Below are 72,089 nucleotides of genomic sequence, written 5' to 3' on the forward strand. Positions count from 1 at the left end.
AAAAAAAAGGAATGAAATTGCCATTTGCAGCAACATAGATGGACCTAGAAGGTATTATGCCAAGCGAAATACCTCAGACAAAGACAAATACTGTATGATTTCACTTATATGTGGAATCTTAAAAACAGAACAAATAAACATAACAAAACAGAAACAGAGTTACAGGTACAGAGAAAAAACAAGTGGTTGCCAGAGTGGAGGGGAGCAGGGAGAGGAGAGAAATAGGGGAGGGAGATGAAGAGGTACAAACTCCCAGCTGCAAAATAAATGAGTCACAGGGATGAAATGTACAGGGTAGGGAACAGAGTCAAGAACTATGTAATATCTTTGTACAGTGACAGATAGGAACTAGATTTATCATGGTGATCGATTTGAAATGTATAGAAATATTGAATCACTATGTTGTGTAACAGGAACTCACATAGTGTTGTAGGTCAATTATACTTCAAAGGCAAACACACAGACAAACTCATAGAAAAAGAGGTCAGATTTGTGGTTACCAGAGGCAGGGGGTGGGAAAAGGGGGATTGGATGAAGGGGGTCAAAAGGTACAAACTTCCACAAGAAGGACCTACCATATAGTACAGGGAACTATACTCAATATTTTGTAATAAGCGATAAAAGAATCTGAAAAAACATAGATATGTATGTATAGTTATACTTTGTTGTACACCTGAAACTAACACAGCATTATATATCAACTCTACTTCAATTAAAAATAAATGAATAGGGACTTCCCTGGTGGTGCAGTGGTTAAGAAGCCACCTGCCAATGCAGGGGACACAGGTTTGAGTCCTGGTCCAGGAAGATCCCACATGCCGTGGAGCAACTAAGCCCGAGAGCCACAACTACTGAGCCCACATGCCACAACTACTGAAGCCCGTGCGTGTAGAGCCTGTGCTCCGCAACGAGAAGCCACTGCAATGAGAAGCCCGCACACCACAACAAAGAGTAGCCCCCGCTCTCCGCAACTAGAGAAAGCCCGCGAGTGGCAACAAAGACCCAACGCAGCCAAGAATAAATAAATAAATAAAATTTAAAATAAATAGATACACTTTTAAAAATAATAAATAAATTAAAAGATCTCTGGAATTTGGAGGAAACAGAACATTTTAAAATATATCAATTATTATGAAAGTCATCTGATTTATTATAGATCATTTGAAAGCAAAAGGCCAGTGGAAAAAAAAAGGAATAAAAAATCTCCTATATTCCTACCGAAAAAAAAGAAAGGTACAAACTTCCAGTTATAAGATAAATAAGTACTAGGGATGTAAGGTACACTATGATAAATGTAGTTAACACTGCTGTACGTTATAAATGAAAGTGGTTGAGAGTAAATCCTAAGAGAGCTCATCACAAAAAAGTAATTTTTTTTCTATTTCTTTAATTTTGTATCTATATGTGATGATGGATGTTCACTAAACGTACTGTGGTAATATTTTCGTGATGTATGTAAGTCAAATCATTATGCTGCCCACCTTAAACTTATACAGTTCTGTGTGTCAATTACATCCCAATAAAACTGGGAGAATATATATATAAACTATAAACTAAATGTATATATATAAACTATATAAACAGACGCTGTGTCAAAACCCTGAAACTACACAGAATAAGAAGTTTCCAGAAATATCTTTTTTCTCCTGCGGGAACTACAACCCAAAGTGTAGTAGATTTCATCTTTGTTGAGTCAGACTTCCTCAGCCCCCGTCTCACCAGGAGTATTTAAAACTCATCCCTTTTATATAGACTCCTACAGTGTTCTTGGAAGTGAATGCGATGCTCAGGAGAAGGGCCCCCAGTCCTAAGCTGCTCTAGTGCTTGAGTCCCACCTTTGTCCCAAAAGACAACGCTGCACCCCAACAGGCTGTGTGCTCCCAGAAGGTCTGCATGGTTGTCAAGTCTTTTTGACACCTTCTTTCCCTTAAGGCAGAGGAAAAAAACATGCAAACATCACCCTTGAGAACGAGAAAAGTCAAACTAGCAGCCTAAGGGCTGCTCAAGCCTTGGCCCATCTGGACCAACTTTGACCGAATGAAAACATTTTATAAAAGGAACTCCAGGTGTCTCAAGCACCTGGCCTCATAGGAAGTGAGGGGCAGCCAGATGCAGGGAGTTGCTTTCAGTCCTTTTGCATCAGAGGTTCTTCAGAAAGTGAGAGAGAAGTGTTTACATTAAAACACTTAACAAATTGCCTTCAGATACCCCTTCCCATCCATGGCTCCCACTAGGACCCTTTCTCCTCCACCCTAAACCCCCCACCACGCACACACACATTAAGGCACAAAAGGTAACATGAATATAACTAAGAAATTATGCATTAAATGTGTCTCATGTTCCTCTCAACACTTAGCAGAAACACTAAGCAAAAAATAGTTGCTCTATAAATACTAGTCAACTGGTTACTTAATTGATCAACTAATAGCCCTTCTAAAGTTACTTATTATCAGAGAGAACCTGGACTTACACTGTAAACACTTTGTTCCTGTTTTACCCAGGAGATTATTTTCTATTTCAAGGGAGTCTCACAGTTTAAACTGAACTGTGAAAAATGAACCAAAACAGGCGGGCAGATACTTTTCATATTTTAGTCCACCCACAAAATTTGCATTATGTCTGATGACATTTGTCAGATGCCACCGAGCCCTTCCTATCCATCCTCCTCTCCCACATAGAACAGCCTGGAACTGTGCACATTTGCTTTCTGTCACCTAATAATTTTTAATTTTACGGAAACTTTTAAAATGAAAGAAAACGATAGGCAAAATATATTTCATCTAAAGCCCACTGAATGGTTGCTTTTTAAGACATAAGCACAGGCTTATTTTCATCACTAAGAAATACAGGTATCACATTACATATACCATTAAACACATGAGTTTATCTTGAGAAATTTCATCGTACTCAGCCATATGAAGACCCAGCGTTTGCTACTTAAAACGCTTATATTGGCTAGATATGTTTAAAGTAGAAAAAGTTATCCAGTGTGCGTCTGGTTAAGAGTCTGCAAGGATCCATATTTCTCATACTTTCACAGAAAATGAAAGTGATACTTAATTAGCAAAATTAAAATCCTCTGAATCTACATGTGTAAGACAACTTCCCCTTTTTCCGTTATTTTTAATCCCCCAAGGAGTGGAAGAACTGAAAGAGATCTTTCGGTGTTGATTCAAAGAAACTAAAGTCTTTTTCTGTTCGGAAGAAGTAACTTCCTAAGGCAGCTTATATAGTCTTTAAATAATGATACTTTGTAGAAAAATCAAGTATTAGTCATACCTTGGGAAATTATATTCGATTTTATACTATGTAAATGTAAGTGCTTTTGATTCAAGCAATGATTGAGCTCTGTGCCTTCCTGGCATGGTGCTCAGCGCCCTAAGAAAAGGACACCCAACTATCGTCTTTCAATTTTCGTGACCTTAAAGCCCAGGACTGCTCCTTCAGTCTTGTTCTCCTCCTCCAGGGCTATTTTAGGGAGGTTTGATGGGACCCATATCCACAATCTATCCAAGCCAAAGCAAGGTTACTGATGGGATCTCCTCTCGTTGCGTTTACCCTTGAGAGTTCTCTCAGGTCAGGAAAATGGGGCAGCTGCATGCTGGTGTCTATGCTGCCACCTCTGAGCCTTATAAGGAAAGACATCCCAGGGAGAGGACCGCAGACCTGTGTTACATGCTGTGTCCGTGTGGTATTCATACTTTTTACATGTGGGGAGGGGAGCTCACAGACCCTCTGGAGAGAACATTAGGAAAACCCTGGACCCTCTTCCTGGAAGAAAAACACAGGCACACAAAAATCCTGACTCTGAAGCCCGTCCACGTACCCCTGTGTAGACCACACATGCAGCAGATCAATCTCATTTTTTGTGCTACGTCACAAAACTCTGTAAAATGGAAGAAAGTGAGAGTTCTGGGAAGATGATTAGAATGTGACATTCAGAAAGAAACTTTGATGCTTTGACACCTCCCTGGTTAACCCCTCAAATCCTCCCAGAGCTGAATTTGGGTCAGATGACGATCTGGAGCTTGTAGTCTCTTTTTTTTTTTTTTTTGTGGGGGGGGGGTGGGGGGGGGTTTATTTTTTTTTTTTTTGGTGGGGGGGGGGTGCGTTGGGTCTTCATTGCTGCGCGTCGGCTTTCTCTAGTTGTGGCGAGCAGGGGCTACCCTTCGTTGTGGTGCACGGGCTTCTCATTGCGGTGGCTTCTCTTGTTGTGGAGCACGGGCTCTAGGCACGCAGGCTCAATAGTTGTGGCACGTGGGCTCAGTCGTTGTGGTTCTCGGGCTTAGTTGCTCCACGGCATGTGGGATCTTCCCGGACCAGAGCTGGAACCCATGTCCCCTGCATCGGCAGGCAGATTCCTAACCACTGCGCCACCGGGGAAGCCCTGTAGCCTGTAGTCGCTTCATTGGCTTAGTTTACAGCAATGTCGTCTGTTTCTACCAACACTTTTGCAGTCCAGGTAGCACAGAGTCCTCAGCTGCCTCTACATTGTTTTGAACATATCCCAGCTCTTTCCTGATCTGGAAGCCTCCCTGGTCCAGATGGAAATGAAGCCACTGCCTCCCATTTCTACCTAGGGACGGGGACGCATCCTTAGAGCATCTGAGAAGCTGCTGGAACTAATCCACCCGGTCTTCCTCCCTAATGGGCGACTGGCAGACACCTAAAGAGCTATCGACTGGCCCAGACAGTCCAGCACCCTGGTCACTTTACCTGTCAGCGTGACCAAGGTATTGACCCAGGAACATTTGGGACCCTATACACATTGCCTCCGTGAAATTAACGCTCTCTTTATGAGATTCCCCTCCTACCTGCTGTTTACTGAGGAAGGAAGCTATTTTTAACATCGTCAGAGACAGAACCTGATTGCTCCCTCTGCCTGAAGGACAAGTTCTCCCAATCTGCTTTTTGCTCTCATTGAGTTTGATTTTTATCTCTGCTTTGTTATGCCCATAGCTCTCAGGTAGTGTGTAATTCCATCAACATCCAGTATTTTACCTTGAAAAATAAATCATTATTTTATGGGGGGAAACGTTTTCCCAACGTGCTGCATGTTGGCTGTAGCTAACAGCGATTTGACAGACTCTTAGCTGATGGAGCCATGAGCCCTAATAATATTGCCTCTACCCGGAGCCGGGCTGCTTCAGGGGTTTTATTAATGTAATAAAATGTAGCTTTTACAGTTATCTACAGTATGTAATTACAAATGCATATTATCAATATTATCAGTGTGATGCTTGAGGTTCCTTTTCCATTAATGGAAACTCTGCATTTTATATATTAGTTATACAAAGAATTAATGATGGTTTATACAAGTCTGTCTACAAGTAGACATTTTAGAAGCAATTATACTCATACTAGAGCAGTCCTCTCTTGAATAATGGTTTTGTTCCAAAAGATGATTTTAAATGCATTTGTTCATAAACATAACATGGTACTCTGAAAGGAGTAAGATGAACACGGTCAGGAAAAGCTCAGTTTTACAGGAGAACAATAGATGTGGAACATGGCAGCAGTGCTTGCAAAATTCCATCCAAAGATATTTTCGTTTGACTATATTCTTTGCATCACTAAAAGTGCTGATAACAAGGACTCCGAACTCAACTTCCACCTTCCAGCCCACGCATCACGGGGGCTTCGAGGCACTAGTTCCGCCCTCAGTTGCCTGGATAATTGTACTCATCGTTCAGATCCCCAGCTCAAGCTCCATTTGCTCAAGGAAGTTTTCCCTTACTAAGTCAGAGTCTCCGACTGTGAGTTTCTTAGCACCTTGTACATTTACCCAATATTGCGATTTTATGATTACTAACGTTACTATGATTAATATCTATCTCTCCCATCTCTCCGTTTTTTATAGGCAATGTCTTCTTGTGGTCCCCTCTCTAGTCCCCAATGTCTTCAGTAGCCAGCGTATAGTATAGATCAGGAATGATTGAGTGAATGAATGAGTGAGTGAATCACGAAACAGTGCCTCATGCCAGGCATTATAAGAGTCATGGACTCTGCCACCAGACTTCCCAGTTTTGAATTCCAGTTCTGCCACCTACGGCATTTTCCACATCTATAAAATAGGAGAAATGATAATTCTTACCTTATGGGAGTGTTATGGAGTTTAGATAAGTTAATAGGTACAGATCACATTGAATTGTGTTGGACACATAGGGAGCATGTATATATATCATTAAATAATAATAATTATTGTTTTTACCTCTGACTTTAACAGTGATAAAGAAGATTCTTAAAAAACTAAAGACCTCTAAAACCATTATGGGGAATTCCCCGGCTGCCCAGTGGTTAGGACTCTGGGCTTTCACTGCTGGGGGCCCGGGTTTGATCCCTCGTTGGGGAACTAAGATGCCACAACCCGCGCAGTGCTGCCCCCCCCCCACCAAAAAAAAATTATGATGTTAAATCCCTGGAGTTCTTATCCTGACCCTTGTGGCAAATTGATTTTATGACCCAGCTGAGGACCCGTCCCTTGACCAAGGACAGCACATGTCCTTGTTCACCATTTAAAAAACTTTTTTCCACTTTTACGTTGCCTCTCCTTACTAGAATTTTAAACTCGCTGGCTGGTTCTGCACTTGCAGGTCGTGAAGAGGTTAATCGTGTCTAGATGACACTTCAGAAGTAAGTCCTGGCTCAGCAAGTGTCCCATAGGCTAGAGCTGAATTAACACGACCCCAGGCGCCACCGGTCCCATCGTTGGTGGCGTGACTCACTCTTGTCACTCATGCCCTGCAGGGGACCCCTCCGGACAGGCACTCAGAACAGCCTCCGCAGCTCTCTTGCTCTTTCCAACCCATTTTACTTTTCGTTTTGTTTTTAATAAGGTATTTTATTTATTAATTTATTTTATTTATTTATTTTGGCCGCGTTGGGTCTTCGTTGCTGAGCGCGGGCTTTCTCTAGCTGCGGCGAGGAAGGACTACCCTGCGTTGCGGTGCACAGGCTGCTCATTGCGGTGGTTTCTCTCATTGTGGAGCGCGGGCTCTAGGCGCACGGGTTTCAGTAGTTGCAGTATGTGGGCTCAGTAGTTGTGGCGCACGGGCTTAGCTGCTCTGCGGCATGTGGGATCTTCCCAGACCAGGGCTTGAACCCGTGTCCTCTGCATCAGCAGGCAGACTCTCAACCGCTGCACCACCAGGGAAGCCCTATGGCCCATTTCTTAAAAAGTTTTTTTTATTGAAGTATAGTTGATTTACAATATCGTGTAAGTTTCAGGCGTAGAGCACAGCGATTCAGTTATATGTGTACATGTATCTATTCTTTTTCAAAGTCTCTACCCATTTAGCTTATTACAGAGTATTGAGCAGAGTTCCCTGTGCTATACAGTAGGTTCTTGTTGGTTATCTGTTTCAGCCCATGATTTTAAAACAATGCTAAAACTCCAACTTGATTACAAAGCTACCACACAGATCATCTCTGAAATTCAACGACATTAAGGGTTTAGTCTGGACTTCTTAAGCAAGCAGAGTTAAATGGAATTGGAATAAGGACTTTTGGTTTACGGAAGGTGAAGAAACTTCTAGAACACGTTTCTTCACAAGAATGGGATGGACCTCGTCGGGCTCAAGAAATCCGAGGGGAAGAAGCGGTTGGCATCCTTATTTCAGAACTGGGAAAAGGAGGGGAGGCCACGGTGTTCTGGGGGCAGTGGGCAGGTGTCAGCCCCCAACCTGGGCCCTCTGGGGCAGTTACCTCATCTAATTCACAGTACGCACAGCCGCTGCGGTCTCATCTTCATTCGACAGATTAAAGACTCAATGCTCAGAAGATTCACATCTTATGCTAAAGGTACCACAGATATCAGCTGGCAGCATTAATAGCTGAACCCTGGGCTGACACACAAGTGCATGCTTTTCATAAAGCAGGATGGGTGCCCTGTGAAAACTGTCCCCTCATCTGCCTGAATAGGGAGCTCTTCACCATGGAATGACGTCCACATCCCTTTCCTGTCATACACTACAGCTACCGTTAATTTTTCTTTTTAATTCAGTTTTATTGGAGTATAGTTGCTTTACAATGTTGTGTTAGTTTCTGCTGTACAGCAAAGTGATTCAGTTATACGTATACGTATATCCCCTCTTTTTTAGATTTCCTTCCCATTTAGGTCACCATAGAGCACTGAGTAGAGTTCCCTGTGCTAAACAGCAGCTGTCTCTTTTATATATAGTTATCTCTTTTATATATAGTATCATCAGTATATATGTCAATCCCAATCTCCCAATTCATCCCATCCCCCCTTTTCTCCCTTGGTAACCATAAGTTTGTTTTCTATGTCTGTGTCTCTGTTTCCGCTTTGCAAATAAGTTTATCCGTACCATTTTTCTAGATTCCACATATAAGCGATATTATATAATTGTTTTTCTCTTTCTGACTTACTTCACTCTTTATGACAGTCTCTAGGTCTATCCATGTCTCTGCAAATGGCACTATTTCATTCGCTACTGTTAATTTTCTATCCATATTTCCCTTCTCACTTATCTTCTAGAATGCTAAAATTGACCTCACCTCTGGGTTTCAGTACCTCACACAGACACCCTCTTTCCCAGCCTTGTTCTCTTCTAGGTGACCTCCACCCACTAGGGACATGGTGTGACCAGGTGTGACCGTTCCCAGCCCTCTGGGAATCTGAGCACACTTACTGACCCTTCCCAGGACGCTCAGAGATCCTCTTGGGTTTTGACATTTAACAGAAAAAAAACATGAATAAAACACATGTAAACTTGGTCTTGTTCATTGGTGACTATATAGCTATCACTCAACAACCTTCCACCCTCAGGAATCAAGCCCGGACCAGTGATGACAAATGACACCAGCATAACGACCACAGTACTTCACTGTCCTGTTTACAAATATCATTTAGCAAAGTCAAGGTTAAAGCCACGTAATGGAACAAATTAAGGGGTGGTATTACGGGACCCTCCACAAGACTTGGCATCCACCTCAACTAAGATGCATAGCTATATTTCATATTTATCTAAAATTAAAATTTTTTTTTTCTCTGTAACAGCCTTAAAATACCTCAGCTGGAACCCTCGTGAAAACTTTTTTCAGAACTTTTAGCCCACAGAGTCTTTACTTTTTCAACTTACTTTTAAAAGGCCTGACTATGGACAGTTTAAGATTAGGACAACAGGATTGCTTTTTTCATAACTAACTACAGAATCCCATGAGAGTCTGACCAGTGTTAGCCCGATGCTACCATGTAATTCGCATTTATTGTGGGGAAAAAAGTCCATCTGGACTTTTTTTTAAGAAGCCGTGGTGAGAAGGTTCGCAGACATGAGCCCTGCCCTGACTGCAACAGAGGGAAGGCCGCTGAGCTTGGAGAGCCGGCAGGGCAGCCGGGATGTGTGCAGAGACTCTGCATCCTTGGTTTTAAAGGGAAAGATGTGAAAAGAGAAAAGTTCATTCTGAGATGAATGGGGGCGCTGCTTAACCTGCCCCCTTGGTAATCACCCTGTGTGCGAAACGAAGGGCAAGCGGGCGCTGCATTTTCAAGAGCTCCGCCTTTGGCGACACAGAATGTTTACAAATCCCTGGAGGGGAGGGTCAGGGTCCTCAGCCCACAGCCTCTGCTGACCGTCAACGCCACAGATCGGCAGTGGTTTCACCCGATTAATAAATAACCACGGAGGTGAAAGAAACCATTTCACAATCTGCAAGTCGCCTTAATTTTCAAATTCCTCCAGGTCAAAAGCAATCACCAGGCAGGCTTTCTCCCCACCCCGGAAATATTTATTCTTCCTCTTCAGATGCGAACCATTCCAGAAGGTGAACAGAAACTACAGCAAGCGCGGCCGGCTTGTCCACAGCATTTACACGCCTTACGTACCCTAAAAGTATGCAACTTATTAATGAACTGAGCTTCCATCCTCTTCAATAAGCCTTTTTATTAGCATGACACTCCCTCACTTACAAGTGTCAAGGCATCTCGCCCTGTGTGAGCTTCCTTTCTGGTATTTAATATAAAGACAGAACAGTATTTATATCCCTCACAATAAGAGAATGGATTGTTTTCAGGTTATACGGCCATGGTGTGATAAAGAAAGAAGGAACCTTATTTTCATTAAAAAACTTTAAAACTAAAAGTTCAAAGATATGTTCTCCTCTCTTATTTCTTGTCAAAACATGACTTAAGACCCAAAACTAATCTACTTTCAATTTTATTCCATATTTCAGTGCTGTCATAGTACTCAGCGGAGAGTATTGGAACACGATCATTTTTTATTTTGTTGATGTTACCGACAGCTTTATTTCACAAAGCAATCTTATACTACGTCTACCAGTGGTAGGGCACGGAGGTCAAATAGTCTATCCTTACAGGTAGCGAACTTATTAAACGGCACGTCTATTAAACCCGATGGACAACATAAAGAAACATTCCAGCAAAATACTTTAAACATAGTTCAATGAAGATATGGCTCCAAAGGGTAGTAAATAATTTAAACGGAGACCAGTAAGGAATTTGTTATACTTTTTACTAGCATCTTCAAAATTATATTTCAAACAAAGTGGTTAGAATAGACAGAAACACAAAAGCTGCAACGAAAGGCCCAGGTTCTATGGCAAATGTTCAAGAGTGTGGCTACTTCGATGCAAATCCCAACATTAATTGATCAACAGTTCTATTGCCAGGTTCATTTAAAATAATCTAGGTGTAAACATTACATAATCGTGAGCTGAGATAACCGCTTTTTAAAAATCGTCTTCCTGACTGTCATTTTTATTCTTGTTTTGGAAAACGGTCGATTTTTAAATTCGATGTAAGATAACATTTATTCATGACACAACTTCGCTTCTAAGAGAAAAAACTGCGTCAGAAGAGTACGGTCAAAATAATGCGAAGAATATTTTCTTAATTATTACACATTAAAATATTACATAATATTTTACATACACATCAAGTATTACATAATACCTGCTGTGAAAATAAATGTGATTACAAAGGATTAGAAAAAAAGTTTTGATAATGCAGGATTTTCTTTTTTCCCCGGTATCTCTGGTAGCTCTTCGATGATGAAAAAATTGAATCTATCGTCCTTCTAATCACAGTGTTCCCCCCGTATTTGATTAAGCACATTTACCAAAAAGAAAAAAGGGAATCCATGAAAGTGAACACAATTTCTTGTCCTCCTATGCAAGCTGTGGGTTTTCTACCAAAATGACCAACTGAATCAGTGTCTTTTGATAAGTTTATCATAAGTAAGAGTATTTATGACATAAATAAGAGACAGAGCCTCTTCATGTTTTTTTAATAAATTTATTTTATTTTATCTATTTTTGGCTGCATTGGGTCTTCGTTGCTGCGTGCGGGTTTTCTCTAGTTGCGGCAAGCAGGGGCTAATCTTCGTTTTGGTGCGCGGGCTTCTCATTATGGTGGCTTCTCTTGTTGCGGAGTACAGGCTCTAGCCGCACGGGCTTCAGTAGTTGTGGCACGCGGGCTCGGTAGTTGTGGCTCGTGGGCTCTAGAGCGTAGCCTCAGTGGCTGTGGCGCACAGGCTTAGTTGCCCCCGTGGCATGTGGGATCTTCCTGAACCAGGGCTCGAACCCATGTCCCCTGCATTGGCAGACGGATTCCCAACCACTGTGCCACCAGGGAAGTCCTGAGTCTCTTCATCTTGATGTTGGTTACCTGGTGTCTGACCAGGCAGTTGGGTCCCTGATCTCTTACCAAGAATATAGATGACTTGATCAAGGGTCACTAGCAGATTCTCCCGGCAGGACAATTAATAAGATACAGAAACGTAAAACATGAGTTGTTAAAGTTAACAATTACCTCCCCACCCAGCATCGCTCCACAGGCACCGTCCCTGCTTCAGCGCCCAGTAAATCATCTACCTAAATGCATTTGCGCCCAATCATTTTTAAAGTCACAATCTTTGCAGTGTCAACTTGTCAAGGGTCAAAGGGAAGAGAGGCAAGATTCCCACATCAATCTGCTTGTAGAAACCGTCTCATTTCGTTTCAAATCACCTGCTGTGCTTGAAGCCGACGATGGACAAACCGTCTTCCTCCATAAAACCGTGACAGCCCAGGTCGAACTTGGGCCATCATTCATTGGGGCAAGTCAGGCCGCTTCTGTCATTAACTACTTTTAAACGGCTGTGCGGGGTTAAGTGATCTTGCAGGGGCAGCCACAGATATAAATACTGTTTGGACAGTTTAATGTCGAGACCATTCCTCTGAGATGAAAACTGTGTAACCCAATAGAACAGTTGTCGATACAAGGATTAAGGTGCCTGTATTGTTACTGGGAGCCGTGCCTTTACATGGGTTTTGTGTACATGACCCCATAGGAGACTCTGAATGCTGTCCATCCACCTGACACAGCTCCTAGACAGTGTTCTGAGAATATTAAAAACGACTTCAGGCATTCAGAGGGCCACCCTTCGGTAAGCGTTCTTAGAGGGTTTACATTTGTCCTTGAGAGGCTGATGGGAAAATGAGGGCACCCTGCTGCTGTGGGCGGCTCCAGAGCCTCACGGTCAATTGGAATCTCAAAGGTCTACAGCTGGCCATAAAATCAGTGTGGGCAGTACGGTAACTTGTGCACAGAAGAGTCACGATCGAAGAAATAAGGCTGAAATGATGATGCCATCGCCTTTAGAGAGCTCTTTCCTGGAGGCAAACACTGTAACATCTAAAGGTGACAATTAATATTTACCCAGTACTTAGCATATATGGGGCATGCACTGAGTGATTTGCATGCATGACCTCATTTAAATCTCACAACCCAATGAGAAATCTATTTTTAGTCCCACTTTACAGGTGAGAAAGCTGTGGACCAGAACTGGTAAAAATCTGCCCCCAGGTTGCACAGCTGGTAATGATGGAGAATAGAACAAATGTTGTGTCTGATTCAGGAACTAGTACAGTCAACTACGGCGCTAGACCACCTCTGCTATAATGATGCTCCCTGTGAGAAATTCCACTTGCTGGTCTTATAAAGTATTTATAATACACACTGGCTTAGGTCTCTTTAACATGCTTTAGCTGTGTGCAGAAACAGTCTGAATCATTAAAAGAAGAGAGTTGCTAAGTTACTCGGAGACCTCGAGTGAGTTAAATCCAACCAATATACAAATAACATGAAGACTTTCCGGGGGGCGGGGTGTGGGCATGGATAGTTCTGAGAAAATCCATTTCGAAATCCTCAGTGTCAGTATGTTTTCTTTCCTAAAATTGGTCTACCTGAGTAAACATCCTACACATTCTAATTTTCTACCCCATTCACAACTGCAATTCTCCAACCTTACTTCAAAGGCACCCTCTCCACCCCTGGAGTCTTACCCGGCCCCCAAGGTGAATATCTCCATCACCAAAGACTATCTACCAGGTCCCTGAAGATCTCTCCACAGTTTATCCTGTGAAGAAATGAATTTCAACCAAGAGGTTTCTGTGTTTAAAACTCATTTATCAGGACTTCCCTGGTGGCTCAGTGGTTAAGAATCCACCTGCCAATGCAGGGGACAGGGGTTCAAGCCCCGGTCCAGGAAGATCCCACATGCCGTGGAGCAACTAAGCCCGAGAGCCACAACTACTGAGCCCGCGTGCCACAACCACTGAAGCCCGCACGCCTAGAACCCATGCTCCGCAACAAGAGAAGCCACCGCAACGAGAAGCCCGCGCACCGCAACGAAGAGTAACCCCTGCTCGCCACAACTAGAGAAAGCCTGCGCGCAGCAACCAAGACCCAACGCAGCCAAAAGTAAATACATAAAACAAATAAACTTTACAAATAAATAAAACTCTATCTATCTGTCGAAGGTTGTAATATATACTTACGGTATTCGATCGATTTCTAATGCTACCTCAATATGGGAGGAAAGTGTTAACCTTTAGTGCCTCACAGTTGTAGGAATTGAAAACAAATTCAATTTACATGCAGAGTTTTGTAGCAGAGAATTACATGGTAACTAGTAAGGCTTTCAAACATAAAGATATCTCATCAGGATAAAATTCTGTGGGGAGTAAGAATGGAAATACAATTTACATTCGTGGCCAATGTGGGGTGAGCGGAAAGAACGTGGGCCAAGCCTGGGACCCCAGGGGACCTTGTCTGGGGCTCATCCCTGTCAACCTTAGCCGCCAGGTGACCCAGACCCACAGGATCTGAAGAGTAGCCGGACCACCCTAAAGGCAGGAGCAACGTCATATTGGAACATGGAGACTTTGAGTAAAGGGCAATTTAAAAGAAGCGGAAATAACAACGAGTGTGCGCTATTCTTCAACAATTTCAAAGGGACGTCTTTTGAAAAATAAACTGAGAAGGCCAGGTCCGGGAGAACGTGAAGAATTTCCCAGAAATGTTAAGACCAAAAGGTCACAGATGACACGGAATCTCTGTGACTCTGTTGTAGTGTATCATAGCTATCCATGTTTACAGCGAACTTGCAAAATCGTTTTACTATAATCATCTGGATACAAACTTGGGAGTCGAGTGGGTGGAGCCCCGGGGACCTTAGCTTCTCGTAGGCCTGATGAACAGGCTACACACTAGAAGCCAGGCCGGATGAGGCACCAAACCACCTATCAGGCTGCGGCAGGAAAACCACAACCCTTAAAAAAAACAAACAAAAAAAATCAATGGAAACCATCCTGTTATTTTATACTAGTTATACCATCACCTAGCTACATCTATTGTATAGTATCAGATATGTACAGTAATGATCCTCAAGTATCAACTAAATATCCAAGAGTAAGTACAACCTTCTTCTTGGATCTCTTTAATGACTTGTTTTTTAATGACTCAACTAAGTTAAAAAAAAAAGTTCCTAAGTGCAGAACTAGGAGATGCAGATAGGCAAAACCGAGGAGATGAAATTACCCATAAGCTCATCACTCAGAGATGACAAAAGTAGAATCTCGGGCATATTCTTTTGAAACTCTGTGTTAGAATTGGCACCTTGGGCTCTGCTCCAACCCCTGCTTTTTGCTGATAAACTCTCCAGATGCCCCCTTTTATTTTCATGGTCCTCTGCAATAATGCCCTTATGACGGGTCGTCTCTCGTGACCTTGGGGAGAGCATCGCTCCAGCTTTATAAGCGAGGCAGCAGAGGCCCGGGAAGCTCAGGGTCTCAAACCCACATCCTGTGCTCTGTCCTCTGAGCTACGAGCCTCCAAAAACGAAAGTAGCAACAGTCCTGGAAGCGGGCCGCATGTTCACTTCCAGGTGAGCTGCCAACGTGAAAACACTTTCATACATTTGATCCTAGTTAAGAAGGATCAAAGCAGAAACAGACACAGAGACATAGAGAACAGACTTGTGGTTGCCAAGGAGGAGGGAGGTTGGAGGAGGGAAAGACCGGGAGGTTGGGGTCAGCGGTTGCAAACTACTACCTATAGCGTGGATGGACAACAAGGTCCTACTGTAGAGCACAGGGAACTATATTGAATAACCTGTGATAAACCATAATGGCAAAGAATATGAAAAAGAATGTAGGTATGTGTATAAGTGAATCACTTTGCTGTACACCAGAAACTAACACAACATTGTAAATCAACTCTACTTCAATAGCAGAAGAGGATGAGCCAGCCAAGGGCGCATTTGGTACCTGAATCTTTAAAAGCAAAGAGAGTCAGGACGCTTCATCCTTGGATGTTCAGAACAATCTTTCTGGAAAGCGCTACCTGGATTCTAACAGGCTGGACCTCCGTTGCTGCATGTGTGAATACATCCATCCAGCCCCGGGGGTGGGGACTGGCAACACACAAACGAAGGCTTAACGACAAGAAGGTTAGTACTGATGAGAGGGGTGTGGTACCATGCAAGACAAATGCTGCAGCGCCCAGCCAGCAAAGGAACCGGCAGGGTCAGGAGACTAGCGTCCACACCCTCCGCCTATGCACCAGGCAGCGTCCTGGGCTCTGGGGACACAGCGCTCTGGGGACACAGCGACGGTACAGACCAGGCAGCCAGGTGCATTGAGTCAAGCCAGGCAACTGGGAGCATAAACCCTTCTGCCCCTCCCTCGGCCGACGAGGCAAACTCTGTCCTCTCTGAGCCACAGCTTCCTCGACAACAAAATGAAGGGAATGTCTAGTCCATTGTATGAAATCAGGCAATATGTCTAAACTACGTGGTACATAGTAGGAGAACATTTGTTGGCGGTGGATATGCTCACCTTGACTGAGAGCTGACCAGGTCCGAAGGGTTGTGCCGTCACGTCACACGCATTAGTGCATTTAACCTCGTAACTCGGAGGCATGGTAACTGGTCCAAGCACGTCAGGCACCGAGGGTAAGGTCAGTATTCAAATCCGGAGGACCTGGCTTCCAGAGCTGGTGCTCAGGGATGCTCGAAGTACATTCAATGAACAGCAAATCTCTAGGGATAACAACCCGCAAAGAGCTGGCATTACCCAAGAACCTTCAAACATGAATGTAATAACTACAATTAATGAGACCAACTTGGGAATTCCCTGGTGGTCCAGTAGTTACGACTCCAAGCTTTCACTGCCGAGGGCACGGGTTCAGTCCCTGGCTGGGGAGCTAAAATCCTACAAGGCACATGGCTCGGCCAAAAAGAAGAAAAGAAAAAAAGAGACCGATTCTATGGAACTTCTACAGAAGTAGTATTTTTTACATGGAATTAGTACAATGTGTTTTATAGAATAGATCAACAAAATAGTGATAATGCTGATTTTATTATTTTATTATTATGAGTTCAATGTCTGCCTGCCAGGGTTAGCACACGGTCACCACCTGCAGGGTGCACATCCCCTGGGGGTGAGGCCAGAGGGCTGCACTCTGCCCTTCTTGTCTAAGGACCGGGCAGGAGCTGAGCTTTCCCATGGGGGACTGGAAAACCAATGCTGCAAACTGAGAGGAGCCCCACCCTCTTGCCACCTGGATCCCTCAACCCTGGGTGGCCAAGTCTTCCCACCCTGGCAGCTGCACCTGGAGCAGATGCGCCCCTGCACCCCCATCCCACGGATGTAGCCTCTGCTCTCCTGGTCCCCAACCTCGGAGGGCCTTCCGTGCAGCGCGGCTGCTTCTCCATCCTCCTCTCCCACCTCCCTCAGTGGCCCCCCCGCCACCCCACCTGCAGCTCCCTCTCCAAGCCCCCACCCCTCCCTCCTGCATCTTCAGTACATGGTCTTGCCTCCTTGCCTATGAACACAGAGCCAGAACTCTCAGCTCTCGGGGCTCTACCTGCATCTCCCCACCTGCCCCCCAAGATCTCACCCTCTGCGGGCCAGGCACCACTGCACCGTGAGGACACGTGGAAGACACACTACGGGCTTGCCTCCGCCTGCCCCTCCTCTGTCCACGGTGAGGTCCTGTATCTGGCCTCAGAGCATCCCCTCCTGAATCCCCCGGGGCCTTTTTCCACGAAGCATCCCCTCAGCAGGCACTTCTGTTCCTAATGTCTCCTTTTCAACCGTCTCTCCAGCCTAAACACGGGCTGCAGAATTCTCCTTCTGTTTAGTTTCAAAGCATTCTCTTCATACACACACTACTATATATAAGATAGATAACCAACGAGGACCTGCTGTCTAGCACAGGGAACTCTACTCAGTATTCTGTGATAACCTATACGAGAAAAGAATCTGAAAAAGAATGAATATATGTACAGGTATAACTGAATCACTGTGCCGTACACCTGAAACTAACACAGCATCGTAAATCAACTACAGTCCAAAAGAAAATTGTTTTTAATTAAATAATAAGGCGTTCTCTTAGCCCTCACTCTCCTTCTAGCAACCTTCCACATTCTCCCAACTCTCTACATTATTGGAAAAGTGAGTCTCGCCTCCCTGCAGTCTGGCCTCTACCCGCAGTGCATGCTGGCAGAAGTCCACTCTGGAGAAGGTAACTCGGAGGACGCCCTGCAGCCTCATCCGACTTCATTACGACGGGGAGGCCTCTGTCTACGGTGTCAGGCCCTTTTCACCACTCTCTTTTCCCTGACACTATTTTCCTTGGCTTGGCCCCTTTCAGATTCCCTCCCGGACTCTCTTCCTCCTGACCCATAAGCAGCCATGTCCACCTGGGCACGCCTAGGTCTCCGGCTCTCACTCTGGACACACATTCCCCTTGACCTATGAACTGTCATCCCTCAGACACAGCCCCAGACTAGATTCTTCTGCCAGTCCTTTTTATAAGAGGAAAGGAAAACAATAGAGGGGACTTCCCTGGTGGTCCAGTGGTTAGGACTCGGTGCTTTTGCTGCCGGGGCTCCGGGTTCAATCCCTGGTCGGGGAACTAAGATCCTGCAGGGCCCAAGGCGCGGCCAAAAAAAAGAGAAAACAGTATAAATAGCCCAAAAGATGTTCCACAAAACGAGCACCCGTGACTCTGGTTCCCTCTGCATGTCTTTCTCTAAATGTCTCTGGAGCGTGAGTCTCATGTTTCCAGACACTCCCGCCTGGTTCCAAATGCAAGCCACGGCTTCTTCCCAGGTTCATCTCAAACTCTGGAGCAAAAGGTGTCATTGCTGGACTTGGACGTCACCCTCCAACCCAGCGCCTTCTCAAGAGTTTTCGAGTATAATATACTCAATTTCACCTCATACCTTAACTTAATCTGAAGAAGGTGGAAGGTCTAAAGTCAGCGAGACGGTGAAACTGAAATATACTCAGAATTACTCCGTGGAAAGTCCCATGCATGGTCCATAACACACAAAACACTATTCGGATACATACAATCCTATACAATAATGCATATGGAAACAGTGAGGCCCGATCTGTAAAAAAGAGCATGCAAAATACTTTACAGCTGACCGCTAGATGAGAGTCAGCTCACACTCCGAGTTCCTATTGTAGGAAAACTGCAGAGGTCAATTTGCACTTGTAAATTAAGTTATATTTGGCACTTCTCTGGCGATCCAGTGGTTAAGACTCTGGCCTTCCAGTGCAGGGGGTGCGGGTTCGATCCCTGGTCGGGGAGCTAAGATCCCACATGCCTTGTGGCCAAAATCAAAATCATAAAACAGAAGCAATATTGTAACAACTTCAATAAAGACTTTAAAAACTGTCCACATTGGGGCTTCCCTGGTGGCACAGTGGTTAAGAATCCGCCTGCCAATGCAGGGGACACGGGTTCAAGCCTGCCAATGCAGGGGACACGGGTTCGAGCCCTGGTCCGGGAAGATCCCACATGCTGCGGAGCAGCTAAGCCGATGTGTCACAACTGCTGAGCCTGTGCTCTACAGCCCGCAAGCCACAACTACTGAATCCGCGAGCCACAACTATTGAAGCCCGCGCACCTAGAGCCTGTGCTCCACCTCAAGAGAAGCCACCGCAATGAGAAGCCCACGCACCGCAACGAAGAGTAGCCCCCGCTCGCCACAACTAGAGAAAGCCCACGCACAGCAACGAAGACCAATGCAGCCAAAAAATAAACAAATAAATAAATAAATTTATTTTTAAAAAAGGTCCACATCAAAAAAATCTTTTTAAAAATTAATTTATATTCATATCTGATCCTTACTATGTAATCAATTGCTTCTTAGCTCTCTCTGACGGGTCCCAGAAAATCTCCCCAGAGAAGAAGGGCGAGCCTTCTTTCCTACTCAATCAGTGTCATTGAATTAAACGGGAACAATATATAAAAAGATTGAGGGCTTGTCCGGCGGTCCAGTGGTTAGGACTCTGTGCTCGCACTGCAGGGGTTGCGGGTTTGATCCCTGGTCGGGGAACTAAGATCCCGCATGCCGCATGAAACAAACAAAACAAACAAAACAAATAAACAAACAAAAATATGTAGAGAGTTAGAAAGAAAGAAGAGCACAAGTTTTGTCAGAAAACACCAAGTATCAGTGCTGCGCAGGTATGAAGCGTGAGGTAGGGATGAGGGGTGGGCGGGGGGAGGGCAGGTGAGCAGTGGTGGAAGATGGTCTGGACAGGTGGGCTGGGCCTACCTGTCACGTAGTCCCCTAGGTACTGGGCTGGGACAGAACATAAGGCCTTGTGTGCCAAGCTGAGGACTAGAGATTTCACTCTGGAACCTCTGGGAAGCTTGTGCAGGGGAACAAGAAGAGAGGTGACAAGGTAGGATGGGCACTTTCGGGTCCTGGACACCGGACAGAGCGTCAGTTGGCGTGGGAAGAGAACACGGGCGAGGAAACCCCTTAGGAGTTGGTGAGAGGCGACCTCCTCTTAGAGGGAAAATAAAGACTTGGCTGTTTGACCCTCAAGGCAGTTTTAAGGAAAATAGTCTTAGATTAAAACACATCTGGTGAATTGACGATTTGCTGCTTTGCAGAGATTAAAATCATGACGTGTGTATCCCTTCCTCTCTGTTTTAAAATGTCACCATATCTTAATCCATTCTCTTTTCTCCCATTTGTGTCTCTGAGTAACTCTCCACACTCCTCACCCCAGCCCTCTTGCTGGTCCCTCCCTCTCCCCTGGCTCCCCTTTGTCTGTAAATGCAAATGCTCTCAGCCACCCGGGGGCTGAGTTTTTTTTCTTCTGGAGCTTTCTGGAGCCCTCTGGAGCCACCTGAGCCCAGCACCCTACCCCTCACCCAACGTCACCAAAGAACGAGCGGTACTCAGAGCCTCACCACCCATGCAGCCTGGCCTTGACCCTCCAGGATCCGGCCTGCAGGGGCCCTGACTCTTGCAGGATGAAGCTCTCGTACACAAACTGCACATCCCAGTGCAGTGCCAGTGCAAACAAAGAACCAGGGGGGAAGGAGGCAGGTGATGACCTGAGCTGGTGCGTGACCTGTGCCTTGAAAGACATGCCACCTCCTTCTCGTAAGTGACAAAAATCTAATTCAAAATAATTGAAGCAAAAAAGGGACTTGACCATCTCCAGTGGTGGAGAAGACCAGGCTGAGGCCAAGGCTCAGCTGGCACCTCCAGGGCACATCTTCCCACCCTTCACCTCCTGTGCGAAGTTGTTCCTCAGGTACGTTTTTCCAAGTCCTGGAATGAATGGCCAGGCAGCCTTGGAGTCGATGGTCCCAGAGTCCCTCTCCAGGGGTCCACATCAACCCTGAAAAAGGCTGACTGCACAGCTTGGGTCACCCACCCTCTCCCCAGCTTCCAAAGAAGGACAGCCTGTGACCCTGAAAGAATACTCAGCCAGTATGAAAGGATTTTAACCAACGATGACATGGAGGCAATGGTGAGACAGAGGTGATGACTGACAGGGCATATTTTGTTGAGAACACATGATCCTGTGTGCAGGGAGGAAGGTATGAAAAGACACTGTAAATAAAAAAGAAGCTGGGGGGCTTCCCTGGTGGTGCAGTGGTTAGGAATCTGCCTGCCAATGCAGGGGACACGGGTTCGAGCCCTGGTCCCGGAAGAGACCACATGCCGCAGAGCAACTAAGCCTGTGTGCCACAACTACTGAGCCCGCGAGCCACAACTACTGAAACCTGCACTCCTAGAGCACGTGCGTCACAACAAGAGAAGCCACCGCAGTGAGAAGCCTATTCACCGCCATGAAGAGTAGCCCCCGCTCACCACAACTAGAGAAAGCCCGTGTGCAGCAACGAAGACCCAAGGCAGCCAAAAATATAAATAAATTTAAAAAAAAAAAAAAAAAAAAGGCTGTGATAAAACATGGAGTAGGGAATTCCTGCAAGTACAAGGAATCACCAGTCATGGTAGTGACCCTCCTGGACTGATTTGGGTAGGATGGGCATCACAGTCAGAGCCTCAGGTAAGCAGGCAAAATAACGCCCTCCCCAGTAGGAAAACGGGTAACTACTTCCTGTGGAAAGACAGTGGGTAAGACAGCAGACTCGTGGTCCTGAAGATTCCTGGGGAAGACTGGTTGGGGCGGGGCAGTATCAGCATAGTTTCTAGTGATAAATCCTCCAAGCCTGGCAGGACAGCCATGCTAGCTGTTAAAATATTATAATACTTGTACGTCAGTTGGTAAATAGTCAACACCCTAACACGCCCTCCCAGGGACACTCCTCTTCATCTGAACCCTAGGATCCTGAGACCAGCCCATGTTCCAGCAACTACTGCATGGAGTCTGAGCCCTGGGGGGCTTCCAGACCTTCTGCATCCTTCCCTGGCCCACATGCTCTGTGCCGACTGGCTGATGCCTGCGCCATATTGATTATTGAGTGCTTTGGGTGAGAGTAGACCCCTCGTGGGAAAGCGCCCTCGAACTATTTCCCCATATCCAGGGAGCTGGAGAGGCTGGACCAGGGAGGAGCTGGGGGGTGGGAACTGCCCCTACAGGAATGGGCCAGTCCCCTCCTGTGAGCTCACTATGTCCCAGGCAGGCACACGCCCCAATCTTCTGCTATGTCCACTTCCACACCAGGAAGTTGCCAGCCAGTGTGACGTAGGGAGATCATCCGTATTATCTGTAATCATGTTATTTCCCATCTACCCGCCCTGGGGAACCGTGACATTTAAGCAGAGTCAACATAAAATGGAAGATGAGTGCTAACTCGGACCTGCCCTGGGATTACTCTGTATCCACCCAAATCACGAAAGAGATTAGAGGGCTGCCATCTGACCCAGAAAGTATAAAACCAAAGTGGACAGTGACAGTATAATCGATTTATAACCATCCTCTTAAGAGATGCTGGATTTTGCAAAAGGCTGAATATTGTAGGAAAAAGCCAACTCTGGCAGGAAGTAAATAAATATAAGTGGTTTGTGTTTGCTTGTTCATTTAGCAAACTATTGTGTGCGCATTTTGGCCCCAGAGAGACCTCTTAGACTTTTAATAGTCAGTCTAGAAATATAACCATTCTTTAACACATCCCATAATTTATTTTGTAATATCAATCGTGTGGTAAATTTTTATTTTAAGAGGGGCATTTAAAAAGCAAGAGAAGGGCTTCCCTGGTGGCGCAATGGTTAAGACTCCACGCTGCCAATGCAGGGGTCCCAGGTTCGTTCCCTGGTCAGGGAACTAGATCCCACATGCATACTGCAACTAAGAGTTCACATGCCACAACTAAGGAGCCCACGTGCCGCAAGAAAGGAGCCAGTGAGCCGCAACTAAGAAGCCCGCTTGCCACAACCAAGACCCAGCACAACCAAATAAATAAATAAAATTAAAAAAAAAAATAAGCTATTAAAAGGCAAGAGAAAAGACAGTTTGGTGGTTTCTCAATAAGTTAAACATAGAACTACCACATGATCCAGCAATTCCACTTCTAGGCGTGTACCTGAAAGAATTAAAAACAGGCTTTCAAATAATAACTTGCACGTGGATGTTCATAGCAGCATTATTTACAACAGACAAAAGGTGGAAACAACCCAGATGTCCTCAACGGGTGAATGGATGAATGGAATGTGGTCCATCCATACAACTGAATATTATTCAGCCATAAAAAGGCATGAAGTACTGACACACACTACAACAGGGGTGAACCTAGGAAGCACATGCTGTGTGAAAGAAGCCAGATGAAAAGCTACATATTGCATGATTCCGCTTGTGGGAAATGCCCAGAAGAGGCGAATCCGAATCCATAGATGGAAGGCGGGCGCGGGGCAGGGAGAGATGGGGAAGGACTTAATGGGGTGGGTCTCCTGCTGGGGTGGAAATGCTCTGGAATTAGATCATGGTGATGGTCGCACGACGTGGTGAACGTGCTAGATGCCACTGAATTGGAACACTTTAAAACGGCTAAACTGGTGAATTGTGTCATATATACTGTACCACAATTTAAAAAAAAAAAAAGGGGAAGAGAAGACCACGGGGTTGTGAGGTCCTGGATACCTGGTCTGGTGCCCACAGCTCTGAGGGAGCCTTGGCATCAACTCCCCACCCCGTCCCCTGCCGCCCTCCCTCTCCCCCCCCGCCCCCGATTGGCCTTTTTTTTTTTTTCTTTTTTTAAGAACGCTCTGATTAGGTTTTGAATCTTCAGTATTTAACTTCTCTAATGACACTGCAACGACTTCTGCAAAGTATTTATTTTCCTGACACTTTATGTAAAGAAACTAAGGACAGACTACCTCTTCCTTAAAAGAATAAGGCATGGCTCGAGCTCTGTTTTTAAGTGCAAGCTTGTCCTGAGGTCCAAGCCAGAGAAGCTTCAAGTTAAAAAACCGTTTGACGGCCGCAGATTATAACCTTAAAGCTGCTGGGCTGACCAGCTCTCAGGACTGGGGCTTACAGAATAAGAAGGATGGCTTCTGTACCTGTAACCCGTCACCAAAATCAACACAGAGTTTCCCTCCTTCTAGTGCCAGGGCATCTGCACACGTGCGTGTAGAAAATACAAACATCATCGCATTGTTCGCTACCAGGAATAGAACCTGCTCATTTCTTGTCTGTGGAAAATAAGGAAAATTCTTCCACACACACACAGGCACACACATAAAAAGAAAAAAAAAGATACAATTTTAGATTTCCTATGGATTTCTGAGTCAAAAACAACAGCTAAGGCTGCTATTTTAAAACCAAATTAGAGAATTTTTTTACCACAGGAAACCGTCCTAACAATGACACCTTATTTCCTGAAAACGACAAGAAAATTCCACATATTCCCATGTTGAGTGTGCCACAGCGCGGGTGCTGCAATTCCCACGTCGGAGTTGCACAAATGTGTATTTTGAATCTATCATTTGAATCAAAGCATGCTTTATGTTCTGGGGTCCTGATACTTTCAGCACTATGTAGAGGATTGGACAAGCTAAAATGCAGAAAACATCGACACTTGAGAAAGGTTTATATGATCCAGTTTACTTTGATTTTTACCGAGACATCACCGTAACCGTACCCGAAAAATTCTCGGGAAACTCCAAGCTAATTCTGTATTATTAATATCGTGTCTGATTATTAATTTCTACAAAACTTTCCTAACAAAGTGTTTACAGAGCCAGGAAACATGATGTTACCCTCATCCCCTCCCAGCCTAGAAATAGCAGCAAACTGACCCGAGACGTGGACTTTTCTGTAAGTCACTCAAGTGTTTGGGACTTCTTTTTGTTGTTCTTTTCTGAATACTATAGTTTTATTTAATCCTAAAAAATAAATTATTAATAAAAGTTAAAAGAATAAAAATAAATAGATAAAAATAAAAACTCAAAGAAACAAATTATTAAAGAAGAACGTGTATATGTGTAGAACTGAGTCACTTTGCTGTACAGCAGAAATTAACATTGTCAATCTATTATACTTCAATAAAAAATAAATAAATAAAATTATCTTCTTTTACTAATTCTTAAAAATTAAAGGATATTTAATTTTTCTTCTAAAACCTTCTAGGGCTGGCCTACATTCGTTTGTTTGTTTGTTTTAAATGAAGTGTGGTTGATGGACAATGTTTCAGGTGTACCGCGAAGTGATTCCGTTTTATATATAGTCTTTCTCAGATTCTTTTGCATGATGTTATTGCAAGATATTGACTATAGTTCCCTGTGCTCTACAGTAGGTCCTTGTTTATCTATTTTACATTTAGTGGTGTGGATCTGTTGATCCCAAATTCCCAATCTAGCCCTCCTCCCTGTTTGGGGCTTAAACTAAAATGGAAAGAACGAGGCCCGAGGCAGCATTACCCAGGAGCACCTGTCCTGTCCCCTGAGGTGGGCAGGGACGTGGCTGAGTCTGGTCATCGCTGTGTACAGCATCCCCTGTCCCTGCCTGAGGGCCATGGGCGTCTCTGTCAAGAATCCTGCCTGGCTTTGCCGGCCTCCACATTCCCCATCCTTATCTGACCACTCCCCCTTTTCTGGAAATGTGATTAACATTCCACAGACACCTCGGGCCTTGCTGGGCTGGTCGGTTCTGCTAAAGGTATGGTCCCTGATATTCTGGACAATCAGGGTTCGAGTCGAGAAACATCCTGGGTTGTCGCCATGTCTTAACTTTACGAAGTGATGACAGCCCCACCCCGGCAGAAAGCACGTCTGTCAGCCCTTCCATCCTTCATCCAGTTTCCGGCCTGCTAGGACTTTCGAGTCCCTCTGGTAGATGATGGTCAGCCTGAGCGACCAGTTTTCTCCTTGGCAGGTACCTGAGGGCGTGACCAAACATGCCATTACAGAAAAAGGGGCCACAGTTCCTACCCACACAGCTTTCAGGTCACAGGATATGCCCACATGCTCGGCCTGTCCCCACGAGATCAAACCGCGTGTGTTCAAATTCCAGGCTCCCTGCTTCACAGTCACGTTCCCTTGGGCCAATTCCTTCACCTCTCTGGGCCTCAGTTTTGTCACCTGGAAAACAGGAGCACAATAAAAGTACCTACCGTTTAAAGAAAAGATTTTAAAGAAAAGATTAAAAACGGCGGTGCCTGTAAAAGCAGAGGATGTTTGTCCTGGGCACCTAGCTGACTGCTATAATTTCTTGTTCCTCCAAGCTCCTCCTTAGCTAATGTAGTTTTAACAGCTGGGACAGGGGACAGGAAGTGGAAACCGTGGCGGAGGAGGAAAAAGGGGCCTCTGTGGCTCCTTCAGATGTATTTACAACCCCAGGTGGAGACAGAGAGGCACAGGCAGAGAGCAGGGCTTCCGAGCCTCGTCCAGTGACAGGTAAGCCCAAACCGAGAAGGGTTAGAAAATCCTCATCTCAGGAGCAGAGCCTGCCCACCCGCTTCAGGGCCGATCCTGCCCAAGGTGTAGGGTCAACCCCATGGATGCACGAGCCTTCTTCCTATCGACAGCGACCACCCCCCTTGACAGAGAGGAGTGGGGCTGAGGGGACCGTTCAGCCACTGGGGCCCCTTGTCCCCAATGCTCTGGACACTCCTCCACCAGCTTAGGGGGGCAGTCAGGGCTGAGCCTCTCGACCTATTTGGTGGAAGAAGTAGATGCTCAATAAATATTTGTTGAATAAATAAATGTTTGAGTGAAGTGGAGTCAAATGCGCACATGAATAGCTGAGGGTAGGGAAGCCGAGAGGCTTATCAAGGTCCAAGCAACTTCTGTCCATCCTGGAGGACAGGGGTGGGCAAACTTTTCCTGTAAAGAGCCAGAGAGTGAATATTCTAGACTTGGCTGTCCAAACGGGCTCCCTGCAACGAGTCGAGTCTGCAATGTTGCAGGAAAGCAGCCAGAGACAACGTGTACGTGTGCGTGTGGCTGTCCTCCCATATAAGCCTTGTCTGGACGCAGAAATGGGAAGTGTGCGTCATTCGCACATGTCACGAATTCTTCTTTTAATTTTTTCCAACCGTTTAAAAATGTAAACACCACTTTCAGTTCACAGCCTCCATAAAAACAGGTGATGGTGGATCCGACCCTTGAGCTGTAGTCGCCAGCCCCTGCTTTAGGAAACACAAGAGCCGAGTAGGTGAGGAACTACAGAGGTGACAAAATTCTTCTCCCTTGCTGGCCACACTACCTCTTCCCCTGTGTCTTCTCCTCTGTCTCAAATCTCCCTCTGCCAAGGACACTGGTCATTGGATTTCAGGCCCACCTGAATGATCTCCTCATCTCAAGGCCCTTAACTTAATTATATCAGCAAAGACCCTTTTTTCAAACAAGGTAAAAGTCCCAGGTTCAGATAATTCCTGAATTATCTTTACTTGGTTATACAGTCACGGGTCACCAACAAATAAATGTAGATCTATTGGAAAACCACCACTGGAACAATTGACTCGGGCAAGGATCGGCTTAGATGCTAAAGCCACGGGGTGAAAGGTCCCTGGAAGAAAGGATAATCACACAAACTCTACGGATCATCCAACAGATTACTTATTAGTTACGAAGGAGGCCGCTCCCTGGCCAGCGAAGAAGCCTGGTGGGCACCTCTGGGCCAGGTGACCACCTCTGGGCCAGGTGACCAGGTCTTGCACTGACATCACCTGACGTGTTGCTCAGAGAAGACCCACATCACCCGTGTAGGATGTCAACTGTCCCCCTGACTCTACCCACGAGGACCTGGCCGCAGCCAGATCAAGGCATATTCTGCAGAATAACTGATCTGGATTTTTCAAAACTGACAATATCCGAGGTCCAAAATAAAGGCAGGGGAGGGGTGTTCTTGATTAAAGGAGACTAAACGCACGGCAACCAGATGCAATGCCTAAACTTCAGTTACATCCTGGATTTTTTTTTTTTTTTTTTTGCGGTACGCGGGCCTCTCACTGCTGTGGCCTCTCCCGTTGCGGAGCACAGGCTCCGGACGCGCAGGCTCAGCGGCCATGGCTCACGGGCCCAGCCGCTCCGCGGCATGTGGGATCTTCCCGGACCGGGACATGAACCCGTGTCCCCTGCATCGGCAGGCGGACTCTCAACCACTGCGCCACCAGGGAAGCCCTGGATTTTTTTTTTTAAGCCATGAAGAGCATTAACAGGAAAACTGGGGGAAATGAATATAGACTGTATTCTCCATCATAGTATTGTATCAATGTTAGATTCTTTAGTGGGATGATTATATTATGGTTATGTGGAAAATTATGCTTATTTTTAGGAGTTACTAAAATGTAAGTGTCATGATGTCTGCGGCTTACTTTCGAATGGTTTAGAAAAGACAGATTCAGAGACAGCACAGGGAACTCTACTCAGTGCCCTGTAATGGCCTCTATGGGAAAAGGATCTAAAAAAGAGTGGACATATGTATATGTATAACTGATTCACTTTGCTGTACAGCAGAAACTAACACAACATTGTAAATCAACTCTACTCCAATAAAAATTAATTACAAAACAAAGAAAAGAAAGGTAACGTGCCAAAATGTTAACAATTGCTCGGTCTAGATAAAAAGAATACTGACGTTCATTGTATTATTTGTTCAACTTTTCTCTAGATTTGAAATTTTTCACAACAAGTGGGGTACAACTTAAGCTAATACAATGTTATATGTTAATTATAGCTCGATAAAACTGGGGGCGGGGGGGAGGGATAATGAAGGGTATCAGAAAAATGACCCCAGGGCCATTCTTAAATATCAGAAACAAACTAAAAAGAGAATTTTTGAAAAAAACATCTGAATGATGGAACACTTGTTTGCCAGAGCTTCATGTAATAAAAAGAGGAAACGGGTTGAAAGGGTCTGCATATATAGCAGTGGGCTGACCACAAACTACGGTGGAGACGGAAGAGCCTCTAGCCAAGGACGGCCATTTCTAGTCCTTGCCTTGCTACGTGAGACCCGGAACCTTAGTGTTCCAGGCCTTGGTTTCTTCACGTTCGTAATGATGGAGTCACGCTAGGTGTGCTCTAAGTTCTGTTCTGTGCACAAAATTACATGGTGTAGGTAAACAAAAGGGAGACTGCTTCAGGCCTGGCCTGTACACTATGTAATGCACGCAAAGCTAGAAGACATGAAACCATGGCTGTGTTCTGTTGCAAAATACGAGAAAAAAGTAACAAGTTGGGGGAGGCATGATGTCACAGCACACGAATACCATTTCCTTATCAGGGAGCTTCACCATGACTTGAAAACAGATGCTGCTTTACTCGATCCCCTTTCCACTTTACCCACGCTGCCCTCTCCCAGCTGCCAAAGCCACCCTGATACCCCCCACCCCCAGTACCCTTCCCACCCTCGGCAACAGAAACACAGAGAACGTTCACACCGGATGTGCCCAACCGGGCCTGCCAGTCACTTTTCTCAAAAACATTGCAGTTCTGCAAATCATTTTGTTCATATAAACCACTGGTTCTCAACCTTAGCTGAGCCTCAGAATCACCCTGGGAGCTTCTGGAAATGCAGACACCCCAGAGCCAACGGTGAAGATTCCAACTTACCTGGTCTGGGGCTGGGCTAATGTGTCTGCATGTAAATGTTTAAAGATGTAAGGATAAATCTGAAGAGCTGTCATGACGTGAGCCCCAGAACAAACATCCCCACCTGAGTTTCTGTCTGTTTATCCACTTTTTTTCTGGCTAAGAATTACCATTTTACAGTTAAGAAATTCTAAAATTGAGGGACATTTCCGTGGTTGCCTTACCACACTTGATCACCTGTACTCTATACAAACCTGGACATAAATCTTGTTGTAAGAGGTAGTAGAATTAAATCAGACATATACATTTAATAGAAGGAATACCAGTCATTTACAAAAATCCATCATACAAAATATTCAATTGCCAACTAATTCAGGAAAAAAAAATACTGAACTATCTGAGAAAAAAATGAATTTCCATGTTTTCCTCTTTCCATTATTACAAGATAAGTTGAGTCAGAGAGCTGCGGGTTGCAGGCAGACGAGCTCTGGGGTCTGAGGGTACCAGGTACCTGTCTATGGTTTGGCAACTGCTTAGGCCCTGGGTACCTTCAGTGGAAAAGTAGGGATAACAGAACCTATCTTTGGCGATAATCAGAATGACATATACTGACAAGTGTTGGCGAGGATGTGAACAAATCAGAAATCTTAGACAGCTGATGGGAATGTAAAACGGTGTGGCCACTTCGGAAAATAGTCTGGGAGTTCCTCAAAAGAAGAGAGTTAATGTACGACCCAGCAATTCCTTTCCTGGGGATCCATCCAAGAGACGTGAAAACACACAATCACACAGAAACCTGGACACAGATGTTCACAGAAGCATTATTTATAACAGCCCTAAAGTGGAAACAACCCAGATGTCCATCCACTGATGAATGGATAAATAAAACGTGCTATACACGTGCAACTGGATATTATTTGGCCATAAAAAGTATGGGGTACTGATACTTGCTGTGACATGGATGAACCTTCAGATTGTGTTACGTGAAAGATGTCAGTCACAAAAGACCACATCCCGTATGATCCCATTTATATGAAATGTTCAGAATGGGCACGAGTGGTTGCCTCGGGTTGGGTGAGTTGTGAAGGAACGGAGACAGGCTGCTGATGGGTGGGTCCGGAGTTCCTTGGTGGGGTAATAAATGTCTTCTCAAAATGATTGTGGTGATGGTCGCACAGTCCTGTGAATATACTACAAACCGCTGAGTTGTACACCTTCAAAGGGTGAATTACAATCGTTGTGAATTATGTCTCAATAAAATTTATTTTTAAAATTAACTTATCTTGCATCATGCTTGTAAACTTTAGATAATTTATATAAAGTGCCTGGCACAGTACCTGCTAAGTAACTGAAATTCAGTAAATGGTGTTAGTATTAGTGGTTATTAATTATGAAATGCAGGTCCACCAGGAAGTGGCACGGAATAAACCTGGATGAGCCAATGTTTGCCAAGCTCACTTGATTGTCTTAAACAAGGTTTTGGGGGGGTTTTTTTGGACACAACTCGCAGCATGTGGGATCTTAGTTCCCCGACCAGGGATTGAACCCACGTCCCCTGCATTGGAAGGGCAGTCTTAACCACTGGACCGCCAGGGAAGTCCCCTTAAGCAAGGTACTCTTTATAGTGATTCCTAAATTGTGTTATACTTTTTCTCATGTGTTCTTGTACTAGACAATCAACTCCTAAAGAACAACATCCCTGCACCAGGAATAGGATATTACTCAAATAATATAAAGCATGTACAATAGATACCCTTGAGCTGTTTTAAAAAACATGGAAGGGCTTCCCTGGTGGCGCACTGGTTAAGAATCTGCCTGCCACTGCAGGGGACACGGGTTCGATCCCTGGTCTGGAAGATCCCACACGCTGCGGAGCAACGAAGCCCGTGCGCCACAACTACTGAGCCTGCGCTCTAGAGCCTGCATGCCACAACTACTGAGCCCACACACCATAACTACTGAAGCCCACGTGCCTAGAGCCCATGCTCCGCAACAAGAGAAGCCACCGCGGTGAGAAGCCCACTCACTGCAACCAAGACTAGCCCCCGCTCACCGCAACTAGAGAAAGCCCGTGCGCAGCAACGAAGACCCAACGCAGCCAAAAATAAATAAATAAAATAAATAAATTTATTTTAAAAAGACATGGAAGATTAGTTAATAACTTGAAAATATGATCAGGATATATTAAATGAAAAAAGCAGTTCATACAAGAGTATGATCATTTGTGGTGTGTTTTCCAGAAAAAAATGAAAGGATTTTCATGAAAATGTTAACAGCAGTCACCTCTGGGCGGGGAAGATTGTCGGTATTTTCTTTGCTTCTAGTTGATCTTCTGTGTTGTCTACATTTTCTAGAGCAGGCATTGCTTTTGTAATTATGATGTCTAACCATAGACCACACCCGTCTAGCCTAAGAAGTAAAAGAGGCAGCAACTCCTGCCATCCCAAGTTAACTAAAACACATTATTGCACCCACATGAACACTAACATTTTATAAAGCAGGGGTACCTCTCAGATCACGTGTGCTTTTTCAAAATACAAATGTCTGGGCCCCACCTAAGACCTAAGGAGTGAGAATCTTCAGGGAAACACCTGGGCATATGTCCTGGATAAAAGTACCAGTGTTGCTTGCTTGCCGTGTCATTCCTGAATGAAGAACCAATGTTAAGGATTTCCCTGGTGGCGCAGTGGTTAAGAATCCGCCTGCCAGTGCAGGGGACACAGGTTCAAGCCCTGCTCTGGGAAGATCCCACATGCCGCGGAGCAACTAAGCCCGTGTGCCACAACTACTGAGCCTGCACTCTAGAGCCTGCGAGCCACAACTACTGAGCCTGTGTGTGTGTGCCACAACTACTGAAGCCCGTGTGCCTAGAGCCTGTGGTCTGCAACTAGAGAAGCCACTGCAATGAGAAGCCCATGCACCGCAACGAAGAGTAGCCCCCTCTCACCGCAACTAGAGAAAGCCCGCGTGCAGCAACGAATACCCAAAGCAGCCAAAAATAAATAAATAAACTTTTTTAAAAAAAAAAAAGAACCCATGTTAACAATCTAGGCTCCAAAGGAAGGAGGGAAGGAAGGGAGGCATGCAAAAATGATAAACACCGTCCACCTGACTCCTTATTTCAGCCACTGCTTTGTCATCCAAATCCAGCTGCTTATCTGTAAAATCAAGTTAGGCAGCTTGAATTGTAACCCCACCAATGAAAAGCAAACAACTTCAGAAAAATGAAGTAATTCTAGTCGGTAGATGTTTTCCTTAGAAGTGACAATGAAGCATGAAGATATGGAGAGGCTTCGTGCATGAGGTATTCTTAAAATGCAAACCAAACCTCTGTAGCTTTTTATGCACCCCAGGCTTTGGTCATCTGTTTTAATTAATTCAGTTCGACATTGAATTCAGTATTCTTCAAGAACTCCCTTTTCCAAAAATGCACTTGAGGTACTGATGTTGACATTTTATTAACAGCTCTGCAATAGCTGAGCTCTACATAACACTAATATCAAAGATCCAAAAATAAGATGACCTGGAAAGAGAAGGTCAGTTTTTTTCTACGCGTGCTTTGACCCTATTTGCAAAATAAATATAATACGTATACATGTGTATAAGTGGCCAATAATTTATCCAAAAATCCAGATTTCTGGTAAGTGCCTACTATCTATCAGATACTGCGGAATTCCATTACCAGTGAGGTAGTTTGTAAAAATGACCACAAATTCTTTTCCCTACATCCATATTCTTGCAATCATAGCAAGGTCCTTCCCATCAAAAGGCAGAGTCTCTTTCCCCATCCCTTAGCATCACTGTTGGTCCTGTGACTTTTGAAGCAAATGTGATGCAAGCAGTGGCTTTAATCCCCTCCACTCCTGGGGGCGGGTGGTTACTGCACCTGGGGCCCTAACACCACCATGTGAATGAGCCCAAGCTAGCCTGCTGGAGGAGAGACACATGCCTATTGCCAGGCACATCAGCAGGGCCCTCCTGGGTTATCTGGCCACCATCTAACCCACTGCTGGCTCTAGATCAGCCGCCCGCCCAGAAGAAATCAGCTGGGTTGCCCAGACCAGAACAGTCTGACCTCAGAATCACAAGCTAGAGACTTGATTGTTTGAAGCCACTAAACTGGGGAAAAGGGGGTGAGATTGTGTTCCTAGCTAAAGCTATCTGATTACAATGGGGCAACAGTTTAACAATTCAGAACACTATATTGAAACGAATTCTAACTCACGGACTTAACGCGGTACATTCTTATAACGTCGGAGATACAAAGCCTCAAGCCCACTTGCTCCGCGTGGCAGACAGAGCAGCGATCCTACTAAATACACGGAAGCTCGGGGACAACACCGCGTTTCCCAACCACCTGTCAAGTCCACAGGAACACGAAGACTATTGAGCGGGTCAGGCTCCGCCCTCAAAATCCTTACTCGGGGGGGAAATGGGAAAGCAAATAGGAATCAGATGAGAATACAATCTGGTCATCACTGGAGGCGGTGGGGAGAGAGGGGAAGAGAAGAGACTAAGACCTCCCGGTCCTGACACCCCGGAGTTAGCTGAGAAACTGGGGTGAGAGTTTACAGGACAGAGAAGCAGAGAGACCTAGCTGGGATCCCACACTGACAGACCAGGCGGGGGATGCCTTCAGATAGGGGTATCTCCTCGAGGCTGCAGGATGGGGACCAACACCAAACGTAGGCACAAAGCCGGGTGGGGTGAATCAGGAGAGTAAAGACATCATCAAGGGTGACCTATGGGCTCAGTGATGTCATGGGGGCAGGCTGGTGGTCAGAGTTGTTAGGTGAGTGTGGACAGACTCAGTTTGGTGTCCATGGAAACCCCAAGTGGAATCTGTGCTGGTGACGCGATGGCTGCCCTGGAGCTGGGTAGAGAGAGGGAAGCTACAGATGCAGACCTGGGGAGACGGACCCAGAGACGTCCCCTTGGGAAAGCAGCTTTCGGCTTTGAGTCCACAACTGTGAAAGGAAGATACGAATCCTTATGCAACAGGGGTGTGTTGAAAGTTATGTGTAATATTGTTAAACCCAATGCTTGGTGCACGACAGGCACTCAACTCAGGCTGCCTGGTCATCAAGGAAAATCAGGAAGAGAATGGATCAGTGTAAAGGCCCAGGAGCGGCGGGCGTCTGCGGGGCTCCAGTATTTAAGAAATGGGCTAAGGAGCAGACACAGGACACCAAGAGGAAAAAAGTAAATAAGCAAAATAAACAGAACAAAATCCAATAGCAGGTAGCCAACGCTCCAAAAAGCTACTGACTCAGGCTTCTACAGAAGTTTATATACACTGACCCAATAATTCCCCCTCTAAGCATCTATCCTAAGAAATAGTAAATGTTTTAAAAATTAAGAGAGGGCTTCCCTGGTGGCGCAGTGGTTGAGAGTCCGCCTGCCGATGCAGGGGACACGGCTTCGTGCCCTGGTCCGGGAAGATCCCACATGCCGCGGAGCGGCTGGGCCCGTGAGCCATGGACACTGAGCCTGCGCGTCCGGAGCCTGTGCTCCACAACGGGAGAGGCCACAGCGGTGAGAGGCCCGCGTACCGCAAAAAAAAAAAAAGAAAGAAAAATCCTTGGATATAATGTTGAGCCTTAAATAAACGTGAAGAACACCAACAGACGAGTTATCTAAATTGTGGTAAATTCACAGGATTTATTTTCTGTCTGGGGTGGCGGCTCGGAGCTGGGAGAGGGCTAAGAATGTTCGCAGACTAGAACAGACTACGTCAGCTATTAACAGAGATCAGATTATAGTATACGAGAATTTCTGATTTTTGTCAACATCCTTAATTTGTGACAATAAATATGTATCATACACCTATATACACCCCAAACCTCCACCTGAAAAATAAATAAATAAATAAAAGACATGGTAAAGCAATTATACTCCAATGAAGACGTTAAATAAATAAATAAATAAATAAAAGGAATTACAGAATATTTTACGGGGAGTCGGGGGAGGGGGGAGAAGTACTCACCTTGCTTTCAAGTTCACCCACAGTATGACCTCTCCCTCCTTTTCTATTGTTGTTTCTGACAATTCCATAGTCTTCCTCCAGTCAAACTGGGCATGTCGGCACCCCAACTGGGTATTAGTTGGGGGTGGGGGTGGGTGTTAGTCCTATTTAATAGAGAGGACTGTCTATCCAAACGCTACCCAACCCACCAGTCCCACCCAGCCTTTATCTGTAATCGCTGTCTCATCAGTGACTATGGCTTTGTGTTTCCCTGAAGGCATGACTATTTCGCTTCAGGCCAAAACTACTCACCCCGAGGTCATTCCTACAGACCAGCTCTAGGGAGTTTAAACACTGAAATCGTTGCAAAATCATGTGTGTGCACGTCTGTGCATTCTTCTGGGAAAGAGGACCCACGATTTCACCAGATTCTCAAATCTTCCATGACCCAGAAGAGGGTAAGACACACCGTTTGATTCTCATTTGGTCCTTCCGTCCTACTCACTCCATGGAACCCTCCAGGATTTACCCAGCGCGGCAACCCCCTGATGTCTGGAAAAGAGCCTCACTCCACACAGACACTGGGCTGTGGAATCCTCGACACATGCCGGCCCTAACCCAGTGGAAAGGGGAAAGTTTTAAGAAGAAAGGGGGAAAAGAAAACCTTAACTTGTCCAGTTTAAAGATCCCATCACAGCTCCAACAAGAACAAAAGTGAAAGTGAAATGATTGCGCTTTTCTTTCCAACGTCAGCCAAGCCGAGCCTCCAGCAAGGCTGGGATTGGGGAGCAGGCAGCCCAGTCAGCCCCTAACTCGCTTCTGTCTTGAGTAACAATCCTCACGCGCTCACTGAACCTCATTTCCTATTTGTGCAACACGGAATATAGCTCTCGCCCCTTATCTACCGAATGAGGGGGGTGTGAGGACAGCAGAGGACACACGGAATGCTTCTTAGACACTCCATCAGGCACTTTCTTCACTAATCCTCCATCAGAGAGCCTGTGGTTGCAGAGACAGCTGAGTGCTCGTTTCCACGTCCTGCGGGGCTGCCTGCTTGCAGGTCTAAAATATTTCCAAATGTGCTCAAATTTAGCAATGGTGGTAAGAGAACCCAGGGCTGAAATGCACTCTGGCCACACTCCAGTGTGGCGTTTCTCAATAATCTTAAACCCACGTTCCCATTTGATAAGGATTAGGAAACTTGCTCCCTTTTTACATTTTGTTATGAAAACCAGGCTTTGGGTTTTTTTGTTTGCTTGTTCGTTTTTTTTGCGGGCCTCTCACTGCTGTGGCCTCTCCCGCTGCAGAGCAACAGGCTCCAGACGCGCAGGATCAGCGGCCATGGCTCACGGGCCCAGCCGCGCCGCGGCATGTGGGATCTTCCCGGACCGGGGCACAGAACCCACGTCCCCCGCATCGGCAGGCAGACTCCCAACCACTGCGCCACCAGGGAAGCCCCGGTTTTTCCCTTTTTTAAAGCACACAAATTACTCGGCGGCAAGAAGGAATGAACTGGTGATTTATAACAGCCTGGCTGAATCTCAAACGTGTTACACAGAGTGCAAGAAGCCAGGCCAGAAAGAGGATGTGGGTTGAGTCCATCACATAAAACTCTAGAAAAGCAGACAGGTCTCCATGACACAAGTGGATGAGCAAGTGCTGGGGATGGGAGGCCGGAGGGGCTGCAGGACACTCTGTGGGGGGAGGCATGATGGAGGCATTCCTTACCTTGACTATGATGTTTTCACGTGGATACAGCTTACCACATATGTGCATTGATTGCACGTGAATTACACGTCAGTGATGCTGTTCTGAAAAATGTTATTATGCCATTGAATTTCTCCAAGAAAAGTGAACGCTGTCCACCCTGCCCCATTAAAAATGGTTCTAAAGGTGAGCTTAGGACTTCCCTGGTGGAGCCATGGTTAAGAATCCGCCTGCCAACGCAGGGGACACGGGTTCGAGCCCTGGTCCGGGAAGATCCCACATGCCGCAGAGCAACTAAGCTCGTGAGCCACGACTACTGAGCCTGCGTTCTGGAGCCCACATGCCACAACTACTGAAGCCCGCGCGTCTAGAGCCCGTGCTCCGCAACGAGAGAAGCCACTGCGATGAGAAGCCCATGCACCGCAACGAAGACCCAAAGCGGCCAAAAATAAATTAATTAATTAATTAATTTGTTTTAAAAAGTGAGCTTACCGACCCCCTCGGCTGTCTCTGGGTCATTCCGTAGCCTCCAGGACTCAGCACAGTACTCAGCACTTAGCCTCAGTACTCCTCGCTTCTCCAGAGCCCCCGCACCCAATCTGCTCCCTCCCTGGAAACGACCTCCTGTGTCTCTCTCCTCTTAACTCCTCCTTCCAGGTGCCGCTCAGAGCTCTCCAGAAGGGGCCCCTGAGGCTGAGCACAGTCCCTCCTCAGGTGCCCGTGGCTCCTGGGTATTTTTCTCACTGCTACTCGCCGCTTCTTACGACTTTATCTGTTCAGGCTTCTGGTCCCCCTAGCCGCCGCCCCAGACTGTACACCTAAAGGGGTTGTTAACCTTTTCTGTGCCCTGGTTTCCCTCGGCAGCCTTGTGAAACCTCTTCAGAATCAAGTAAAGGGAGTTCCCTGGTGCTCGAGTGGTTAGGACTCGTCACTCTCACTGCCAAGGGCCTGGGTTCAATCCCTGGTCGGGGAACTGACATCCCACAAGCCTCACGGTTTGGCCAGAAAAAGAAAAAAAAAAAAAGAATCAGGTAAAATACACAGGCATATGCAGAAAGTTGATTACGAACTAGTTATCAAAACATTAAAATACATATTTGATGTAATACATAACATATGTGCCTTTTTATTCAATGCCAAGGTCTAGTGGTAGGTCAAATAACTACCATTATTTCAAAGTAGTGATACGTATGAACAATATTTCAAGAGAACTGCAAATAGCTCTAATGCGACATGAAAATACGTGTAATCTCCCGGTGACAGTCACAGGGACAGCTGACACTACGGTGGTTTTCCATCACCATTCATCTCTGAAGGAACTATGACATCGCAGCTGGACGTTACTGAACATGTAATCTTTTCTGCATCCAAGTTCACAAAGCCCCTGAATTCCAACCAAGGACAAGGATCCATGGCCGCCTGGATAAGGACTGCTGTTTAGAGAGGCCGTGTACAATTTATCTTTGTGTTCTCAAGGCTCCTAACACACAGAGGGAACTTAATATCCAGCGACAAAACACTGTAACGATAACGATGACAACACTAAGTATAAATTCAAAAACAAAGATAAGGGACTTCCCTGGTGGTCCAGTGGTTAAGAATCTGCCTTCCAAATGCAGGGGACGCAGGTTCAATCCCTGGTAGGGAAACTAAGATCCCACATGCCGCGGGGCAACTAAGCCGGTGGGTCCTAGAGCCCACACGCCGCAACTAAAGATCCCACGTGCCTCAACTAAGATCTGACGCAAACAAACAAATAAATAAATAAATATTTTTAAAAAAACAAACAAAAAACCAAAGATAAATCATTTCTCCTGCTAATAATTGTTACCATTACTACTAGCATGATTACACCCAAGTAGAGCCTGGAAGACTGTTCACGGACTGCCAAGGGGCTTCAAATACATCTGCCTGGGACCACATCATTCCCTGGCCACCTTACAACGCAGTCTTCAATTCTCCAAGCATTAACACAAAACCGTGGAAAGAGAATAGAGAAGATTCAGGGGACGTCCGGGGAGGACATCGGTCTCCTTGCCATGACCTTGCCACGTGCAGTGTGACCTTCGAATGGGCCGTGCGGCTCCAGATACGTGAGTGACAAGAGATTCCCTTTGCTCGGTCTCTTTCCTCGCGCTGCCGCGGATACTGAAGCGAGATGCTTCATCCCGACCGCGCCTCTCTCTTCCTGTTACTAAACAGACACCTCCTTTCTTCTCTCTTGTTGGGGCAGTTATTGTCGAGAGCATTTTCTAAGAGTGCAAAAATGCTGCAAGGGGGTCAAGTGAACTGGAGGGACAAAGCAGCACCGCGGGGGGCCCTGGGCGTCTTCACAGGACGCCTAGTCTCGGGCTGCGCACTGGACCACGATCCATGTGGCCGGAGGGTTGGGGGATGGGGGGGCGAGCTTGGACGAGGGCAGCTCCCATGCCTCCACCCTTGGACCATTGCCTTTAGCACTGGAGGTGGATCCGCTTCTAACTTCCAGCATCCTTCAAATGAGATAAGTGAGTAGAAGTGTTCAACTGAGCACTTCTGTTCCCTCCAACCCAAGATACTGAGGAACAGCTCTTACCCGCAAATTCAAGACTGCCGAGCAAGCGTATCACTCCTCGCGCCCCATCCGCATCCTGTCGTAGCCTAAACACCCGCCCATTGAACGTGGGCTGTGTGGAGATAGGCCATTTGGGAAGTGGGGCGTCTGAAGTAGCGGAGAACAGGGAGATTCCCACGGGACTCCCTTAGAGCCATGGCGCCCCAGCTGCTGGGAGCTCTGCGGTCACGGGAGGCGTCCTCTCCACCTGGCTGATCTGCAGGACGCCCTGCACATTGCGGGGATGAACGTCTCTCCTCCACTTCACTCTCTCTCACCAGCTTCTCACCTTCCATCCGCAAACATGCTCAAATTGATTGCATCCTTAGACTAGCAACAACTAACTACCTTTACCCCACTTCTCCCCAGTTACCAAATTTCTGCCGCGTTATCTGTTCCAACTTCTGAAGAGCGAGGTCCGAGGTCGAGGTCTTCACTTCCTCCATCTTTCTACCTCCTCTGACCTCCCTAAACTCTGCTTCCAGCCACCAGCTCTGCACTGGACTGCAACTAGTTTATTAAAACACATGGTGCCAGGTCGATGACCTCATTGCCGACTGGTCCCCGAGGATGGCTTTGCATCTTTGGCCAGAATAATCCCAAGGGACGTCTGACACCCCCCCTCCACCTGGAAACTGCCCCCCCACTCTGCTCCCCCCTCTTAGTTTCTCCTGCATGCGTCGTTTGTGGGATCTTAGTTCCCCAGCCAGGTATTGAACCCTGGCTCCAGTAGTGAAAGCACCGAGTCCTAACAGCTGGACCGCCAGGGAATTCCCAAGGCTGGTGTTTCTAATTCTCCTTCTTCAGTCTTTGGTCTCACTCAATCTAGCCATTGTCTTTAGGAGATCTAATCCATTGGGCTTCAAGCTCTTTCCCTCGCGAATCCCCTAAAATACAAACTGCACGCCCCTAGGCGATGTCTACTTTTGACATCACATTGTGTTAGCCCAAGTTTAAATGGCTGCAAAGCATCTTGTTAATTGTGTTTTGCACAAATCTTTTTAGTAAAGCTAGAAATGGCACATCATTCTTTTTTCCTGCTTTAACTTCCATTTCCACTCCACTTACCCCACAGGTTTTTTTTAACAGTTTTATTGACAGATCAGTCACATATTATACAATGATCCATTTGAAGTGTACAACTGCATGGCTGTTAGCATAATCAGAGTTGGGCATCTATCACCACAGTCACTTTTAAAACACTTGCATTACCCCCAAAGAAATCCCGTCCCCATTGGCAGTCACTCCCCATCCCCTGGTCCCTGCCACAGTCCTGAGCAACCACTAATCTACTTTCTGTCTATAGGTTTGCTTACTCTGGACATTTCATGCACATGAGATTATACAATATGTGGTCTTTTGTGACTGGCTTCTTTCATGTAGCATAACATTTCCAAGACTCATCCTTGTTGTAGCATGATCCATGCTTATTCCTTTTTTTTTTTTTTTTGTGGTATGCGGGCCTCTCACTGTTGTGGCCTCTCCCATCGCGGAGCACAGGCTCCGGACGCGCAGGCTCAGCGGCCATGGCTCACGGGCCCAGCCGCTCCGCGGCATGTGGGATCCTCCCGGACCGGGGCACGAATCCACGTCCCCTGCATCGACAGACGAACTCTCAACCACTGCGCCACCAGGGAAGCCCCATGCTTAACCCTTTTTATTTTCCAATAATATTCTACTAGACAGATAGACCACATTTTGTTTAGTCATTCATCAGTTGGTGGACATTTGGCTTGTTTCTATGTTTTGGCTATTATGAATAATGCTGCTATAGACATTCTTCTACAAGGTTTTGTGTTACAGATTTTAAATCAAATTTATTTTTATGCTTCAACATCTTTTATCGATAACCTTTTCATGGATCTCATCCACAGACTGTGTACACAATTCAAAACTAAAATTTACGAGCACCACAACTACTGAGCCCACGCGCCACAACTACTGAGCCCACGCGCCACAACTACTGAAGCCCGCACGCCTGGAGCCCATGCTCCGCAACAAGAGAAGCCACCGCAATGAGAAACCCACTCACCACAACGAAGAGTAGCCCCCGCTCGCCGCAACTAGAGAAAGCCCGCACGCAGCAACCAAGACCCAACGCAGCCAAAAATAAATAAATAAATATTTTTAAAATAAATAAATAAAAAGTTTCTGTGACCATAATTCATTAAGTACACACAAAAAATTCTTCTGGATTGAGCAGCAGTAAATTACAATTAATCAAATCATCATAAGTATATTGCAAACTTTGACAATTATTAAACATAAAAGGTAAGATCTTATTGGAAATACATCTCTTAATGAGAGGAACTGGGTTTATTTTCCAATGATTAGCTCATGGGTCTGTGGATGCCTCATTATTACAATGAAACATTTTGGCATAACCTGGCATCACTGCTTTTCTTTTTATAGACACGATCCCTGAGAAACTCTTTTCAAATAAGTAAGTGAAGCAGGAATTCCCTGGCGGTCCAGTGGTTAGGACGCTGCGTTTTCACTGCCGGGGCTCCGGTTCAGTCCCTGGTTGGGAAACTAAGATCCCGCAAGCCACATGGTGCAGCCAAAATAATAATAATAAGTGAAATAATGAAGTATTCTACTCAGATCACTGTTAGTCATGTCTTTGAAATCTGTGTAAGTCACAGCCCCAGAATCACTTTGTCATCTCTACTCAAAAATCACATTTAGGGAATTCCCTGGCAGTCCAGTGGTAAGACTCTGTGCTTCCACTGCAGGGGCCACGGGTTCGATTCCTGGGAAATAAGATCCCACAGGCTGCGCGGTGCAGCCAAAAAAAAAAAAATTACATTTCAGTCCCCACAACGTGGTAAAAGCAAGCAGCCCAAACCACCTGACTTGCAAGGAAGCATCTCCAGGCCCTCACGCGTCACCCCTTTGTCTGGAGCCCAGGGGTTTTTTTACACACGCCCCAGAACACGCCAGGCAAAGAGATGTGCCCTTTTCCTGCAAAGTGGGAGACGGACTTGTTCTCAGGGGATCCATTTCAGAAAAGTGTATATACGTGGGTGATGAACATCTGGAATTGCTTCCCTCGCCCGGACCGCCGACCCCATTTCCTTCACCGACTGCTGCACGGCTCTGTCAGCCCTCAGGTCCCTCAAGAGCTGAGCTGACCTGCCCCAAATCTATTTCCCTCCCCAGCTCCCAAGCATCCTCATCCCCTCTCCCCACACTGCTGCCGCCAGCACCGGTACATCAAAGCAAATCCCATCAAGCCACCGTCCACCTAGACACCCTTTCCTCTGCCTGTAAAGCACCTCCTTTGGGGGACAGAGTGAAGCTAGGTGTCTCCAGGCAAAGGACGCAAGCCTCAGCTTCTGACCCTCTGACCCCTGGCTGAGAAGGGCCAGACCCAGGAGAAGGCAGGCTAGTGGTTAAAAGGAGGGACCCTGGAATAGGACCACCTGGGCAGTTACTGGAAGATAACCTTGAGTGACATCTCTGACCCCTCGGAGCCAGTTCCCTCAACTACAGAAGATAAGGACACTCCCTTTCTTACAGGGCATGTATAAAGATTGATTAAAGGTATGTCATGTGCTTAGCGAAGTGCCCCACACATGGCAAATGAGAGCAAGGTCTCAGTACACCCAGCCGCCATCACCTTGAAAGAAACAACCAAAGTCTTACATTGAGCGTCCACATCCACTGCAAGTTGGGGACGCCTGTCCTCCAGCCTCACGTCCAGTCTCCCCGCCTCCTCTTGCCCACGAGCTCTCTGGGAGCCCCGTCTCAAGTCTCCTCTGCTGACTCCACTGTTCTTCCAGGACCCTCAGGGTTGGCATGCTCCAAAGCCCAGCCCTTTGACCCCTTCTCTTCTCTATCCACACCCCCTTAGCAGTCTCTGTTAAGTCTCCAGGCTTTAAACATTTATATGTTGATAATTTCCAAATGTGTGTCACCAGACAGACCCCTCCCTTCCCACCTGGATGCCCAGGGGGCATCTCAACGTGGACACAGACGAAGTCCTGGTCTCCCCGCAGACCTGCATCTACATCTCCTTCCCCATTCCACGTGTTGGCACACTCCATCCCCACAGATGCTCATGCCTGAAACATCCCACGTCTAGCCGCTGAGAAATCCCGCTGGCTCCACCTTCAAAACATACCCAGGACCTGATCACTTCTCACCCCCTCTGCTGTCACGAGCCCCGGTCAGATCCCTCCCCCTCTCCTGCCAGGATTACTGCCCCGGCTCCTCTCCTAACGGGCCTCCCTGCTTCAGGCTTGATTCTCAGCACAAGCCATCTGAGTGATCTTTTGAAAACCTCATCACCTCCTCAGCTCAAAGCCCAGCAGAGACTCCATATTGCCCTCGTAGTAACAGTCCTGGAGAACAGTCTGACTGCCTGGCCTCTCTGACCTCACCCTCTACTACTTTCCGCCTCACTCACTCTGTTCCAGCCACACTGCGTCCCTTGTTCTTCTTAAATCTTGCCAGTAGGCAATTTCCTGTTTTGCCTCAGCCGTTTCCTCTGCCTGGAAACCTCTCCCACCGAGACCCCCGCACGGGTAACTCACGCCACGACTTCGGCTCTTTGCTCACATCTCATCTTCTCAAGGAGCTCCGCCCTGAGCTGACCACGGACTCAGATACAAGCACCTGCCTCAGAGCATCCCTCTCCTCCAAGGCTCTCCCGGGATGCTCTGTCTCGGGACTGGTCATACCTGGGCCTCTGAGGACGTGAGAGGAGAACATCCACCTTGCTGCGTGTCTCCTCCAGCCCACGCTAGGACCTGTGAAGAAACCATCCAAATTTCACAGGCGTCAAATCAACTGTCCCAGCTCACCAGGCTCCTAACCACTGAGACTCAGAGCCGTGTCTGCCTGACGCCCGTCTGCACCGGGTCAGGCCCGCCTGACCGCTGGCACTCCGCGTCCTTGCCCTGCCTGTGGCAGTATCTGCTTGCCTCTGGTTCCAGACGGAGTCAAATGAAAGGCAGGTAGCCTAGGGTTTTTGTTTGTTTGTTCTCTTAATGCCAAGTCATTGTATTATGGCCATCAACCTAAGCTGGGAAAAAAACACAGCAGATTTTCAATCCAGTTCACGTCTTCAGCCCTGTGAATTACACACTAGTTCTGAGCAGAAAACTCACTGAGTTAGAATCTTTCTCTGAGCCCCTCCGGCCTCCTGGGTGGCTGTTTGCAGCTCTTCTGCCCTTTCCCCCTAAATTTCTCACTGAGAGAAAGCGAGGATTCCAACCCACTGAGGACGTTCTTCCCATATTTTAACGTTACTGGCCGGTGAGTAGTCACGTTTACGAGCTAGAGGCGCTCTCCATGGGGACATCAGGGCTTAGGGTCCTGCCTAGGTGCAAACTCTCACTCTACCACGGCGAGGTGGTAGATTTAGTCTCTGAGTGGGTATGATTTAATCTCTGAGTTTTCATACACTCGGCTTGAAGGTAAAAGTACAAGCTGCTCGGGACTTCCCTGGTGGTCCAGTGGTTAAGACTCCACGCTCCATGCAGGGTTCAAGGGTTCGATCCCTGGTTGGGGAACTGAGATCCCGCATGCCAAAGGGTGCAGCCAAAAAAAAAAAAAAAAACAGGAAAAAAATGTACAAGTTGCACCTCTGTAGGTGACTGAGGCCAGGATGGAGAAGGCGGTGGAGGCACCTGGCACCGTGGCCGGCGTAAGAAGCAGGCACACAGGGCAGTGCCTGTGTCGCTTCACAGATGGGTTCAGGGACACTGGTCACCAGGGCTCAGCCACGCAGAGACCAGCGGCCGCTCCCGACTCGTGACGCAAACACGCTGGAGGATGACCACGTAAACTGGCCCCATAGTAAATTTCCACCTTGTGAAATGACTTTAGGGTGTTGGTTAATACCGGTGAACAGACATTTCTGACTTCCTGGAATGTTTGCACTCTCTTTAGTCCCAGATACTAACTTTAAAGGAACCACCTTTAGAGTGTGAAAATAAAATAGCACTTACAAATACAAATTATTCCGACTTTTATCTCCATCTGTAGTCCACGTTTCCATCAGGAGTTCTATAAACTTTCCTTCTGGTTCGAAGGAAACTGCAGCTTCCTGCCACTTCCGCTGTTAGTACATTTGTAGTCATACCTGCTCACGGGCTCTCCCACTACATGATCAAAATAGGAAAACAGACTTCCGAAAAGCTCAACTACAGTTAGACATCAGCTATCAATATCTGGTTCACTACTATATTTTGTTTGTTTGTGATTACTTATTTCAAACTAATTCAAGAAGCTTAATTATGCAAAACTTCAGAATAATGGCCAAGACGAATTTTCTCCTGTTCTCTAAACCACACAAGACAACTGCTATACCATTTATATTTGTTTTCCCTTTCTAAGAACGGGAAGAAGTATTTAAAGAATTTCACCAACACATTACCAAGCAGAAAGAGCACTTACCAGGCTGTTAGAAATCTCCAAAGACAAGTTTTAAAGTTAATACTAAGTTACTCTGTATCGATGCATCAGCCCTTTCCAGTTTTCTTACTGGCATTTAAATTAGCCACATACCAGCTCACAGTTTGTCTGCAGTACTTTTCCTGGGTGCAAAACATTTGACTCAGCAAAGACCAGGTGACAAAGCACATTCAAACTGCAGACCTCAGGTTTACAGGGTGGATCCCTTCCTGTCCTCTTGCAAATACTGCTGAGAAGATATCAGGGTGGGATCTTTTGTTTTTTAATTTAAGGTTTGAAATGTCAAAGAATCGAAACATACGCCTCTCTAGCAAAAAAAAAATAGAATAGAATAAAATAAATATAGAACGGAGAAAAGAGAAATAAGATTTTCATAAAAAACAATTCTAATCTGATTGCTAAAACGATTGTTGGACTTAACTGCATTAGCATTTAAATTGCCCCAGTAGGACGCGGGGGAAATAGCCCCCTGGTGCTAAAAATGTTGGGAAGACGGTGAGGTTTGCACCTTTCCTTCTCCTATTGTTGAAGTGGAGCCAGTTTTTTCCACCAGCAGGATAAACAGTTAAGATAAAACAGGCCTGGAGAGATCGAATCTTGTTTACGAAAAGGCAAATAAACTAGTTTTTTTTTTTTTTTTTTAATTACACAGACTATAAAGCCGAGAACATTGAACCCTAGGCTTTTCTAGTGGCATATGTGTTAGTGGTTCCCAAACCTCGCAGATGATCAAAACCACAAAGGAGGTTTTTATTAATATAGATTTACGGTCCCCTTCCGGCTCCCTGCTGTGATTCAGTAGGTGTGGGGTAGGGCCCAGGAATCTCTAAAACACTCGCCCAAGTGACCCTTATGCCCGGCTGGGTCTGCGATCAAACAGAGCTGATAAAACACAAAAGTGCAGCAAAACAAGCGGTGGATCACACCCGCCACCCCCAGCCCAACTGCTAATTGTATGGTGAAAAGTCAAAGAGTACTTTAAGATGTAGCTGAATGCATCTTCTTAGGGGAAAGCTGTTGTAAATATTAGTGACATTCTTAACTGTCTTAACTTTTAAAATTCCCAATGAAATTGTAACTTTAAAAAGTTATTTTAGGACATGATCTTGTCTCCCAGGTCCTGTTTAGAGCGATGAGCTACACATTATCTTTGTCTGAAACAAAGACTCCTTAGCCAGGCCCCACGCTGGCTAATATCCTTCCATTAGCTCCTACAATCTTCTCAGCCACCCCTGGAGGTTTTATCCCCATTTTACAGACGAGGAAGCGGAGGCTAAGAGAAGCAAATTGTTCTAGTGATAAAGCCAAGATTTCAACCAAGGGCTTCTACTGGTCTGTTGGTTGGTTGGTTGGTTGGAGGAATTTACACCTGAGAGTTGGATCCATTCAAATCTTAGGCTCTCTGGTCTGGTGTCATCCTTATACATTTGGCAAACACTGGTTGCGTTGGGCATCGGGCCAGCCTGGGCAGACTCGGAGAAAGCCGACAACTCCCTGCCTGGGAAGGGCCTTCCCGTCCCCTTCACGGGGCGGAGAGGGGCAAAAGGGAACGATCTCCTGTGGTTCTCCTGGGCCTGGTCCAACCTTCTGTCTCCGGGGGCTGTGGGAACTGCCCTTCTGATTGAGAAACGGGTTCCCCCAGATGATGGGCCCCCGGCGCCTTGGTGAGACGGGCTGCTGGGAGCCCTCTTTGAAAGGCTTCGCAGAGGATGTGGCTTGTGAGCTGAATGTTGAAGGACGAAAAGATGTCAGTAGGCAAAGGGGAGGGAGGGTGCTCTAGGCCCCGCGTGGCCCGTGCTGCGCCCGCCTCTTCACCTGGTCTAGCAGGAGACCTGAGGGCAGAGGTGCAGCCGGGCAGGAGAGGGGAGAGAAGGAAAAGACTGAGGAGGGGCTTCACGCGACATGCGGAGTTTGGACTAAAAGATGCAAAGGGAACCAACCATGGTTTCTAAGAGCAGAGTCATAGGACTAAAGTTGTATGTCAGTAAGATACTGAAGACTTGTCACAGGGTGGAGGAGAAGGGGCCGCGTGAGAGGCACAGGGTCTGAGACATCAGGTGGAAATTTGTTGCGACTACTGGGGCCAAACTGGGGGTCGTGACCCTGAGGCTGGAGAAGAATGTCTGAGGTCAGGGCGTGAGCTCAGGAGTCAGGAGGCCGGCCAAAAGCTGGCTCCAGACCTCCAGCCTGCATCCCGGGCACACCTGCGTGGCTGACAGAGAAGGGAAGAGTCCAGGTTTTCTCCCAGGCTTCTCCACGGGTGGGTGAAGACCCACGTGGTGGTCAGCCAGGCTGGGGATGGCCTGAAACAGAAGGCGGGGTGGGGCGGGGCGGGGTGGGGTGGGGGTGCTTGGTTTAGAACAGGCTGAGCTGGGGAGGCCTACAGGATTTTGCTTTATTAATGGTTAGCTGGAAAGACAGGGGGAAAGAGGGGTCAGGGCTAGAAGAGGAGACTCACGAGTCATTCGGGATCATATCTGGAGCTTTGGGAATGGAGTTTCAGGGGCCAGGATTTCCTAGAGCCTATGGACGGGAAACCAACACAGCAAACAGAGAGCCACTCAACAAGCACGCACTGAGGGCCAGCTGCAAGCCAGGTGCTGCCCTGGAGCCCAAGGCCCAAAGGAGCAGACAAGCCCCAGGTGCGGGGGTGGGGGGACCTCCAAGTGGCAGGAAGGTGGGGTGCAGGCGGAGGGCAGGGGTGTCCGGTGCCCGGGGGAGGCTCCTGCACCAGGAGAAGCCTGGATGTGTGAGCTGAGACCTGAGATACGCAAACATCGCCTGAGAGCTCCCCAGATTCAAGGCTCCTTCTAGGCCTTTTGTGTATTATCCCCTTTAATCCTTATAAGAACCCAAGGACGTCGATACTGTTATTATCCCCACCTTAAAAATAAGGAAACCCAACCACAGACGTGATGAGTAACCTACCCACACAGCCAGTGAGCTGGTACGGAAGACCTTGACCCAGGCAGTCGAGCTCCAGACAGAGCCCGTGCTCTCACCTTCTGCATACATTGTCTCTCACTGTCTGACAAACGGTCAAAGAAAAGGAGGGTTCGAGAAGGAAGAAGCGACCCGCAGTGTATCTCAGTGGTCAAGAGCACAAAGGCTGTGTCTAGAAATAGTAGTGGTTGGTGTTTGCTATGTTAATATTTAAAGCATGGCCGCTTCACAGAGCCATTTGGGTCAGAAGCCCCAAATGTAAAGGCAGGCTTACTTGTTCACTAATTCTGTAACCTGGGGACAAGTAACGACCCCTGTGAAGCTCAGTTTTTTCATCTGTAAGAGAAATCTAACACACAACTCAAAGATAGTCCTGAAGATAGAGGGACCTAACTCGTAGGAAAATGTATTTCATTCTCTCTACACAACGTTATCTTCATAGCTGGTGATGCTGGAGAAAGGTCCCCACTACAGTTAACACACCATCACTTCTTCATAACAGGCTAAACCTCAGAGTGGACACAGCATCGAAAACAAGATTGTTGATTACTGTTAAGTATAAATCACTAATTGTTATTCTGAGAACAACTCTGGGGGGGGGGTGGGAAAAGTCCCGTTGAGACCTACAACTGGTCTTACCAATTATTAAGGAAAATTAAATTTCTTTTATTTATCACTTTATTTGAACGTCAGCTTGGACCCACCAAAGGAAAGTTGGTTTCACTGAAACTCAGTTCATTCCAAAGTGACTCCAGGGACTGCCCTGGTGGTCCAGTGGTTAAGACTCTGCACTTCCACTGCAGGGGGCGCAGGTTCCATCCCTGGTCGGGGAACAGAAATCCCACATGCCACATGAGGCGGCCAAAAAGGAAAAGAAAAAACACAAAGTGACTCCATCAGAAAATCAGAAAGGACAGTCTTCCTCTTCATTGTACCTCTTCCCCCTCTACCTACTCATTCTAGGTAGACACAAAACGGCAAAATGAAAGCACACATTAGCTCTTGGGAAGAACGGACACCAAGATCCCAAAGCAGTTTGCAAAGTGCCGTGAGAGGCACCATCCTGGGCTGTGGACATCCAGAAAGATCCTCTGGGCCAGCACACTCAGGGATGGCTATGCAGAGGGTTGGATCACCGCGTGAAAGGGCGCTGCCTCTCCCGGCAGCTGCCACCCTCCTAGCCTGTCCAGGCACCCAGCCCCGAGGGCAGCCCTGGGCTTCCGTGCACCTGGGCCCGTGAGTGAGGCTCACGCCACATCTTAGGAGGAACAGCGCCTCCCTGAGTACCTGCCCTTCTAAGGCTCCCACCTGGGTGGGTATGGCCGCGACCCCCGACAGCGCACCCCCAACGCACACACCATACAAAATCACACTGACCTTCTTCCATTTTGCTTTCTTCACGCACTTAAAACTATGAAAAGGTATCCTGTTCGTATTTTTACTGGTTTCTTTTCTGCCCCTCCCCACCCTCTGCTCCATCACAGCCTAAATATTGTCTTTCTTGTTCGCCCTTATACCCCCAGCACCTGGCAGGAAGCAACGGACTCAATAAATATTTATTGAATCAATAAAGAAACGCAGAAAAGCATGATCAAGTTGCAGAGGTAGAAAAGGAAAAGCTGAGACTGGGAACGTGGTGAGCGGCTCGCTCTGGAACAGCTGCCCAGGGGCCTGGCTGCCCTTGGACCTGGAAGGAGCGCAGGGCCCCCGACAGAGTTTGACCAGGAGCACCTTGGAATAGAGTGGATGGAAGTGAAGCTAGAAAACCCAAGAGAAAACCACGTCCCCCCCTAAAATCAGCAACAATTAAGAAGTCTGCCAGGGATGCCACGTACAGCACAGCGTTGACAGTACTGTCCTGCATGTTTGCAAGTCGCTAAGAGATTAGATCTTGAAAGTTCTCATTACAAGAAAAAAACTTTGTTTTAATAAATAAAAATAATTCGACCAGCATTGGAGAACCTCGGGGAAAGAGCTGAACATCAATTTGGTACCATCTCTTAAAAGTGAAATTGGGTATATTCATAAGGTAGCAATTCTAGATGTAGACATCAAACCTAAGGAAACGATTCCCTCTATCTGACTTAGGGAAAAGTAATACAAGCATTAGTATTATTACTTTTTTTTTTTTTTTTTTTGGCAGTGCCACGCAGCATGCGGGATCTCAGTTCCCCGACCGGGAATCAAACCCGTGCCCCTTGCATTGGAAACTCGGGGTCCTAACCACTGGACCACCAGCGAAGTCCCAACCATTATTTATATTAGGGAAAAAAATTTAACAATCTGCATATCCACTAATGAAATAATTAATAAAATGTGATATTATGCATATCACAAAATACCAGATGGCAATTAAAAACAAGTGTGTATGTACAATATATGTGTATATATAGAGATAGATAGATAGATCTCAAAAACAATGTTCAGTGAAAGTAAGCAAATCGCAGAACAATAGGTAGGTATGGACCCATGTATATAAATATATATATACACTCATGAAACAACACAACGTACTAATTATGAGTACATGTAAATATATATAAGATATTTTAAAAGCACATATCAAACCGAACATGGGCTCCGTGAGGTGAGGACAGAGGAGGGAATGGGATTCGTATTTAAAGGGAACTTGACCTTATCTCCAACACTTCATTCATTTAAAGAACCGAAACAAATGTAACAAAAAAGATAACAGTTGTTAGTTATGGGTGATGGGAATATAGTACAGTTTTTACTGGGAATAAGAAGAGAGATGCTGGACACAGATGGAAAACCTAAAAGGATTTCAGGAGTAGCTGGATTAGTAGAGTAGAAAGAAGGCTGAAAGAAGGGGGGTTAAATATTATACTTTTTTTTTTTTTTTAGTGACGAGAGCCTGGCTGCACCATTAAAAGAACTAAAAACATTAAGCTCCATATTAGAAAGGTTTGCTCTATTAATGAGATATCTAGGTGATGTCCAACAAAAAGTCAGAATTCAAAAACCCAAGCTGTACTAACAGTTGTCCAGGGAAAGTGAGAAATAAAATGGTTGCCTGCATCGCTTTCCTTAACACACACACTCTCTCTCTCTCTCTCTCTCTCACACACACACACACACACACACACACACAATTCTGTAAGGTCCCTAGAGAAACCCAAGGACCTTGCCCTGTACTCAACCAATGTTAATCTCCCTCTTGGAAAGTCAGGTTCCTAAATTTTAATGTACTTTTCTAAAACGCCTGGGGGTCTGATCTCTGCTAATCAATTAACTATTCTAGTAAGGCAACTTGGCAAGTTTCCTTTCAGTAAACAACACAATTACTAGAGCAAATAAGGACCCAAATTCACACTGTTTAAATAAAAAATTTCAAACATAAAACTCTTTTTGAAACCAAACTCCTTAGTCTTTCATAAACTTCCACTTATCCAAAGAATGCATTTATCTTTTTTTTTTTATGTTGGGGGTAGGAGTTTATTAATTAATTAATTTATTTTTGCTGTGTTGGGTCTTCGTTTCTGTGCGAGGGCTTTCTCTAGTTGCGGCCAGCAGGGGCCACTCTTCATCACGATGCGCGGGCCTCTCACTATCGCGGCCTCTCTTGTTGCGGAGCACAGGCTCCAGACGCGCAGGCTCAGTAGTTGTGGCTCACGGGCCTAGTTGCTCCGCGGCATGTGGGATCCTCCCAGACCAGGGCTCGAACCCGTGTCCCCTGCATTAGAAGGCAGCTCCTCAACCACTGTGCCACCAGGGAAGCCCCCAGAATGCATTTATCTTTATTCAAGGGTGCCCCCTCTAATGTTTTATATTTACATGTTTGCATAGTGACTTTCTACCCTTTTGTAATGTGTTTTGCAACCCCTGAAAAAGTCAATAGTCTCAGCTCTTCTGTAAAGAGGGACACACAAGACAGTGGTCAGGATGACTCACGGGCAGAGTCAATATTGGAACACAGGAGCCTGGAGCCTGGCATTCCCAGTTCCTAAATCCACTGGCTTCCGCTAACCCCATAGAATCTACGCCTTCACGGGACTAGGCTTCTTGGAGGCCTCGGGGACTGGAATGTTAGTTTCCAAAACTTTCTCCTTGAAAAGCAGTCAGCAGTCAGAAATAAGAGCTGGCCTGCAGGTTGGAGTCCTTAATCATTTAAGAACACCTGAATGGAAGGGATTCCACCGTTCAACCTTTGCTTTTTAATAAGGCGTAACTAAACTTCACCGATACAACCTAACGATCTCCTTAATTCATGTAACATTGCTGGTGAGTTTTTTTTTAAGAGTACTCTGTTCAGACTGGGTCACATTCAAATCAGGGGTACTGTTAGAACTCTCCATGTTGTACCTTTGCTGGAGTTGGTGCTATCTTGGACGTGATGAGCTCCTCACAGCCTGGAGGCTGGTCAGCTGGGACTGACCTTATAAAGCCAACAGTTAGGGGCTGCGTATAAAAGGACTTAAGGGATTATTTTACCAGAATAAAGTTGCTATGCAGCCATCCTGTGTAAATGGCATTTCTTTCCATTAACGAATTGAAGCGTTCATAAAGCACCTGAAATTAAATGATGGCTTAAAAAAATAAACTAACATACTAAAATTGAGGTTTACAGACAAGATCGGGTGTTTTCACTTAACAAAAAAAACCAACCCGCTGTGGTTTCTGACTGTGCCCTTTTCATGGGATTTTAAAACACTTTTACAAATTTTTTTCACTATCACGTATTTCTCATTCGAGTTTTATAAGTTTAAAAAAAAGAGAGCTAAATCACTTACCCAAAGTCGCATAGCTAGATCATAGCAGAAATCAAATAAAAGCCCAAGTTTATTTAAGGATCTGATAAAGTGTATACTTTTTGCTAGGCTGTAGTACCTCCTTATTTTATGTCCCTTAAAAAATAATTGTTTCCATAGCAGTGAGTGGTAACATTGACATAGAAAAGGGAGCCATCGTTAATTATAGCAGGCCCTTTCTTGAAGCAACGAAAGCAATCCAAAATAAGCTATAAAAATAATGTCTTATAATTTTACCTGCAAGTTCAAGCCTTCATCGTATTCATTAATTAAAACACCACAAATCTTCCTTTCCTTTTGCTAAAATATTCTCAAACTGGCGTGCAAAGCACCAAAATGCATATCAGCCACAACACACACAGATCCATCACTCAACCTCGGTCCATTAGTCTCGCCAAGGTCAGTATCGAGTATTCCTGAAATTTTCACTTGTAGAATGAATAGATGTTTTGTAAGGATTATCTATTCAGGCAGAAAAAAAGGGGGGGAGGGAATGAAAACAAGAAACAATTAGCTATTCAACTGGCACTGAGCAAATTCCAAGTATGAAATCCTTTGTTTGTTTTGATTTTGTTTTTGTTTTTCTTACCTACCTTGGGACTCCAGCAAGTGAAAAGAAATACATCTTGTGAGATTTTTCTAGAGCCTTTTCCACAGACCTCTGTGGGGACGTTGATGTCAGCCTTGGCTTTATTTTGCAGCCAGGGACTGGAACCCAGAGCGGTCTATTTGCATTTCAACGCCCTCCTTTTGTTTCCTGGCCCTCCAGAGGCTCACCCCATTCAAATAACAGGTAAGGCGGTTAGATCATTCTAATGACCCTAGAAAACTCAAAGGAGGAAACGTGCAAACAAAGCGGTTATTTTAGCTAAATCTGCCTCAGAGAAGGAAGCGTGATGGAGGGGCAGAGGGGGGAGGGGGAGGCGGCAGGGCCCAGCTCTGCCTTCCTGGAATCCCCCCTCAATAAATATCAGTGAGACGTTCAGATGCTCCTATAGGAACTCACAGGTCACAGTATCGCATCTGATTCTGAGAGGAACAGCCTCTGTCCTTTCTGCTGAAGGAGCGCTCCTATAGAGCGGCAACAAGGTGAAAAGAAAAATCCGTGTTAGGTGGAAGCAGTTAGAGAAATCGGGTAAAGACCCAGCCAGCCCAGGACCCGAAGGACATTTAACCCAGATGCTGCTGGTATACCATTCCCGTCACACCCCCTCAGATGACCGCATGGTCACGTGATCCGGAAGGCAGCTTTCCAAGAGTTTACTCTTCTGAGAGGTACCGGCAGATAAATATTTGCAAAATTTCACATTTTAACAGGCAAACGCCTCAGGGTCCACGTTGAAGGTCAGTGTTTGGGAAAAGACTACAATCGTGATGAGGCCACAGAGTCACAGATTAGAAACGGGAGGGACCCGCAAGTTCATTTCCTCAAGGCCCTTAGTTATGCAGCCAGTTTGCGCCGGGCTGGGAAACTTGGGGTAGGTCTCTGGGCTCCCGATCCCATGCTCTTTGGATTTTTGGTTACCAAACCTGCTTGGGTAGGATCCTAGGACTTTGGGAGAGTCTAGTATATGGATTCCAGGACTTGGCAAGTCAGCCTGGGATGAAGATGTATGTATCTGCCTAGATTTCAAAGGCCCGACCCATCACCACCACTGAGTTGGACATCCAGCTCTTTGATAAGCATCTCTCCTTCCAATCTGCCTGACCTCCAGCGCCACCTGTTCTCAGGAATGATGGAGCCCCCAGTCTACTTTCTCCCCATTCACCAGCCCCCTGCTTCTTTCACTTTCCTCCTTCCTTCAGTTTAGATTCCACAATCTGTTATCACATCCTTCTCACCAACCCTGTAAACTCCCTTCCCCTTTGTATTTCCTGCAAATCCATCCAGGAAGCCATCAGCCCTGGAGGAAGGTGGGCATCTCCTTTCCCTTTACCTGCAGGTGAGCAGTTCAAACTCTGCTGGAGAACCTCCAAAGGAAGGGGGGGTTCATGGCCACCAAGTTCAAATGGGCCCCAGCACTGCCCAGCACCTGTATTCTGTTTCTCCCTTCAGCTCAATCACCACCGTCCTTAAACTTCCAACACACCCGTCTTGCCCCTCACCTCTTCCAGTAGGGAGGGCTCGCAGACCTCCTTCCAGCCGCGGCCCTGCCTTACCTCCTGGTTCAAGATGCCTGGGAACCCCTCCGCCTGGGCTTCGCTTTCTCTCCGCACCATCACCCATGGCACTTCATCTCAAATCACACATCAATTCCATCCTAAAAGCCTATTGGTTCTGCCTTCAAAATATATTCGAACCAACCATTTCTCATCATCACCAGCAGGACCATCTCATCCAAGACTCAATCGTGTCTCATCCAGATGATTAACAGCCCCCAGCTTTCACCATTGCCCTGTTACAGTCTATTCTCAACACGGCGGCCCCAGTGATCGTAACTTGGAGCGTGTTCATCCTCTGCTTGACACCTTCCAGTGGGTAAACCTTTCCATTTACCCAGAGCAAACCCAGAGTCCCTACAAGGCCTGTAAGACTCTCTCAGCACTGTCCAATAGAACCTTCTGTGGTCATGGAAATGATCTATAGCCCACTGTCAACGCAGTAGCCACCAGCGATGCTACGTGTGGGAAGTGAGCCCCGGAAACGTGGGTGTTACAATTGAGGATATAACTTTGGGGGGTGGGGGGGTGCCCGAGCTGCACGGCTTGCAGGATATTAGTTCCCCGATCAGGGACTGAACCCACGCCCTCGCTGAGTCCTAACCACTGGACCACTGGGGAATTCCTGAGGATATTAATTTTTTTTTTTTTTTTTTTTGGTCCCTCTGTGCGGCATGCAGGATCTTAGTTCCCCAACCCAGGATCGAACCCCGGCCCCCCTGCAGTGGGAGCATGGAGTCTTCACCAAAGGACCACCAGAGAAGTCCCTACATTTTTAATTAAAAACAAACTTAATTAACTTTCATTAAAAGGGTCACCTGTGGCTACCATATTGGAGAACACAGCTCTATGTGATCTCCCCCTTCCACCTGGTCCCCCTTCCCTGACTCTACATCACACCATAAAAGCCCCCTTGAAATCAGGCAATGCGCCACGCCTCTGCTCAAAGTCTCCATGGCTTCCCTTCTGACTCAAAATAAAAGCCAAAGAATGTCCTTATCTTAACCTAGGGGCTCTCTGAGGCCTGGCCACCCCACACCCTCCCTGGTCAGTCCCCACCCATTCTCCTCCTGGTCTGCTCCAGCCACAAACAACACTGGCCTGTGCAGGTGACGGTACCAAGGACACTGTTCCGGCTGCAGCTGCCTCAGGGCCTTTGCCCACGCTCTTCTCTTCTCTCTCTGGGACGTCTTCCCCCAATATTCTCGTCGCCAGTTCAGAGCCCCCGCGCTTCCCGCAGGACAGGCCCCGGTGTCTTCCCGTGAGAGGATCTGATCCAACCTTATTTGACCTGAAGGCCCTGCCCCAAACCCACCCTGCACTCTTCCACTCCTTGTCTCCAGGCCTTTTCTTTAGAGATCTTATCTCCATCTGATAAATAAATCATGTTTGTTTACTTGTTTATTGTCTCTCTCCCCCAGCAGGGCAGGGCCTCTGTCTGTTTTGTTCACAGCAGTATTCCTATTGCCTGACACTCAAAAAAAAAAAAAAAAAAAAAAAGCTGAATTTGAGGAAAGAACGTGGATGGCTTTACTATGCTAAAAACTACTTCCAACCGTCTCCGTCCTTTAGGCCACCCTCCTGCAGCTATTCCCTGGGGAGAGCTGAGAACTGGGTTCCTCTCTAAATATAGTATCCTCACTGGCGAGAGGGCAGCTGGGTGCTTTAACTGCATTGGTTCTAATCCACACAACAAGCAGAACCAGAGGTGAGGTGGGCTGCTCAGGTTCAGAGGGACGCGAGCCTCACCTTGCCTCTCCAGGTGGCGTTTCCATAATCAACAGAAAATCCTTCTGTGGGCGGCTACAGAGACAAACGTGTTCCAGCCTCATGCTTCAACCTCTCTTCTTACTCTATGCCTTCTTAGGAGGACATGAGCATAATTACTTTCATAACAGACCAAATGAAAAAGAATTCAGTATTGCTAACAGGAAGCGAATCCCGAGCGAACCCACTCTCGCCCTTTAACCCTCCCCTAAATGGCCCAAGTCTCTCTTATCAAATTGCCTTTAGATTTTCAAAATGCTCTGCTAAACAAAATATGATTGGTCTTCATGTCTGAAGATGTTGCTGTGGAGATTGCTATTTTTTATGCTAAAAATGTTTGCAGTCAGCAAACAAAGTCATGGCCAGTAAATTCCGGACCAGTCCCGCAGACTGGGTCAACTTCCCGTCAACCCGCTGGACAGGAGTGAACGCTCTTTTTTTTTTTTCTTTCTCCCTGGGTTTTATGTTTAACATATTAATGCGGAGCAGGGATGACCTAAGTATATTCAAGCCACAGGGAGTTAAAACAGTTTTCGCTATTGGTCCTAACGCTATAGGCCGTGAAGCCTCGGAAATGGAAACGGAAAACTGTAAACACAGGTTTACGTCTCACGTCCTGTTCTTCTCTGCCGTTGCCTGACGGCAGCACCAGTGAATGGGGAAATTACATCTTTGGCTACAGAAAGGCAGACACGACTGGTGTCACCCACTGGACAGAAATCCTAAAAATTCTTAAGGACTTTGGATGTTTCCACATGTTTCCAACATGCTTGCTTGTCAGAGGCGGAAACCCAGGTCAAGCAGTTTGCTGCAAAACACAGGCGCTGTGATGCATGCAGGCATCTTGACTTCCGTGCAATCCATGTGTTTTCACTGAAACCTAACGACTACACTCCAACTGGTATGGGGGGAGGGAGGGAGAGAGAGAGAGAGACAAAGAGAGGGAGAGAAGCTCCACGGAAGGGCTGCATATGACTCTTTGATGCTATTCGCAGTTATGAATTGAAAATTACTTTTCAAAACTACTTCCCTCAAAATACCCGGACACCTGGCCCCAGGCTGCCAACCTAATGCTAAAATAGGCACCTTGACCCACTCACCCCGGGACTTCAACCACTCAGCTGCCTTTGACCACAGCGACAGGTGATCCCTGCCAAGAGAAATATGAACGACTCTGGGAACCGATTACAAAATTGGGATTGATCCAAACTTTCCAAAAGTGATGGCTCTGTTGTTTGGAATGTCCTGCAGCCAGAACATTTTTCTCAACAAGTCAGCTCTGTGTAATGAAAGCAATTAGAAGAAATTCGGACGTGCACACATCTCTCTCTGCCTAATGTGGGAATAATAATTAACTGCCCCAGAATCTAAGCACTGGCTCACGGCTGATGACTCACATTTAAAGTTGCGCAAAGAAAAAGGTCAAACCTTTTGTAAAGCAATTTAGCAGTGCGGCTCAAGAGTCATAAAGATGTCAATTCCCTTTGACACAGTAATCTCATTGCTGGAAACTGATCTTCAGAGATGACGCAAAAGAAAAAAAGATGGACACAATGAAATCTGAAGCAACCTAAATGCCCGATGATAGGGAATACGTTAATTACGTCCGGTACACCTTCCTAGTGAAACATTACACAGCCGTTAAGAGGAATTAAGAAGAGTGTCACGATATGGGGACGATGCCAGGGTCGGCATTACTGTCAGACACAGTGAGATCATACAGGCACGTGGCTCCGCCTCTGGAAGACCCCTGACTCACGCCCTTGGTCGGAGAATCTGTATCCCAGGCCCCTCCTGCTCCCAGAGGGGACATGGTTTGTGAAAAGCTGTGGGTCCACCCCCTGAGAGGAGCAGTGCCCTCCTGGACACATCTACAGCTCTCCTCGGGTAGACGGAGGGGACGGGGGGCTGCCCCTGGCGCTGGGGGCTGCTTCCAAAAGGGGTTAATCATCCCCACAGACAGTGCAGGGGAGGACCCCCGCCTACACAGCCGTTCATACAGATACTGGTCCTTGATGTTTACACGTGAAAGGAGACACAGAGTGTATCTGTTATAAAAAGCATTAAGTGTATGGGGGGAAATCTACTGAATTCTACAGTTTTGTTTCATTGTTTTGAGATCAAAATGTTCCTAAGGACTCAGGAATCTGCCTAGGGAAGCAGAGCTTTCGCTCAGCTAATGCTTTGTAAACTCAGACACAGTCATCTTGGTGCGTCTGTAAACAAGAAGAAATGAAAACAGTCCCCGTTGTCATTACTGATATATGTGACTAACAGTGTTTCAAATGAATGCTTTTGTCCATAGTTCTTCAAAGGGAAAATTTTAAACTCTACAGGATTTGTTCTTATCTGTGGAGCTTTTCCTAAACCGTTGTGCCTCTGTTGCTCAAAAACTGCTGTGACCTTGGGTCAAGGAGACACTGGCTCTGATGCTCAACAGAAAATGTGCTTCTCGCACTAAAATGGCCACTTAAGCAGGAATGTGGAAATGATTTATCTCGCAGTGTTTGGAGTTGGATCTTCCCTCCAGATATGTCAGGACCGCATAATCCGTCAGGGACAACTGGTTATATGCTCCCAAACAAAGAAGAACGCTCTGATGGCCGAAAGAGTTGAGTATCTAGCATACCAAAATCACCTTAATAAAAGTTAAATTACCCACATCCCAAAGAACACAATCACCCACCGACAATACAAATAATGTTTGTTTGTTTTTTTAGCCACACCACGCGTGTGGGATCTTAGCTCCCTGACCAGAGATCAAACCCAGGCCCCCTGCAGTGGAAGCTCGGAGTCCTAACCACTGGACCACCAGGGAATTCCTTAAATACGTTTAAGGGTTAAGAGCGGCAGAGCATATTGTAAACTACGTCTCTTTACGTCACATAAAGATTGCCTTCCGAATATGACATGAAGCAGTGACATTCACAGAATATTAGTATAAAGTCAGAAAGAAAAAGAAAAGGAATCAAGTGTCATAACGAGAGGCTATTTATTTGTTCACTTCAGTATCTCCAGGACCTAGTAGGTTCTCAAATAAATATGTGTTGAATAACAAATGCATAAATGCACAAATAAAGAAACAGAGCTCATCAAAATAGAAACACAGTTTGTAACGTGAAGTTATAGAGGCACACGTACTTCCCTTCACAAGTCAGAGGAGAGGCTCTATCCAAAAATGGATGTTGGCTACATATATACTGTATTTAAAAATTGGGTGCTAAAATTTAGGTACAGAGGCTACATTTGAACCAAATTGGGGCAAAAAAGGCTGTCTCGGTAGACTCAGTCATGTTCGAGTTCCACGAGGTTCTTGGTCAAATTGCCTAGCAGGTTTGGAGCACCTCACCTCAACCCCACCCCACCTTAATCTCCTCCACCCCCAATTCGCCATTTCAGTTTTGCACGCTAACGGGCTCAGAGGCTGGGACTGTTAGAATGAGACACCCACTGCCCAAGATGCATCTTCAATCTTCTAGAGTCCCGTCTAAAGCACCCCCATCCACACCCCACCCTGGCTCGGGGTCCCGGGTCCTTCTGCGCAGCACTTATCAAAATCCAGTTATCTTGTTTTCTCTTCTCCATCTGTTACTCCCACTAGAATGCTACTCCCAGGAGAGCAGAGCCTGCACTGTCCTAGCTTATCAGTGTCTTCCAGAACCTGACACAGTGCCTGGTACCTGGTAGACATTCAAATTCTTAAGAATGAATGAAGGACTAAAAGAATACTAGATCCAAGGGCGAGGTAAATACCTTATCAGTGACCACAGGAAGAGCCCTGTAAACATGTTCTCAGACTGCTTACGCTAGGCTGCTATAGGACAATACAGAATTCTGTTTTTAAGTAAGATTTGGTAAAAGGCTTTCTGAGTAATTGACTTTATTCTCCATGGATGAACGATCCAAGCCTCCCCATTGCAGATAGAGTCTAAGAAAGATCTTAACAGTTCAAGGTTCAAACTGCTCTCAAATTTAAGGTATGGCCTACGATCCTAAGAGTAAATTTTTTTAACTGACATATTAACACCTGCAGGATTCCAGCTATAGCATCACCTGCAAGTCTATTCAACTTAACAAGCAACTATAAATGTCCTGTCACGTTTCTTAATTATCACCGGTATAGTAAAAATACTCAATTCACTAACTCAACCGTGAATCTGTAGAGACCCCAAATTTCTTCATTTTGCCCTAACCTAGTAACTTTAGGATACTCTAGTTTTTCATTACATCTGGATTCTCAGGAAAAGACGTTACTCAATGGGACCTTTTTTTCTGATCAGAGGTATGAAATTGGATCTAGACCCGTCTCTAACTTTACTGCTCATTCAATTCTAGCGTCACTAATTGCAGTGCATTCACTTTGTGTTCCCTGAATTATGGATTGATTTTACAATATGGTCAGGTTCCTTGGGTGTCTTAGGCTCATGGTCTGAGTCTACTTTGAGTCATCTTGGGGATAAAAGGCTGTATTGATACGATCCACACAACTCGTCGAACGTGGGACCCAACAACCTAGATGAACGCACACCAGATCAACCTCCTCGCGGTACATTCAGACACGGCACCCACTGACGTTTCATGGTATCACCATGGTAGTTCAAAGTCGAGCTAAAAGTTACGAAGATTGAACATTCACTTTCAGCTGTTTCTTTTGCTTTCATCACCTTCTCCATATACTGGGTTTGATATAATAGATAAGATTTTTGCCCACAACAATAATCGTTCCTAAATCAGGTATAGCATAGGTGTATGAACTCATCTGGCTCTGTTTCACTTTTGCACGGCAACATTAATGGAAATATAGCAACATTAATGGAAAATCAGTATAAAAGAAGAAAAAAAGTATGGATGGCATAATACTGCCATTCCCCCAACCAAGTACCTCATTCCTGATCCATACGCGAACATAATCTTACATTGCATTCATAGTATACATGCTATTTGGGGTTTTGTCCTCTTTGCTTTATTTATTTCCATGTCACCAGACACTTCACATTTATAATTTTCAGTGGTAAAGATTCCACCTGATAAAATTCCATATATATATATTTTTTAATGCTCCTTCTGTGGGACATAGCTCTTGTGTAGGGGAGACCATCAAAAATAACACCACAGATACATCTGACTAGATTCTAAAAAAAAATTCTTGGACCGGGATTACCAAGTCAAAGAATATGAACATCTCACATCTTGCTTACATACATTTCAACCCAGATTTCACTCTGTTCTCAGAAAGAAGCACGAGTAATCTGGGTGTTCCGCGAAACGCGGAATAAATATGAAAATACTATGGTTTTTGTTTATGTCAAGAAAAGCAGTGGAGAAACAGGAAAGAAGTCATACCAGGAAATGGTCCATCCAGCCCAGGAGTTTATGGGAAGTCACTGTCTACTGAGACAGCTTAAGAGATGTGTCCCCAAAACATCTTAGGTTTCCTTAGCACCGTGTTGGAGTAATTATGCATAAAACTATCTAAATACACCGGGAATTCCCTGGTGGTCCAGTGGTTAAGACTCAGCGCTTTCACTGCCAGTGCCCGGGTTCAATCCCTGGGCGGGGTACTAAGATCCCCTAAGCCATGCAGTGAGGCCATAAATAAATAAATGAATGAATAAATAAATACACGTTCTGTTCAGAAAACAGCTTAGAGATGCTGGCTATCCACCCCGATGGCCGGGACATTACCTGTTCTGTTCATCACTGTACCCCCAGGATCTCGAACAGTGCTAGGCAGGCACTACGCACCACTTGTCCACCAGCTCTGCTGCGTCAATGCTAAGAACACTGAACAAAGCCTGAACTCACTGCATACGTGTAAGTTGGGCAAAATTCTTTCTTTTCCACTCAGGGAATCTGAACTTACTGACCTACCTGTTATTTGACAGATCTCTCGGTCAGAATCCATATCACGGAAGGAAGGTAACAGAAGAGGTGAGCCTCTCAGGGAAGGTCGGGTTCAGATCCTAACCCCTCTCTGAGGTCCAGCCATTCTAGCCACACTCAACTTGATAAGGTGTGTCCCGCACAGCCCAGTACCCTGACACGTGGCCACACTCTGCTAAACGTCTTGTATTTTTCTGTTCCCTAAAGGACCAATCTCTATATGAGGATATTATACAAATTTAATAGAAAGAAAAAAGTGAGAAACAGCCATGGCGCCAATCAGAAGTAGCCCTCTTTCAAGGAGATGGAGGGAGGGAATCACAGAATGAAAAGACCAAACCAGGGGCTTCCCTGGTGGCACAGTGGATAAGACTCCATGCTCCCAATGCAGGGGGCCCAGGTTCGAGCCCTGGCCAGGGATCTAGATCCCACATGCATGTCGCAACTAGGAGTACGCATGCCACAACCAAGGAGCCCGCCTGCCACAACTAAGACCCAGTGCAACCAAACAATAAAAAAAAAAAAAGACCAAACCACACATCCCGGGGGAATCAGCAGGGCCCCTTCTGCAAACCTTACCATGTGCAGCTCTGCAGGGTCACCAGGGAATCAGAACTAAGGGAGAGCGGAAAAGAAAGTCCAACAAAGAAGAGGCTACACAACAAACAAAAAGCTTTATTCAATTGCCTTACAATTTGTTTGTGACTTCTAGTTACTAGAAGTTGGTCGGTAGTGGAGTCCAGCACAAGCCATCTTTACAATAGCGCACTGAGATTTCCTAGAACTGTTCCTACCGAAGCATTCTTCAGGACGTAAGCAGACTCCACACTTTTCTCAACTCCATGGACAGCCCTGCCCAGTCACTCGTCACCAGGTTCGGGGCCCCCTGTCTCCAGCCACGCTGCAGTCTCCACATTCGCGCTACCCACGTGGCTCTTGGTAACTAGCCAATGCTAATAGCTGCGCGAGGGGAAAAGAAATGGGATGCCGCAGCTCCAGCGATGACAAAAACTAGAGCGAAACTCCTCACCACGGAGGACAAGAGCACAGCCGGGAGTGTTAAAGAATGTAACAGATCACCTCTGTTAAAGACACAGGTTATAAACAACTAGAATGAGTTTCCGTCACAGTCCTTAATATTTATGTGGTTAAAGAGAAACCCGCTCAATACCATGTAGCAACCTAAATGGGAAAAGAATTTGAAAAAGAATAGAAACATGTATATGTATAACTCAATTACTTTGCTGTACACCTCAAACTATCACAACATTGTTGCTTTTTAAAAAATTATTTATTTATTTATTTATTTTTGGCTGCATTGGGTCTTCGTTGCTGCACGTGGGCTTTCTCTAGTTGTGGCGAGCGGGGGCTACTCGTCATTGCGGTGTGTGGGCTTCTCATTGTGGTGGCTTCCCTTGTTGCGGAGCACCGGCTCTAGGCGCTTGGGCTTCAGTAGTTGTGGCACGTGGGCTCAGTAGTTGTGGCTCTTGGGCTCCAGAGCACAGGCTCAGTAGTTGTGGCGCACGGGCTTAGTTGCTCCGCGGCATGTGGGATCTTCTGGGCCAGGGCTTGAACCCGTGTCCCCTGAATTGGCAGGAGGATTCTTAACCACTGCACTGCCAGGGAAGTCCTCACAACATGGTTAATCAACCATACTCCAATATAAAATTAAAAGTTTAAAAGAAATTGTAAAAAAAAAAAGAGAGACAGAGAGAAAACCCGGTTCAGTCTCTATAATTCATTTTGCCTCAAAAAGGTATAGGATTTATTTGCCAAACACAGAACCATCCTAGAACCAGTCTAGACTTTAGAAAAACTCTGAACACATCCTAAGGACACTGGATTAAGGTGTCTTCTCTGCACGGGAAAGGCAGCATCTCGGCCAACTGACAACGCAAGTCAGAGTAGCGCCAGAAGTTGTCATATTAGCATTTTAACAAAGATCTACCGAAAATCATGAAGGTGAACTTATATTTCACATTAATTCAAGATGGAGCAAATAGTATTTCAATTAAATGATGAGAGTAAGTTTAAAGACACTTTGCATTAGCTTATTTTAAAACACATAATAGGGCTTCCCTGGTGGCGCAGTGGTTGAGAGTCCGCCTGCCGATGCAGGGGACGCGGGTTCGTGCCCCGGTCTGGGAAGATCCCACATGCACGGAGCGGCTGGGCCCGTGAGCCATGGCCGCTAAGCCTGGGCGTCCGGAGCCTGTGCTCCGCAACGGGAGAGGCCACAACAGTGAGAGGCCTGCATACCGCAAAAAAAAAAAAAAAAACAACATAATAATATTCCAACGAAAGCAACCATGTATCAATATACTCTATAACTGTGTGTCAAGTGTGCTCTTTGTTTTGGATAACACGGACACTTTATGAAATTTAGGCCACCTCGTTTTTGTCTTTTGCAGAGCTTTAATTTTTACACATATGTGTCCCAGTGTAGACAAATTAGAATACACAGATAAGCAAAGACTTAGGGAATAAACCACCCACAATCCCATCACCCAGACATAACACATTGTTAACCATTCTAGACCTTTCCCCATGCATTTATTCTTATAAAAAGAAAATAGGAGGCATCCTACATCTTACAGCTTTTTTTTTTTTACACTGAATCAATATTGAACATCTTTCCATTTTTATCAATTCCCTTATTTGTTTTGGTCGTGCCATGCCAGGGACTGAACCTGGGCCACAGCAGTGAAAGTGCCGAGTTCTAACCACCGGACTGCCAGGGAACTCCCCATAAAATCACCTTTAATGATTGCACTCTAGAAATAGAATGGGTTAGTCAGCTTGTCTGGACATCTAGAATGCTTCCATTTTTCACTTATAAACAGCGCTGGAATGTACATCATTGCTCATCTTGGTACACATCCACAATATTCCCACAGAAAAAACCCCTAGAATTGTAACTGGGAGCTCAAATGCTCTATGAATATTTTAAGGCTTTTGACATAACCTGCCCTCCAGCAAAGCTGTACTTAAACTACCAACTGGCAGTATAGGAAAGTTTAGTCCATTTCAAGGGAGGTTACATTAACAGTGTATTTAACTTACGTGATGTATTAAATCGAAACATAGGCAATATCCATTAACAAAAGAAAAACGGCCAATAAACATTAAGAAAACAACCTTTGAAATAATCACAAAAATGCAAAGTAAAACGACTGCATTTCCCCTCTATCTAAATGGCACCATTTCTTAGAACCACCTGGAGTTGGCAAGAGTGGGCGTTATGGGGTTTCCTTGGTGGCACAGTGGTTAAGAATCGCCTGCCAATACAGGGACACGGGTTTGAGCCCTGGTCCCGGAAGATCCCATATGCCGCGGAGCAGCTAAGCGTGTGCACCACAACTACTGAGCCTGTGCTCTAGAGCCTCAGTGCCACAACTACTGAGCCCGTGTGCCACAACTACTGAAGCCCACGCGCCTGGAGCCCGTGCTCCGCAACAAGAGAGGCCGCCACAATAAGAAGGCTGCACACCGCAACGAAGAGTAGCCCCCGCTCGCCACAACTAGAGAAAGCCCGCGCGCAGCAACGAAGACCCAATGCGACCAAAAATAAATAAAATAAATAAATAAAAAGAGTGGGCATCATCTGGGCACTTTCGTACACTGTAGCTGAGTGAGCACACACGCACACGTTTCTGGCGGCGAATTTAGCAGTATCAAAGCCTTGAGAATATTCAAACTCTTTAACCTATATTCTACTTACAGACTTAATCGTAGTAAAATTATCAGAGACAGGTACAAAGAATTATACACAAAGGCATTCAGAGCTTCATATATTTCATCATCACTACAGTGAAAAATTACCAACAACCAGTAACAGGGAAGCAACAAACTAGATTTTTAAAATTACACAGAAATGTCATAAAAAGGACAAAAATGATACGTGCATAGGGAAAACTGAAAGGAAATACGACTAAATGTTAGTTACATGGTTTTCTAAGTATTGAATGCTTTTTCTTTTTTTTGTATCTTCTAGCTTCTTAGCAATAAACATCATAGTCTTGATAATCAGGAAAAAAACAAAAGAAACATAAAAATATATGCAGTCATTGAACTTTCTTTCTTTCAATAAAGTAAAAATGCTACCAAGTCCTCTTTACCTTCTGGAGTTTTATCTTCAGCATCTTGGCTCATACTTTTAACGGACTTTGTTCACCTAAAGGGCTGTAACTTAAAATATGTTTGCTTCTAAATGTTGTCCCATAATTTCTGGAGGCTTCATGAAAGCATTTAAAATTTGCCTTTCTTTAGGATGATTTATATGAGCTTTTTCCTTTATTGCTTTTTTGTGTTTTTTTTTTGGTACGCGGGCCTCTCACTGCTGTGGCCTCTCCTGTTGCGGAGCACAGGCTCCGGATGCGCAGGCTCAGCGACCATGGCTCACGGGCCCAGCGGCTCCGCGGCATGTGGGATCTTCCCGGACCGGGGCACGAACCCGTGTTCCCTGCATTAGAAGGCAGATCCTCAACCACTGCGCCACCAGGGAAGCCCTATGTGAGCTTTTAACAGCATAGTAACTTTGCAATTAAGGCATACCTATGGCACGTTTGGCAATAAAAGATTTTTCCCTCGAATAAAAACAATTAAGAGTGACAGAAAGTGGATAAAAGGAAAAGAATTAGTCACTTGTTCTCCATTTCATTGCCCTCTGCAACAGACATTTGGAAATAGAGCAAGGAAAAGGGGATGGGATGGGGCCTTCCGAGTTATTTGTTTATTCATTCAGAAATACTCAGAACCTGACCTAAATATTGATGTAAAACCTAGAGTCACAAACAGAAGCGCATTTTCCTCCCTTTCCATCTCTCTCCCTCATTCCCCCGAAGGGGACAAAACCAAGACAGACGTGTAAGCTACTCCATCATTCAGGGGAAGGGACACTCTTCACTTTCTAGAAGTGTTTTTTTCAAGTTATAGGTTGGTTTTTAGTGGGTCCCTTCCAGCACTTTTTAAAAGATGAAATCGAATGAAATATATCAGAGGGCAATAACAAAGATTTTTTTTTTAGTATTACTGTTATTATTATTATTTTTTTTAAGAACGAGACTGTTCCTTTATTTATTTATTTATTTATTTGGTTGTGCTGGGTCTTAGTTGCAGCAGGCGGGCTCCTTAGTTGTGGCATGCGAACTCTTAGTTGCAGCATGCATGTGGGATCTAGAACCCTGACTGAGGATTGAACCCAGGCCCCCTGCAATGGGAGTGCGGAGTTTTAACCACTGCACCACCAGGGAAGTCCCAACAAAGATATTTTATGTGAAAACTTTGTATCTATTACACGATTTGTATCATAGGTGATGTAAAATGCATTTTTAAAAATATTTTATTTTATTTTTTTTGGCCACACCACGCGGCATGCGGGGATCGGCGTTCCCCAACCAGGGATGGAACCTGCGCCTCCCCGGCATTGGAAGCGCCGTGTCCTAACCACTGGACTACCAGGGAAGTCCCTAAAATGCATTTTTGACTGTGGGGTCGCAGGCAAAGTTTGAAAGCTTCTCTTCTAACGCTGTGGAGAAACAATGAAATCAACAACAAACTGTTCTTCCCCACTCCCAATCAAAATTAAACCCCCAAATCAAGTATTCCTGGAAAGTATGAAAAACTAACGTGGGGCAGGATTCCATAGTCATGCCCTAATCCAAGCCCTAAACCTGCAGAAGTTTTGAGTTGCCTGAAGCCAAGCGAAGTGTTGGCAGCTTGGCCACGCTGAGTCTTGGTCCACTTGTTGACACCGAGTTTCCCTGTGACACCGTGATTACACAGCCTGTTACACCACGAACGCCAAGCTCTCTGCACTCCCACTCTCCTCGCCAGACTGCTCTCTTCAAAGCCTGCCTTTGTAACCTCGGCAACTCACATCCCAGATTAAACTCTCCTACCCCAACCTGCTGTTCACTTCCACCTGTCTCCCCACAGCCTCTCAAGGGGAGGCTGCTTTTCACTCACTTAACAAATATTCAGTGAGCACCTTCCAAGGGCCCAGCCGCGTCCAGCACCATGAGGCAGTGATGGAGTGACCAGTTCGGGGTCCGGCCCCGCCCTACGCCCGCCTCCTGCGGGGACAAGAGGGGAAGCCCGTGGGACAGAATCTGAGAAAGGTGACTGCCACGTGGCTGGGCGGGGTCTCGCTGGAAGTTTGGATTTTATCCAGAGGAAACGGATTGTGCAGGGGCAAAAATGACAAAGGGAGGAGAGTAAGGAAGTTCAGAGTCTCATCGAGAGGCCTGGGGGGCTCAAACCGGGTCAGGGGGCTGACAGAGAATATACTCAGGGGAATCCGTCCACCTGCTGAAATGGGGAGAATTCAGAGCACCGTCTTAACACTTCCTGAAAGCTCTCCCCTCCTGTAAGGCTGTCTTGGGCCTCAGGGCACATCCCTTGGTGGACATCTCTTAGCCACGTCCCAGGTCCTAAGAGGAACGCTTTGGAGACGGCTCCCCTCCTTGCCAAGTTCTGCCACCTTTCTGGAAACCTCCCAGACCCAAGTGGCCTGCCACCCATCCCCTCGCCCCTCGTGTTCCCACGGCCCCTCTGCACCAGTCCGGCCCATCCCCACAGCTGCGCCCACACCGCTGAGGCCCGGGACTGCTCAGCCTCTGGACTAAAGCCCGCTGGACTTCCAGGCACCTCCCCTTCATGTCACCCCACCCCCGCTGCTCTCCAGCCCCCAGCGTCCTTCCTCCCACCACCCCACTCCCGTCCCGACCCCTGCGTCCGACGCTCCCTGCCGACTGCGGCCCCGTCCTGCTGCCTGTCCGGGGGCACCACCTGCTCTGCGGTCACGGCCATCCTCAGGCTTGCCCAGCTCCTCAGCCCTCCCGTCCCGAGACCCCGCCCCTGGGGTGAATTCCCAACTACAGGACCTGCAGGACGCCCACGTCCCTCTCATGACTCCCTGCGTCGTCGGCCCTTCTCTGCCACTAGACCTTAACGAAGGTCAAGACGAAGGACCACGTCTCGTTCTGAGCTTCACCGTCAGCAGCTAGTAGCGCCTGGCACGCAGTAATACTGTTACGGAGCGATACCATATCTTTAAAGCTGAAATACTAAAAGTGGAGCGATTTTTGAGTTGAAAACTGAAATCATTACATTACAGCTTACGCTAAACTTACCTAGTTTGTTACTGTTTGTATGTAAAGGAAACACCGTCCCACTAGGAAAGTGATATAAAACTGGCTTACCACCAGCAGGGACTGATTTTACATTGATCCACTCTTTTGATCTCCCCTGCGACCAGTGGCATAAATCTGCAACATACCTGGCTGATGTTAGGATCTATTCAATAGCACAGAATATCTGACACTTGGACTGTTAGAAATGCTCATGTATTTATTCTTTTTTGGCAAATTTTTATTTAAAAAGCTAACACCGAAAATCACCTTTTTAAAAGTTTATGGCATTAAATCTGCTACAAAAGACTGACTAGTGTATAACAGCATGTTAAAATGTGAAGTCTCAACAGTGAAGCAAATCTGTTACACGTAACTATGATACTATTATGCATCTTCTACGGGTATCTTAAGCAATTTGTTTTGCTAAAAATCCCAAAGTGTACGTACTAGTCAAGTTAAATCCGTAAAATGAGCTGCCTCTTAATGAGATAATAACAAAATACCGGTTTGCATTTAGAAGTGTCTATATTCTCCTAAATTAGGTGTTTTATGCTTGACATCCACCTACTTAGAATATTGAAGTGAGATCCCAAATACAAAACAAATGTTGTTTTCCTTTCTACCTATTTCTGGGGACAGATTAAACGGGCTAACTGGCTACATAGTGAGAAGTCCCAGAAAAACCAGTCGTCAGATTATAAACACATGCAGTAGAAAACCACGTGACATTTTTGTTTTTTAAAAATTTCAAACAATTCTCAAATTATCTTCAATTTCTCAGTTCATCCTCTAAACAAGTTCTAAATTAAACAGCTTCAGAAAAGGTTCCTCAATAGACTATAATTCAAAAAACAATCTGTATAAACACTAGAGTTTTTACTCTTGAATATATCATTTTCTATTTTTTTTCTCTAAATTAGTTATTCTGAAAACAAAACAAATCAAACTGCGTGGTATATAAACAACCCTCAGGACTTCCCTGGTGGCGCAGTGGTTAAGAATCCGCCTGCCAGTGCAGGCGACACGGGTTTGAGCCCTGGTCCTGGAAGATCCCACATGCCACGGAGCAACGAAGCCCGTGCGCCACAACTACTGAGCCGGCGCTCTAGAGCCCGCGAGACACAACTACTGAGCCCACGTGCCACAACCACTGAAGCCTGCACGCCTACAGCCTGTGCTCTG

General features: G+C 46.0%; 1 long non-coding RNA gene across 3 annotated transcripts; it reads right to left on the bottom strand.

Annotated features, from left to right (window-relative positions):
• Positions 1-11,500: 11,500 nt before the first annotated feature.
• LOC112402640 (uncharacterized) lies at positions 11,501-46,375 on the bottom strand. 3 transcript variants are annotated; one of them, XR_003003745.1, is made up of 6 exons: positions 46,235-46,375; positions 45,787-45,939; positions 44,515-44,583; positions 25,959-26,108; positions 16,138-16,340; positions 11,501-12,652 (listed from the first exon to the last, which is right to left on the bottom strand). It is a non-coding gene; the product is annotated as an uncharacterized LOC112402640 (long non-coding RNA). The 3 variants fall into 3 exon arrangements; XR_003003744.1 differs by having other exon boundaries at positions 44,368-44,583; XR_003003746.1 differs by lacking the exon at positions 25,959-26,108.
• Positions 46,376-72,089: the final 25,714 nt, after the last annotated feature.

Source organism: Neophocaena asiaeorientalis, unplaced genomic scaffold, assembly GCF_003031525.2.
Source record: "Neophocaena asiaeorientalis asiaeorientalis breed wild unplaced genomic scaffold, Neophocaena_asiaeorientalis_V1.1 scaffold44, whole genome shotgun sequence".
Taxonomy (NCBI): Eukaryota; Metazoa; Chordata; class Mammalia; order Artiodactyla; family Phocoenidae; genus Neophocaena; species Neophocaena asiaeorientalis.